This window comes from Chiloscyllium punctatum, chromosome 25 (assembly GCF_047496795.1).
Source record: "Chiloscyllium punctatum isolate Juve2018m chromosome 25, sChiPun1.3, whole genome shotgun sequence".
In the NCBI taxonomy this organism is placed as follows: Eukaryota; Metazoa; Chordata; class Chondrichthyes; order Orectolobiformes; family Hemiscylliidae; genus Chiloscyllium; species Chiloscyllium punctatum.
The window spans coordinates 29,580,033-29,648,042 of record NC_092763.1 but is presented as its reverse complement, the minus strand read 5'-3'; positions in this window follow the sequence as shown (position 1 = coordinate 29,648,042).

The window sequence follows — 68,010 nt, the reverse complement described above, 5'->3', positions numbered from 1 at the left end:
AAGAGAAAAGAGAAAAGAAAAGAAAAGATTAGAAAAGAACAGAGAAAAGAAGAGAAAAGAGATAAGAAGATAAAAAGAAGAGAAAAGAAAAGAAAAAGAGAAAAGAAGAGAAAAGAGAAATGAGAAAAGAAGAGAAAAGAAGGGAAAAGTGTAAAGACAAAAGAAGAGAAAGAGCAAAGAGAAAGAGAAAGGGAAAGACAAAAGAGATATGAAGAGAAAGGAGAAGAGACAAAAGAGAAAATAGAAGAGAGAAAAGAGAAAAGAGAAAAGAAGATAAAAGAGAAAAGAGATAAGAGAGAAGAGAAAAAGAAAAGAAGAGAAAAGAGAATAGAGAAAAGAAGAGGAAAATGAAAAGAAGTGAAAAGAGAAGAGAGAAAAGAGAAAAGAGAACAGAAGAGAAAAGAGAACTGAGAAAAGGAAAAGGTGAAAAGAAGAGAAAGGAGAAAAGAAGAGAAAACAGAAAGGTAAAGAAAAAAGAGAAATGAAGAGAACGGAGAAGAGAGAAAAGACAAAATAGAAGAGAGAAAAGAGATAAGAGATAAGAGAAGAGAGAAAAGAAAAAAGAGAAAAGAGAGAAGAGAAAAGAGAAAAGAAGAAAAAAGAGAATAGAGAAAAGAAGAGAAAAATGAAAAGAAGTGAAAAGAACAGAAAAAGAGAAAAGAAGAGAAAAGAGAATAGAAGAGAAAAGAGAAAAGAAGAGAAAAGAGAAATGAGAAAAGCAGAGAAAAGAAGACTAAAGAAAAGAGAAATGAGAAAACAAGAGAAAAGATGAGAAAAGAAAAGACAAAACAGAAAAGAGTAAAGAGAAAAGAAGAGAAAAGAGAAAAGAAGATAAAAGAAGAGAAAAGAAAAGTAAAAGGGAAAAGAAGAGAAAAGAGTAACGAAGAGAAAATTGTAAAAAATCCAAAGAAAAGAAGGTAAAAGAGAATAGAGAAAAGAAGAGAAACATGAAAAGAAGGGAAAAGAACAGAAAAAGAGAAAAGAAGAGAAAAGAGAAAAGAAGAAAAAAGTGAAAATTAAGAAGAGAAATGAGAAACGAAGAGAAAAGAGGAAAGAGAAATGAGAAAAGAAGAGTAAAGAAAAGAGAAATGTGAAAACAAGAGAAAAGATGAGAAAAGAAAAGACAAAACAGAAAAGAGTACAGAGAAAATAAGAGAAAAGAAGAGAAAACAAAAGAGAAACGAAAAGAAAAAAGAAAAGAAAATAGAATAGAAGAGAAAAGAGAAAAGAGAAAAGAGAAAGTAAGAGAAAAAAGAGAAAAGAAAAAAGAGAAAGGAGGACAGGGAAAAGGAAAAAGAGAAAAGAGAAATGAAGAGAAAATAGAAATGAGAAAAGAGAAAAAAGTGCAAAGGGAAAAGAGAGAAGATGAGAAAAAAGACAAAAGAAAAGAGAAAAGAGAAAAGAAAAGATTAGAAAAGAACAGAGAAAAGAAGAGAAAAGAGATAAGAAGATAAAAAGAAGAGAAAAGAAAAGAAAAAGAGAAAAGAAGAGAAAAGAGAAATGAGAAAAGAAGAGAAAAGAAGGGAAAAGTGTAAAGACAAAAGAAGAGAAAGAGCAAAGAGAAAAGAAGAGAAAGGTAAAGAAAAAAGAGATATGAAGAGAAAGGAGAAGAGACAAAAGAGAAAATAGAAGAGAGAAAAGAGAAAAGAGAAAAGAAGATAAAAGAGAAAAGAGATAAGAGAGAAGAGAAAAAGAAAAGAAGAGAAAAGAGAATAGAGAAAAGAAGAGGAAAATGAAAAGAAGTGAAAAGAGAAGAGAGAAAAGAGAAAAGAGAACAGAAGAGAAAAGAGAACTGAGAAAAGGAAAAGGTGAAAAGAAGAGAAAGGAGAAAAGAAGAGAAAACAGAAAGGTAAAGAAAAAAGAGAAATGAAGAGAACGGAGAAGAGAGAAAAGACAAAATAGAAGAGAGAAATGAGATAAGAGATAAGAGAAGAGAGAAAAGAAAAAAGAGAAAAGAGAGAAGAGAAAAGAGAAAAGAAGAAAAAAGAGAATAGAGAAAAGAAGAGAAAAATGAAAAGAAGTGAAAAGAACAGAAAAAGAGAAAAGAAGAGAAAAGAGAATAGAAGAGAAAAGAGAAAAGAAGAGAAAAGAGAAATGAGAAAAGCAGAGAAAAGAAGACTAAAGAAAAGAGAAATGAGAAAACAAGAGAAAAGATGAGAAAAGAAAAGACAAAACAGAAAAGAGTAAAGAGAAAAGAAGAGAAAACAAAAGAGAAACAAATAGAGAAAAGAAAATAGAAAGAAGAGTAAAGGAGAAAAGAGAAAAGAAGAAAAATGTGCAAATTGAAAAGACAAATGAGAAACGAAGAGAAAAGAAAAGAGAAATGAGAAAAGCAGAGAAAAGAAGAGAAAAGAGAAAAGAAGATAAAAGAAGAGAAAAGAAAAGTAAAAGGGAAAAGAAGAGAAAAGAGTAACGAAGAGAAAATTGTAAAATATCCAAAGAAAAGAAGGTAAAAGAGAATAGAGAAAAGAAGACAAACATGAAAAGAAGGGAAAAGAACAGAAAAAGAGAAAAGAAGAGAAAAGAGAAAAGAAGAAAAAAGTGAAAATTAAGAAGAGAAATGAGAAACGAAGAGAAAAGAGAAAAGAGAAATGAGAAAAGAAGAGTAAAGAAAAGAGAAATGTGAAAACAAGAGAAAAGATGAGAAAAGAAAAGACAAAACAGAAAAGAGTACAGAGAAAATAAGAGAAAAGAAGAGAAAACAAAAGAGAAACGAAAAGAGAAAAGAAAAGAAAATAGAATAGAAGAGAAAAGAGAAAAGAGAAAGGAAGAGAAAAAAGAGAAAAGAAAAAAGAGAAAGGAGGACAGGGAAAAGGAAAAAGAGAAAAGAGAAATGAAGAGAAAATAGAAATGAGAAAAGAGAAAAAAGTACAAAGGGAAAAGAGAGAAGATGAGAAAAAAGACAAAAGAAAAGAGAAAAGAGAAAAGAAGAGAAAAGAACGGAAAAGAGCAGAGAAAAGAAGAGCAAAGAGATAAGAAGATAAAAAGAAGAGAAAAGAAAAAGAGAAAAGAAGAGAAAAGGGAAATGAGAAAAGAAGAGAAAAGTGTAAAGACAAAAGAAGAGAAAAGAGCAAAGAGAATAGAAGAGAAAGGTAAAGAAAAAAGAGATATGAAGAGAAAGGAGAAGAGTGAAAAGAGAAAATAGAAGAGAGAAAAGAGAAAAGAAGATAAAAGAGAAAAGAGATAATAGAGAAGAGAAAAAGAAAAGAAGAGAAAAGAGAATAGAGAAAAGAAGAGGAAAAAGAGAAAAGAGAAATGAGAAAAGAGAAAAGATGAGAAAAAAGAGAAAAAAGAAGAGAAATGAGAAAAGTGAAAAGAAGAAAAAAGAGAAATGAGAAAAGGAAAAGGTGAAAAGAAGAGAAAAGAGAAAAGAAGAGAAACTACTAAAGAGAAAAGAAGAGAAAAGTGAAAAGACAACAGAAAAAAGAAAAAAGAAGAGAAAACAAAACAGGAAAGAAAACAGCAAAGAGAAATGAAGAGAAAAGACAACGGAGAAAAGAATAGAAAAGAGAAAAGAGAAAAGAAGTGAAAGGAGAGAACAGAAAAGAAGAGAAAAGAGAAAAGAGTAAAAAGAGAAAGGAGAACCGGGAAAAGGAAAAAGACAAAAGAGAAATGAAGAGAAAATAGAAATAAGAAAAGAGAAAAAATTGAAAAGGGAAAAGAGAGAAGATGAGAAAAAAGACAAAAGAAAAGAGAAAAGAGAAAAGAAAAGAAAAGATTAGAAAAGAACAGAGAAAAGAAGAGAAAAGAGATAAGAAGATAAAAAGAAGAGAAAAGAAGAGAAAAAGAGAAAAGAAGAGAAAAGAGAAATGAGAAAAGAAGAGAAAAGAAGGGAAAAGTGGAAAGACAAAAGAAGAGAAAGAGCAAAGAGAAAAGAAGAGAAAGTTAAAGACAAAAGAGATATGAAGAGAAAGGAGAAGAGACAAAAGAGAAAATAGAAGAGAGAAAAGAGAAAAGAGAAAAGAAGATAAAAGAGAAAAGAGATAAGAGAGAAGAGAAAAAGAAAAGAAGAGAAAAGAGAATAGAGAAAAGAAGAGGAAAATGAAAAGAAGTGAAAAGAGAAGAGAGAAAAGAGAAAAGAGAACAGAAGAGAAAAGAGAACTGAGAAAAGGAAAAGGTGAAAAGAAGAGAAAGGAGAAAAGAAGAGAAAACAGAAAGGTAAAGAAAAAAGAGAAATGAAGAGAACGGAGAAGAGAGAAAAGACAAAATAGAAGAGAGAAAAGAGATAAGAGATAAGAGAAGAGAGAAAAGAGAAAAGAGAAAAGAGAGAAGAGAAAAGAGAAAAGAAGAAAAAAGAGAATAGAGAAAAGAAGAGAAAAATGAAAAGAAGTGAAAAGAACAGAAAAAGAGAAAAGAAGAGAAAAGAGAATAGAAGAGAAAAGAGAAAAGAAGAGAAAAGAGAAATGAGAAAAGCAGAGAAAAGAAGACTAAAGAAAAGAGAAATGAGAAAACAAGAGAAAAGATGAGAAAAGAAAAGACAAAACAGAAAAGTGTAAAGAGAAAAGAAGAGAAAACAAAAGAGAAACAAATAGAGAAAAGAAAATAGAAAGAAGAGTAAAGGAGAAAAGAGAAAAGAAGAAAAATGTGCAAATTGAAAAGACAAATGAGAAACGAAGAGAAAAGAAAAGAGAAATGAGAAAAGCAGAGAAAAGAAGAGAAAAGAGAAAAGAAGATAAAAGAAGAGAAAAGAAAAGTAAAAGGGAAAAGAAGAGAAAAGAGTAACGAAGAGAAAATTGTAAAATATCCAAAGAAAAGAAGGTAAAAGAGAATAGAGAAAAGAAGAGAAACATGAAAAGAAGGGAAAAGAACAGAAAAAGAGAAAAGAAGAGAAAAGAGAAAAGAAGAAAAAAGTGAAAATTAAGAAGAGAAATGAGAAACGAAGAGAAAAGAGGAAAGAGAAATGAGAAAAGAAGAGTAAAGAAAAGAGAAATGTGAAAACAAGAGAAAAGATGAGAAAAGAAAAGACAAAACAGAAAAGAGTACAGAGAAAATAAGAGAAAAGAAGAGAAAACAAAAGAGAAACGAAAAGAAAAAAGAAAAGAAAATAGAATAGAAGAGAAAAGAGAAAAGAGAAAAGAGAAAGTAAGAGAAAAAAGAGAAAAGAAAAAAGAGAAAGGAGGACAGGGAAAGGAAAAAGAGAAAAGAGAAATGAAGAGAAAATAGAAATGAGAAAAGAGAAAAAAGTGCAAAGGGAAAAGAGAGAAGATGAGAAAAAAGACAAAAGAAAAGAGAAAAGAGAAAAAAGTGCAAAGGGAAAAGAGAGAAGATGAGAAAAAAGACAAAAGAAAAGAGAAAAGAGAAAAGAAGAGAAAAGAGAAATGAGAAAAACAGAGAAAAGAAGAGTAAAGAAAAGAGAAATGAGAAAACGAGAAAAGATGAGAAAAGAAAAGACAAAACAGAAAAGAGTAAAGAGAAAATAAGAGAAACGAAGAGAAAACAAAAGAGAAACGAAAAGAGAAAAGAAAATAGAAAAGAAGAGTAAAAGAGAAAAGAGAAAAGAAGAGAAAATAAAGAATATAAACGTGCTCAAAGAAAAAATGGAAAAGAGATAAGAGAAAACAGAAATGAGAAAAGAGAAAAGAGAAAAGAAGAATAAAGGAGAAAAGAGAAAAGAAGAGTAAATAGAAATGTAAAGAAAAGCGAAATGAAGAGATAGGAGAAGAGAGAAAAGAGAAAAGCGAAAAGAACAGAGAAGATAAGAGCGAAAAGAGAAAAGAAGAGAAAAAAGAAAAGAAGAGAAAAGAGAAGAGAGAAAAGGAGAGAAGAAAGAAAAGTAGAGAGAAGATAAGAGCGAAAAGAGAAAAGAAGAGAAAAGAGAAAAGAAGAGAAAAGAGAAGAGAGAAAAGATAAAAGAAGAGAAAAGAGTAGAGAGAAAAGTGAAAAGAGAAAAGAGAAGAGAGAAAAGAGAAAAGAAGAGTAAAAGAGAAAAGAGAAAAGAAGAGAAATGAGAAAAGTGAAAAGAAGAGAAAAGAGAAGAGAGAAAAGATAAAAGAAGAGAAAAGAGTAGAGAGAAAAGTGAAAAGAGAAAAGAGAAGAGAGAAAAGAGAAAAGAAGAGTAAAAGAGAAAAGAGAAAAGAAGAGAAATGAGAAAAGTGAAAAGAAGAGAAAACGGAAGAGAGAAAAGAGAAATGAGAAGAGAAGGGAAAAGAGAAATGAGAAAAGGAAAAAGTGAAAAGAAGAGAAAAGAGAAAAGAAGAGAAAACAGGAAGGTAAAGAAAAAAGAGAAATGAAGCGAAAGGAGAAGAGAAAAAAGAGAAAAATAGAAGAGTGAAAAGAGATAAGAGAAGAGAAAAGAAGAGAAAAGAGAATAGAGAAAAGAAGAGAAAAATGAAAAGAAGTGAAAAGAACAGAAAATGCGAAAAGAAGAGAAAAGAGAAGAGAGAAAAGATAAAAGAAGAGAAAAGAGTAGAGAGAAAAGTGAAAAGAGAAAAGAGAAGAGAGAAAAGAGAAAAGAAGAGTAAAAGAGAAAAGAGAAAAGAAGAGAAATGAGAAAAGTGAAAAGAAGAGAAAACGGAAGAGAGAAAAGAGAAATGAGAAGAGAAGGGAAAAGAGAAATGAGAAAAGGAAAAAGTGAAAAGAAGAGAAAAGAGAAAAGAAGAGAAAACAGGAAGGTAAAGAAAAAAGAGAAATGAAGCGAAAGGAGAAGAGAAAAAAGAGAAAAATAGAAGAGTGAAAAGAGATAAGAGAAGAGAAAAGAAGAGAAAAGAGAATAGAGAAAAGAAGAGAAAAATGAAAAGAAGTGAAAAGAACAGAAAATGCGAAAAGAAGAGAAAAGAGAAGAGAGAAAAGATAAAAGAAGAGAAAAGAGTAGAGAGAAAAGTGAAAAGAGAAAAGAGAAGAGAGAAAAGAGAAAAGAAGAGTAAAAGAGAAAAGAGAAAAGAAGAGAAATGAGAAAAGTGAAAAGAAGAGAAAACGGAAGAGAGAAAAGAGAAATGAGAAGAGAAGGGAAAAGAGAAATGAGAAAAGGAAAAAGTGAAAAGAAGAGAAAAGAGAAAAGAAGAGAAAACAGGAAGGTAAAGAAAAAAGAGAAATGAAGCGAAAGGAGAAGAGAAAAAAGAGAAAATAGAAGAGTGAAAAGAGATAAGAGAAGAGAAAAGAAGAGAAAAGAGAATAGAGAAAAGAAGAGAAAAATGAAAAGAAGTGAAAAGAACAGAAAATGCGAAAAGAAGAGAAAAGAGAATAGAAGAGAAAAGAGAAAAGAAGAGAAAAAAGTGAAAAGAAAATAGAGAAAAGAAGAAAAAAGTGAATATTGAAAAGAGAAATCAGAAAACAAGAGAAAAGATGAGAAAAGAAAAGACAAAACAGAAAAGAGTAAAGATAAAATAAGAGAAAAGAAGAGAAAACAAAAGAGAAATGAAAAGAGAAAACAAAAAAAATGAAGAGAAAAGAGAAAAGAAGAGAAAAAAGAGAAAAGAAAAAAGAAAAAGAACAACAGGGAAAAGGAAAAAGAGAAAAGAGAAATGAAGAGAAAATAGAAATGAGAAAAGAGAAAAAAGTGCAAAGGGAAAAGAGAGAAGATGAGAAAAAAGACAAAAGAAAAGAGAAAAGAGAAAAGAAGAGAAAAGAACGGAAAAGAGCAGAGAAAAGAAGAACAAAGAGATAAGAAGATAAAAAGAAGAGAAAAGAAAAAGAGAAAAGAAGAGAAAAGGGAAATGAGAAAAGAAGAGAAAAGTGTAAAGACAAAAGAAGAGAAAAGAGCAAAGAGAAAAGAAGAGAAAGGTAAAGAAAAAAGAGATATGAAGAGAAAGGAGAAGAGTGAAAAGAGAAAATAGAAGAGAGAAAAGAGAAAAGAAGAGAAAAGAGAAAAGAGAAGAGAAAAAGAAAAGAAGAGAAAAGAGAATAGAGAAAAGAAGAGGAAAAAGAGAAAAGAGAAATGAGAAAAGAGAAAATATGAGAAAAAAGAGAAAAAAGAAGAGAAATGAGAAAAGTGAAAAGAAGAGAAAAGAGAAATGAGAAAAGCAGAGAAAAGAAGACTAAAGAAAAGAGAAATGAAAAAACAAGAGAAAAGATGAGAAAAGAAAAGACAAAACAGAAAAGAGTAAAGAGAAAAGAAGAGAAAACAAAAGAGAAACAAATAGAGAAAAGAAAATAGAAAGAAGAGTAAAGGAGAAAAGAGAAAAGAAGAAAAATGTGCAAATTGAAAAGACAAATGAGAAACGAAGAGAAAAGAAAAGAGAAATGAGAAAAGCAGAGAAAAGAAGAGAAAAGAGAAAAGAAGATAAAAGAAGAGAAAAGAAAAGTAAAAGGGAAAAGAAGAGAAAACAGTAACGAAGAGAAAATTGTAAAAAATCCAAAGAAAAGAAGGTAAAAGAGAATAGAGAAAAGAAGAGAAACATGAAAAGAAGGGAAAAGAACAGAAAAAGAGAAAAGAAGAGAAAAGAGAAAAGAAGAAAAAAGTGAAAATTAAGAAGAGAAATGAGAAACGAAGAGAAAAGAGAAAAGAGAAATGAGAAAAGAAGAGTAAAGAAAAGAGAAATGTGAAAACAAGAGAAAAGATGAGAAAAGAAAAGACAAAACAGAAAAGAGTACAGAGAAAATAAGAGAAAAGAAGAGAAAACAAAAGAGAAACGAAAAGAGAAAAGAAAAGAAAATAGAATAGAAGAGAAAAGAGAATAGAGAAAGGAAGAGAAAAAAGAGAAAAGAAAAAAGAGAAAGGAGGACAGGGAAAAGGAAAAAGAGAAAAGAGAAATGAAGAGAAAATAGAAATGAGAAAAGAGAAAAAAGTGCAAAGGGAAAAGAGAGAAGATGAGAAAAATGACAAAAGAAAAGAGAAAAGAGAAAAGAAGAGAAAAGAACGGAAAAGAGCAGAGAAAAGAAGAGCAAAGAGATAAGAAGATAAAAAGAAGAGAAAAGAAAAAGAGAAAAGAAGAGAAAAGGGAAATGAGAAAAGAAGAGAAAAGTGTAAAGACAAAAGAAGAGAAAAGAGCAAAGAGAAAAGAAGAGAAAGGTAAAGAAAAAAGAGATATGAAGAGAAAGGAGAAGAGTGAAAAGAGAAAATAGAAGAGAGAAAAGAGAAAAGAACATAAAAGAGAAAAGAGATAATAGAGAAGAGAAAAAGAAAAGAAGAGAAAAGAGAATAGAGAAAAGAAGAGGAAAAAGAGAAAAGAGAAATGAGAAAAGAGAAAAGATGAGAAAAAAGAGAAAAAAGAAGAGAAATGAGAAAAGTGAAAAGAAGAGAAAAGAGAAATGAGAAAAGGAAAAGGTGAAAAGAAGAGAAAAGAGAAAAGAAGAGAAACTACTAAAGAGAAAAGAAGAGAAAAGTGAAAAGACAACAGAAAAAAGAAAAAAGAAGAGAAAACAAAAGAGGAAAGAAAACAGCAAAGAGAAATGAAGAGAAAAGACAACGGAGAAAAGAATAGAAAAGAGAAAAGAGAAAAGAAGTGAAAGGAGAGAACAGAAAAGAAGAGAAAAGAGAAAAGAGTAAAAAGAGAAAGGAGAACAGGGAAAAGGAAAAAGAGAAAAGAGAAATGAAGAGAAAATAGAAATGAGAAAAGAGAAAAAATTGAAAAGGGAAAAGAGAGAAAATGAGAAAAAAGACAAAAGAAAAGAGAAAAGAGAAAAGAAAAGAAAAGATTAGAAAAGAACAGAGAAAAGAAGAGAAAAGAGATAAGAAGATAAAAAGAAGAGAAAAGAAGAGAAAAAGAGAAAAGAAGAGAAAAGAGAAATGAGAAAAGAAGAGAAAAGAAGGGAAAAGTGGAAAGACAAAAGAAGAGAAAGAGCAAAGAGAAAAGAAGAGAAAGTTAAAGACAAAAGAGATATGAAGAGAAAGGAGAAGAGACAAAAGAGAAAATAGAAGAGAGAAAAGAGAAAAGAGAAAAGAAGATAAAAGAGAAAAGAGATAAGAGAGAAGAGAAAAAGAAAAGAAGAGAAAAGAGAATAGAGAAAAGAAGAGGAAAATGAAAAGAAGTGAAAAGAGAAGAGAGAAAAGAGAAAAGAGAACAGAAGAGAAAAGAGAACTGAGAAAAGGAAAAGGTGAAAAGAAGAGAAAGGAGAAAAGAAGAGAAAACAGAAAGGTAAAGAAAAAAGAGAAATGAAGAGAACGGAGAAGAGAGAAAAGACAAAATAGAAGAGAGAAAAGTGATAAGAGATAAGAGAAGAGAGAAAAGAAAAAAGAGAAAAGAGAGAAGAGAAAAGAGAAAAGAAGAAAAAAGAGAATAGAGAAAAGAAGAGAAAAATGAAAAGAAGTGAAAAGAACAGAAAAAGAGAAAAGAAGAGAAAAGAGAATAGAAGAGAAAAGAGAAAAGAAGAGAAAAGAGAAATGAGAAAAGCAGAGAAAAGAAGACTAAAGAAAAGAGAAATGAAAAAACAAGAGAAAAGATGAGAAAAGAAAAGACAAAACAGAAAAGAGTAAAGAGAAAAGAAGAGAAAACAAAAGAGAAACAAATAGAGAAAAGAAAATAGAAAGAAGAGTAAAGGAGAAAAGAGAAAAGAAGAAAAATGTGCAAATTGAAAAGACAAATGAGAAACGAAGAGAAAAGAAAAGAGAAATGAGAAAAGCAGAGAAAAGAAGAGAAAAGAGAAAAGAAGATAAAAGAAGAGAAAAGAAAAGTAAAAGGGAAAAGAAGAGAAAAGAGTAACGAAGAGAAAATTGTAAAAAATCCAAAGAAAAGAAGGTAAAAGAGAATAGAGAAAAGAAGAGAAACATGAAAAGAAGGGAAAAGAACAGAAAAAGAGAAAAGAAGAGAAAAGAGAAAAGAAGAAAAAAGTGAAAATTAAGAAGAGAAATGAGAAACGAAGAGAAAAGAGAAAAGAGAAATGAGAAAAGAAGAGTAAAGAAAAGAGAAATGTGAAAACAAGAGAAAAGATGAGAAAAGAAAAGACAAAACAGAAAAGAGTACAGAGAAAATAAGAGAAAAGAAGAGAAAACAAAAGAGAAACGAAAAGAGAAAAGAAAAGAAAATAGAATAGAAGAGAAAAGAGAATAGAGAAAGGAAGAGAAAAAAGAGAAAAGAAAAAAGAGAAAGGAGGACAGGGAAAAGGAAAAAGAGAAAAGAGAAATGAAGAGAAAATAGAAATGAGAAAAGAGAAAAAAGTGCAAAGGGAAAAGAGAGAAGATGAGAAAAAAGACAAAAGAAAAGAGAAAAGAGAAAAGAAGAGAAAAGAACGGAAAAGAGCAGAGAAAAGAAGAGCAAAGAGATAAGAAGATAAAAAGAAGAGAAAAGAAAAAGAGAAAAGAAGAGAAAAGGGAAATGAGAAAAGAAGAGAAAAGTGTAAAGACAAAAGAAGAGAAAAGAGCAAAGAGAAAAGAAGAGAAAGGTAAAGAAAAAAGAGATATGAAGAGAAAGGAGAAGAGTGAAAAGAGAAAATAGAAGAGAGAAAAGAGAAAAGAAGATAAAAGAGAAAAGAGATAATAGAGAAGAGAAAAAGAAAAGAAGAGAAAAGAGAATAGAGAAAAGAAGAGGAAAAAGAGAAAAGAGAAATGAGAAAAGAGAAAAGATGAGAAAAAAGAGAAAAAAGAAGAGAAATGAGAAAAGTGAAAAGAAGAGAAAAGAGAAATGAGAAAAGGAAAAGGTGAAAAGAAGAGAAAAGAGAAAAGAAGAGAAACTACTAAAGAGAAAAGAAGAGAAAAGTGAAAAGACAACAGAAAAAAGAAAAAAGAAGAGAAAACAAAAGAGGAAAGAAAACAGCAAAGAGAAATGAAGAGAAAAGACAACGGAGAAAAGAATAGAAAAGAGAAAAGAGAAAAGAAGTGAAAGGAGAGAACAGAAAAGAAGAGAAAAGAGAAAAGAGTAAAAAGAGAAAGGAGAACAGGGAAAAGGAAAAAGAGAAAAGAGAAATGAAGAGAAAATAGAAATGAGAAAAGAGAAAAAATTGAAAAGGGAAAAGAGAGAAAATGAGAAAAAAGACAAAAGAAAAGAGAAAAGAGAAAAGAAAAGTAAAGATTAGAAAAGAACAGAGAAAAGAAGAGAAAAGAGATAAGAAGATAAAAAGAAGAGAAAAGAAGAGAAAAAGAGAAAAGAAGAGAAAAGAGAAATGAGAAAAGAAGAGAAAAGAAGGGAAAAGTGGAAAGACAAAAGAAGAGAAAGAGCAAAGAGAAAAGAAGAGAAAGTTAAAGACAAAAGAGATATGAAGAGAAAGGAGAAGAGACAAAAGAGAAAATAGAAGAGAGAAAAGAGAAAAGAGAAAAGAAGATAAAAGAGAAAAGAGATAAGAGAGAAGAGAAAAAGAAAAGAAGAGAAAAGAGAATAGAGAAAAGAAGAGGAAAATGAAAAGAAGTGAAAAGAGAAGAGAGAAAAGAGAAAAGAGAACAGAAGAGAAAAGAGAACTGAGAAAAGGAAAAGGTGAAAAGAAGAGAAAGGAGAAACGAAGAGAAAACAGAAAGGTAAAGAAAAAAGAGAAATGAAGAGAACGGAGAAGAGAGAAAAGACAAAATAGAAGAGAGAAAAGTGATAAGAGATAAGAGAAGAGAGAAAAGAAAAAAGAGAAAAGAGAGAAGAGAAAAGAGAAAAGAAGAAAAAAGAGAATAGAGAAAAGAAGAGAAAAATGAAAAGAAGTGAAAAGAACAGAAAAAGAGAAAAGAAGAGAAAAGAGAATAGAAGAGAAAAGAGAAAAGAAGAGAAAAGAGAAATGAGAAAAGCAGAGAAAAGAAGACTAAAGAAAAGAGAAATGAGAAAACAAGAGAAAAGATGAGAAAAGAAAAGACAAAACAGAAAAGAGTAAAGAGAAAAGAAGAGAAAACAAAAGAGAAACAAATAGAGAAAAGAAAATAGAAAGAAGAGTAAAGGAGAAAAGAGAAAAGAAGAAAAATGTGCAAATTGAAAAGACAAATGAGAAACGAAGAGAAAAGAAAAGAGAAATGAGAAAAGCAGAGAAAAGAAGAGAAAAGAGAAAAGAAGATAAAAGAAGAGAAAAGAAAAGTAAAAGGGAAAAGAAGAGAAAAGAGTAACGAAGAGAAAATTGTAAAAAATCCAAAGAAAAGAAGGAAAAAGAGAATAGAGAAAAGAAGAGAAACATGAAAAGAAGGGAAAAGAACAGAAAAAGAGAAAAGAAGAGAAAAGAGAAAAGAAGAAAAAAGTGAAAATTAAAAGAGAAATGAGAAACGAAGAGAAAAGAGAAAAGAGAAATGAGAAAAGAAGAGTAAAGAAAAGAGAAATGTGAAAACAAGAGAAAAGATGAGAAAAGAAAAGACAAAACAGAAAAGAGTACAGAGAAAATAAGAGAAAAGAAGAGAAAACAAAAGAGAAACGAAAAGAGAAAAGAAAAGAAAATAGAATAGAAGAGAAAAGAGAAAAGAGAAAAGAGAAAGTAAGAGAAAAAAGAGAAAAGAAAAAAGAGAAAGGAGGACAGGGAAAAGGAAAAAGAGAAAAGAGAAATGAAGAGAAAATAGAAATGAGAAAAGAGAAAAAAGTGCAAAGGGAAAAGAGAGAAGATGAGAAAAAAGACAAAAGAAAAGAGAAAAGAGAAAAAAGTGCAAAGGGAAAAGAGAGAAGATGAGAAAAAAGACAAAAGAAAAGAGAAAAGAAGAGAAAAGAATGGAAAAGAGCAGAGAAAAGAAGAGAAAAGAGATAAGAAGATAAAAGAAGAGAAAAGAAAAAGAAAAAGAGAAAAGAAGAGAAAAGAGAAATGAGAAAAGAAGAGAAAAGAAGAAAAAAGTTTAAAGACAAACGGAGAGAAAAGAGCACAGAGAAAAGAAGAGAAAAAAGAGAAAACAGAAAAGAAGAAAAAACAGAAATGAGAAACGAAGAGAAAAGAGAAAAGAAGAGAAAACAAAAAACGAAAAGAGAAAAGAAAATAGAAAAGAATAGAAAAGAGAAAACTGAAAAAAGAGAAAAGAGAACAAGAAATGAAGAGTTAAAGAGAAAAGAGAAAAGAAAATAGAGAATATAAAAGAGATCAAAGAAAAAAGGAAAAAGAGATAAGAGAAAACAGAAATGAGAAAAGAGAAAAGATGAGAAAAAAAGAGATAAAAGAAGAGAAATGAGAAAAGTGAAAAGAAGAGAAAAGAGAAGAGAGAAAAGAGAAATGAGAAAAGAAAAAGGTGAAAAGAAGAGAAAAGAGAAAAGAAGAGAAACTACTAAAGAGAAAAGAAGAGAATTGTGAAAAGACAACAGAAAAGAAAAAACAAGAGAAAAGAAAAGAGGAAAGAAAACAGCAAAGAGAAATGAAGAGAAAAGACAACGGAGAAACGAATAGAAAAGAGAAAAGAGGAAAGAAGTGAAAAGAGAGAAGAGAAAAGAAGAGCAAAGAGAAAAGAGAAAAAAGAGAAAGGAGAACAGGGAAAAGGAAAAGGAGAAAAGAGAAATGAAGAGAAAATAGAAATGAGAAAAGAGAAAAAAGTGAAAAGGGAAAAGAGAGAAGATGAGAAAAAAGACAAAAGAAAACAGAAAAGAGAAAAGAAGAGAAAAGAATACAAAAGTGCAGAGAAAAGAGGAGAAAACAGATTAGAAGATAAAAGAAGAGATAAAGAAAAGAAAAGGAGAAAAGAAGAGAAAAGAGAAATGAGAAAAGAAGAGAAAATTTGAGAAAAGTGTAAAGACAAACGAAGAGAAAAGAGCAAAGAGAAAAGAAGAGAAACTACTAAAGAGAAAAGAAGAGAATTGTGAAAAGACAACAGAGACAAGAAAAAAGAAAGAGAAAACAAAAGAGGAAAGAAAACAGCAAAGAGAAATGAAGAGAAAAGACAACGGAGAAAAGAATAGAAAAGAGAAAAGGGGAAAGAAGTGAAAAGAGAGAAGAGAAAAGAAGAGAAATGAGAAAAGAGTAAAAAGAGAAATGAGAAAAGAAGAGAAAAGAGAAAAGAGAAAAGAAGAGAAAGGTAAAGAAAAACGAGATATGAAGAGAAAGGAGAAGAGAGAAAAGAGAAAATAGAAGAGAGAAAAGAGAAAAGAGAAAAGAAGAGATAAGAAGAGAAAAGTGTAAAGACAAACGAAGAGAAAAGAGCAAAGAGAAAAGAAGAGAAAAAACAGAAAACAGAAAAGAAGAAAAAAGTGAAAATTGAAAACAGAAATGAGAAACGAAGAGAAAAGAGAAAAGAGAAATGAGAAAAGCAGAGAAAAGAAAAGAAAAGAGAAATGACAAAACAAGAGAAAAGATGAGGAAAGAAAAGACAAAAGAGAAAAGAGTAAAGAGAAAATAAGAGAAAAGAAGAGAAATGAGAAAAGTGAAAAGAAGAGAAAACGGAAGAGAGAAAAGAGAAATGAGAAGAGAAGGGAAAAGAGAAATGAGAAAAGGAAAAAGTGAAAAGAAGAGAAAAGAGAAAAGAAGAGAAAACAGGAAGGTAAAGAAAAAAGAGAAATGAAGAGAAAGGAGAAGAGAAAAAACAGAAAATAGAAGAGTGAAAAGAGATAAGAGAAGAGAAAAGAAGAGAAAAGAGAATAGAGAAAAGAAGAGAAAAATGGAAGAAGTGAAAAGAACAGAAAATGCGAAAAGAAGAGAAAAGAGAATAGAAGAGAAAAGAGAAAAGAAGAGAAAAAAGTGAAAAGAAAATAGAGAAAAGAAGAAAAAAGTGAATATTGAAAAGAGAAATCAGAAAACAAGAGAAAAGATGAGAAAAGAAAAGACAAAACAGAAAAGAGTAAAGATAAAATAAGAGAAAAGAAGAGAAAACAAAAGAGAAATGAAAAGAGAAAACAAAAAAAAGAAGAGAAAAGAGAAAAGAAGAGAAAAAAGAGAAAAGAAAAAAGAGAAAGGACAACAGGGAAAAGGAAAAAGAGAAAAGAGAAATGAAGAGAAAATAGAAATGAGAAAAGAGAAAAAAGTGCAAAGGGAAAAGAGAGAAGATGAGAAAAAAGACAAAAGAAAAGACAAAAGAGAAAAGAAGAGAAAAGAACGGAAAAGAGCAGAGAAAAGAAGAGCAAAGAGATAAGAAGATAAAAAGAAGAGAAAAGAAAAAGAGAAAAGAAGAGAAAAGGGAAATGAGAAAAGAAGAGAAAAGTGTAAAGACAAAAGAAGAGAAAAGAGCAAAGAGAAAAGAAGAGAAAGGTAAAGAAAAAAGAGATATGAAGAGAAAGGAGAAGAGTGAAAAGAGAAAATAGAAGAGAGAAAAGAGAAAAGAAGATAAAAGAGAAAAGAGATAAGAGAGAAGAGAAAAAGAAAAGAAGAGAAAAGAGAATAGAGAAAAGAAGAGGAAAAAGAGAAAAGAGAAATGAGAAAAGAGAAAAGATGAGAAAAAAGAGAAAAAAGAAGAGAAATGAGAAAAGTGAAAGAAGAGAAAAGAGAAATGAGAAAAGGAAAAGGTGAAAAGAAGAGAAAAGAGAAAAGAAGAGAAACTACTAAAGAGAAAAGAAGAGAAAAGTGAAAAGACAACAGAAAAAAGAAAAAAGAAGAGAAAACAAAAGAGGAAAGAAAACAGCAAAGAGAAATGAAGAGAAAAGACAACGGAGAAAAGAATAGAAAAGAGATAAGAGAAAAGAAGTGAAAGGAGAGAACAGAAAAGAAGAGAAAAGAGAAAAGAGTAAAAAGAGAAAGGAGAACAGGGAAAAGGAAAAAGAGAAAAGAGAAATGAAGAGAAAATAGAAATGAGAAAAGAGAAAAAATTGAAAAGGGAAAAGAGAGAAGATGAGAAAAAAGACAAAAGAAAAGAGAAAAGAGAAAAGAAAAGAAAAGATTAGAAAAGAACAGAGAAAAGAAGAGAAAAGAGATAAGAAGATAAAAAGAAGAGAAAAGAAAAGAAAAAGAGAAAAGAAGAGAAAAGAGAAATGAGAAAAGAAGAGAAAAGAAGGGAAAAGTGTAAAGACAAAAGAAGAGAAAGAGCAAAGAGAAAAGAAGAGAAATGTAAAGACAAAAGAGATATGAAGAGAAAGGAGAAGAGACAAAAGAGAAAATAGAAGAGAGAAAAGAGAAAAGAGAAAAGAAGATAAAAGAGAAAAGAGATAAGAGAGAAGAGAAAAAGAAAAGAAGAGAAAAGAGAATAGAGAAAAGAAGAGGAAAATGAAAAGAAGTGAAAAGAGAAGAGAGAAAAGAGAAAAGAGAACAGAAGAGAAAAGAGAACTGAGAAAAGGAAAAGGTGAAAAGAAGAGAAAGGAGAAAAGAAGAGAAAACAGAAAGGTAAAGAAAAAAGAGAAATGAAGAGAACGGAGAAGAGAGAAAAGACAAAATAGAAGAGAGAAAAGAGATAAGAGATAAGAGAAGAGAGAAAAGAGAAAAGAGAAAAGAGAGAAGAGAAAAGAGAAAAGAAGAAAAAAGAGAATAGAGAAAAGAAGAGAAAAATGAAAAGAAGTGAAAAGAACAGAAAAAGAGAAAAGAAGAGAAAAGAGAATAGAAGAGAAAAGAGAAAAGAAGAGAAAAGAGAAATGAGAAAAGCAGAGAAAAGAAGACTAAAGAAAAGAGAAATGAGAAAACAAGAGAAAAGATGAGAAAAGAAAAGACAAAACAGAAAAGAGTAAAGAGAAAAGAAGAGAAAACAATAGAGAAACAAATAGAGAAAAGAAAATAGAAAGAAGAGTAAAGGAGAAAAGAGAAAAGAAGAAAAATGTGCAAATTGAAAAGACAAATGAGAAACGAAGAGAAAAGAAAAGAGAAATGAGAAAAGCAGAGAAAAGAAGAGAAAAGAGAAAAGAAGATAAAAGAAGAGAAAAGAAAAGTAAAAGGGAAAAGAAGAGAAAAGAGTAACGAAGAGAAAATTGTAAAATATCCAAAGAAAAGAAGGTAAAAGAGAATAGAGAAAAGAAGAGAAACATGAAAAGAAGGGAAAAGAACAGAAAAAGAGAAAAGAAGAGAAAAGAGAAAAGAAGAAAAAAGTGAAAATTAAGAAGAGAAATGAGAAACGAAGAGAAAAGAGAAAAGAGAAATGAGAAAAGAAGAGTAAAGAAAAGAGAAATGTGAAAACAAGAGAAAAGATGAGAAAAGAAAAGACAAAACAGAAAAGAGTACAGAGAAAATAAGAGAAAAGAAGAGAAAACAAAAGAGAAACGAAAAGAGAAAAGAAAAGAAAATAGAATAGAAGAGAAAAGAGAAAAGAGAAAAGAGAAAGGAAGAGAAAAAAGAGAAAAGAAAAAAGAGAAAGGAGGACAGGGAAAAGGAAAAAGAGAAAAGAGAAATGAAGAGAAAATAGAAATGAGAAAAGAGAAAAAAGTGCAAAGGGAAAAGAGAGAAGATGAGAAAAAAGACAAAAGAAAAGAGAAAAGAGAAAAAAGTGCAAAGGGAAAAGAGAGAAGATGAGAAAAAAGACAAAAGAAAAGAGAAAAGAGAAAAGAAGAGAAAAGAATGGAAAAGAGCAGAGAAAAGAAGAGAAAAGAGATAAGAAGATAAAAGAAGAGAAAAGAAAAAGAAAAAGAGCAAAGAAGAGAAAAGAGAAATGAGAAAAGAAGAGAAAAGAAGAAAAAAGTTTAAAGACAAACGGAGAGAAAAGAGCACAGAGAAAAGAAGAGAAAAAAGAGAAAACAGAAAAGAAGAAAAAACAGAAATGAGAAACGAAGAGAAAAGAGAAAAGAAGAGAAAACAAAAAACGAAAAGAGAAAAGAAAATAGAAAAGAATAGAAAAGAGAAAACTGAAAAAAGAGAAAAGAGAACAAGAAATGAAGAGTTAAAGAGAAAAGAGAAAAGAAAATAGAGAAAAGTGAAAAGAGAAAAGAGAAGAGAGAAAGGAGAAAAGAAGAGTAAAAGAGAAAAGAAGAGAAAACAGAAGAGAGAAAAGAGAAATGAGAAGAGAAGAGAAAAGAGAAATGAGAAAAGGAAAAAGTGAAAAGAAGAGAAAAGAGAAAAGAAGAGAAAACAGGAAGGTAAAGAAAAAAGAGAAATGAAGAGAAAGGAGACGAGAGAAAAGAGAAAACAAGAGAGAAAAGAGATAAGAGAAGAGAGAAAAGAGAAAAGAGAGTAGAGAAAAGAGAAAAGAAGAGAAAAGAGAATAGAGAAAAGAAGAGAAAAATGAACAGAAGTGAAAAGAACACAAAAAGAGAAAAGAAGAGAAAAGAGAATAGAAGAGAAAAGAGAAATGAAGAGAAAAAAGTGAAAGAATAGAGAAAAGAAGAAAAAAGTGAATATTGAAAAGAGAAATGAGAAAAGCAGAGAAAAGAAGAGTAAAGAAAAGACAAAACAGAAAAGAGTAAAGTGAAAATAAGAGAAAAGAAGAGAAAACAAAAGAGAAACGAAAAGAGAAAAGAAAATAGAAAGAAGAGTAAAGGAGAAAAGAGAAAAGAAGAAAAATGTGAAAATTGAAAAGAGAAATAAGAAACGAAGAGAAAAGTAAAGAGAAATGAGAAAAGCTGAGAAAAGAAGAGTAAAGAAAAGCGAAATGAGAAAACAAGAGAAAAGATGAGAAAAGAAAAGAGAAAACAGAATAGAGTAAAGAGAAAATAAGAGAAAAGAAGAGAAAATGAAAGAGAAACGAAAAGAGAAAAGAAAAGAATATAAAATAGAAGAAAAAAGAGAAAGGAGAAAAGAAGATAAAAATGAGAAAAGAAAAAAGAGAAAGGAGAACTGGGAAAAGGAAAAAGAGAAAAGAGAAATGAAGAGAAAATAGAAATGAGAAAAGAGAAAAAAGTGCAAAGGGAAAAGAGAGAAGATGAGAAAAAAGACAAAAGAAAAGAGAAAAGAGAAAAGAAGAGAAAAGAATAGAAAAGAGCAGAGAAAAGAAGAGAAAAGAGATAAGAAGATAAAAGAAGAGAAAAGAAAAAGAGAAAAGAAGAGAAAAGAGAAATGAGAAAAGAAGAGATAAGAAGAGAAAAGTGTAATGACAAACGAAGAGAAAAGAGCAAAGAGAAAAGAAGAGAAAAAACAGAAAACAGAAAAGAAGAAAAAAGTGAAAATTGAAAACAGAAATGAGAAACGAAGAGAAAAGAGAAAGAGAAATGAGAAAAGCAGAGAAAAGAAAAGAAAAGAGAAATGACAAAACAAGAAAAAAGATGAGAAAAGAAAAGTCAAAAGAGAAAAGAGTAAAGAGAAAATAAGAGAAAAGAAGAGAAAACAAAAAACGAAAAGAGAAAAGAAAATAGAAAAGAATAGAAAAGAGAAAACTGATAAAAGAGAAAAGAGAACTGAAGAGTAAAAGAGAAAAGAGAAAAGAAAACGAAATAGAGAATATAAAAGAGATCAAAGAAAAAAGGGAGAAGAGATAAGAGAAAACAGAAATGAGAAAAGAGAAAAGATGAGAAAAAAAGAGAAAAAAGAAGAGAAATGAGAAAACTGATAAAAGAGAAAAGAGAAAAGAGAAACGAAGAGTTAAAGAGAAAAGAGAAAAGAAAATAGAGAATATAAAAGAGATCAAAGAAAAGAAGGGAAAAGAGATAATAGAAAACAGAAATGAGAAAAGGAAAAGGTGAAAAGAAGAGAAAAGAGAAAAGAAGAGAAACTACTAAAGAGTAAAGAAGACAAAAGTGAAAAGACAACACAGAAAAGAAAAAAGAAGAGAAAACAAAAGAGGAAAGAAAACAGCAAAGAGAAATGAAGAGAAAAGACAACGGAGAAAAGAATAGAAAAGAGAAAAGAGAAAAGAAGTGAAAGGAGAGAACAGAAAAGAAGAGAAATGAGAAAAGAGTAAAAAGAGAAATGAGAAAAGAAGAGAAAAGAATAGAAAAGAGCAGAGAAAAGAAGAGAAAAGAGATAAGAAGATAAAAGAAGAGAAAAGAAAAAGAGAAAAGAAGAGAAAAGAGAAATGAGAAAAAAAGAGATAAGAATAGAACAGAGTAAAGACAAACGAAGAGAAAAGAGCAAAGAGAAAAGAAGAGAAAAAACAGAAAACAGAAATGAAGAAAAAAGTGAAAATTGAAAACAGAAATGAGAAACGAAGAGCAAAGAGAAAAGAGAAATGAGAAAAGCAGAGAAAAGAAAAGAGAAATGACAAAACAAGAGAAAAGATGAGGAAAGAAAAGACAAAAGAGAAAAGAGTAAATAGAAAATACGAGAAAAGAAGAGAAAACAAAAAACGAAAAGAGAAAAGAAAATAGAAAAGAATAGAAATGAGAAAACTGATAAAAGAGAAAAGAGAAAAGAGAACTGAAGAGTAAAAGAGAAAAGAGAAAAGAAAAGAAAATAGAGAATATAAAAGAGATCAACGAAAAAAGGGAAAAGAGATAAAACAGAAATGAGAAAAAAGAGAAAAAAGAAGAGAAATGAGAAAAGTGAAATGAAGAGAAAAGAGAAGAGAGAAAAAAAGAAAAGAAGAGAAAAGAGAAATGAGAAAAGGAAAAGTGAAAAGAAGAGTAAAGAGAAAAGAAGAAAAAAGTGAAAAGACAACAGAGAAAAGAAAAATGAAGAGAAAACAAAAGAGGAAAGAAAACAGCAAAGAGAAATGGAGAGAAAAGACAACGGAGAAAAGAATAGAAAAGAGAAAAGAGAAAAGAAGTGAAAGAAGTTAAGAGAAAAGAAGAGAAAAGAGAAAAGAGAAAAAAGAGAAAGGAGAACAGGGAAAAGGAAAAAGAGAAAAGAGAAATGAAGAGAAAAGACAACGGAGAAAAGAATAGAAAAGAGAAAAGAGAAAAGAAGTGAAAGGAGAGAACAGAAAAGAAGAGAAATGAGAAAAGAGTAAAAAGAGAAAGGAGAACAGGGAAAAGGAAAAAGAGAAAAGAGAAATGAAGAGAAAATAGAAACGAGAAAAGAGAAAAAAGTGAAAAGGGAAAAGAGAGAAGATGAGAAAAAAGACAAAAGAAAAGAGAAAAGAGAAAAGAAGAGAAAAGAATAGAAAAGAGCAGAGAAAAGTGATAAGAAGATAAAAGAAGAGAAAAGAAAAAGAGAAAAGAAGAGAAAAGAGAAATGAGAAAAAAAGAGATAAGAAGAGAAAAGAGTAAAGACAAACGAAGAGAAAAGAGCAAAGAGAAAAGAAGAGAAAAAACAGAAAACAGAAAAGAAGAAAAAAGTGAAAATTGAAAACAGAAATGAGAAACGAAGAGCAAAGAGAAAAGAGAAATGAGAAAAGCAGAGAAAAGAAAAGAGAAATGACAAAACAAGAGAAAAGATGAGGAAAGAAAAGACAAAAGAGAAAAGAGTAAATAGAAAATACGAGAAAAGAAGAGAAAACAAAAAACGAAAAGAGAAAAGAAAATAGAAAAGAATAGAAATGAGAAAACTGATAAAAGAGAAAGGAGAAAAGATAAATGAAGAGTAAAAGAGAAAAGAGAAAAGAAAATAGAGAATATAAAAGAGAGCAACGAAAAAAGGGAAAAGAGATAAAACAGAAATGAGAAAAGAGAAAAGATGAGAAAAAAAGAGAAAAAAGAAGAGAAATGAGAAAAGTGAAATGAAGAGAAAAGAGAAGAGAGAAAAGAGAAAAGAAGAGAAAAGAGAAATGAGAAAAGGAAATAGTGAAAAGAAGAGAAAAGAGAAAAGAAGAGAAAACAGGAAGGTAAAGAAAAAAGAGAAATGAAGAGAAAGGAGAAGAGAGAAAAGAGAAAATAGAAGAGAGAAAACAGATAAGAGAAGAGAGAAAAGAGAAAAGAAGAGAAAAAAGAGAAAAGAAAAAAGAGAAAGGAGAACAGGGAAAAGGAAAAATAGAAAAGAGAAATGAAGAGAAAATAGAAATGAGAAAAGAGAAAATAGTGCAAAGGGAAAAGAGAGAAGATGAGAAAAAAGACAAAAGAAAAGAGAAAGGAGAAAAGAAGAGAAAAGAATAGAAAAGAGCAGAGAAAAGAAGAGAAAAGAGATAAGAAGATAAAAGAAGAGAAAAGAGAAATGTGAAAAGAAGAGATAAGAAGAGAAAAGAGTAAAGACAAACGAAGAGAAAAGAGCAAAGAGAAAAGAAGAGAAAAAACAGAAAACAGAAAAGAAGGAAAAAGTGAAACGAGAAAAGAGAAATGAGAAAAGCAGAGAAAAGAAAAGAGAAATGACAAAACAAGAGAAAAGATGAGGAAAGAAAAGACAAAAGAGAAAAGAGTAAAGAGAAAATAAGAGAAAAGAAGAGAAAACAAAAAACAAAAAGAGAAAAGAAAATAGAAATGAGAAAACTGATAAAAGAGAAAAGAGAAAAGAGAAATGAAGAGTAAAAGAGAAAAGAGAAAAGAAAATAGAGAATATAAAAGCGATCAACGAAAAAAGGGAAAAGAGATAAGAGAAAACAGAAATGAGAAAAGAGAAAAGTTGAGAAAAAAAGAGAAAAAAGAAGAGAATTGAGAAAAGTGAAATGAAGAGAAAAGAGAAGGGAGAAAAGAGAAAAGAGAAATGAAGAGAAAATAGAAATGAGAAAAGAGAAAAAAGTGAAAAGGGAAAAGACAGAAGATGAGAAAAAAGACAAAAGAAAAGAGAAAAGAGAAAAGAAGAGAAAAGAATAGAAAAGAACAGAGAAAAGAAGAGAAAAGAGATAAGAAGATAAAAAGAAGAGAAAAGAGAAAAGAAGAGAAAAAAGTGAAAGAATAGACAAAAGAAGAAAAAAGTGAATATTGAAAAGAGAAATGAGAAAAGCAGAGAAAAGAAGAGTAAAGAAAAGAGAAATGAGAAAACAAGAGAAAAGATGAGAAAAGAAAAGACAAAACAGAAAGGAGTAACGAGAAAATAAGAGAAAAGAAGAGAAAACAAAAGAGAAACGAAAAGAGAAAAGAAAATAGAATAGAAGCGAAAAGAGAAAAAAGAGCAAAGAAAAAAGAGAAAGGTGAACAGGGAAAAGGAAAAAGAGAAAAGAGAAATGGAGAGAAAATAGAAATGAGAAAAGAGAAAAAACTGCAAAGGGAAAAGAGAGAAGATGAGAAAAAAGGCAAAAGAAAAGAGAAAAGAGAAAAGAAGAGAAAAGAATAGAAAAGAGCAGAGAAAAGACGAGAAAAGAGATAAGAAGATAAAAGAAGAGAAAATAAAAGAAAAAGAGAAAAGAAGAGAAAAGAGAAACGGGAAAAAAAGAGATAAGAAGAGAAAAGAGTAAAGACAAACGAAGAGAAAAGAGCAAAGAGAAAAGAAGAGAAAAACCAGAAAACAGAAAAGAAGAAAAAAGTGAAAATTGAAAACGGAAATGAGAAACGAAGAGAAAAGAGAAAAGAGAAATGAGAAAAGCAGAGAAAAGAAAAGAAAAGAGAAATGACAAAACAAGAGAAAAGATGAGGAAAGAAGAGACATAAGAGAAAAGAGTAAAGAGAAAATAAGAGAAAAGAAGAGAAAACAAAAAACGAAAAGAGAAAAGAAAATAGAAAAGAATAGAAAAGAAAAAACTGATAGAGAAAAGAGAAAAGAGAAATGAAGAGTAAAAGAGAAAAGAGAAAAGAAAGGAAAATAGAGAATATAAAAGGGTTCAACGAAAAAAGGGAAAAGAGATAAGAGAAAACAGAAATGAGAAAAGAGAAAAGATGAGAAAAAAGAGAAAAAAGAAGAGAATTGAGAAAAGTGAAATGAAGAGAAAAGAGAAGGGAGAAAAGAGAAAAGAGAAATGAAGAGAAAATAGAAATGAGAAAAGAGAAAAAAGTGAAAAGGGAAAAGACAGAAGATGAGAAAAAAGACAAAAGAAAAGAGAAAAGAGAAAAGAAGAGAAAAGAATAGAAAAGAACAGAGAAAAGAAGAGAAAAGAGATAAGAAGATAAAAAGAAGAGAAAAGAGAAAAGAAGAGAAAAAAGTGAAAGAATAGACAAAAGAAGAAAAAAGTGAATATTGAAAAGAGAAATGAGAAAAGCAGAGAAAAGAAGAGTAAAGAAAAGAGAAATGAGAAAACAAGAGAAAAGATGAGAAAAGAAAAGACAAAACAGAAAGGAGTAACGAGAAAATAAGAGAAAAGAAGAGAAAACAAAAGAGAAACGAAAAGAGAAAAGAAAATAGAATAGAAGCGAAAAGAGAAAAAAGAGCAAAGAAAAAAGAGAAAGGTGAACAGGGAAAAGGAAAAAGAGAAAAGAGAAATGGAGAGAAAATAGAAATGAGAAAAGAGAAAAAACTGCAAAGGGAAAAGAGAGAAGATGAGAAAAAAGGCAAAAGAAAAGAGAAAAGAGAAAAGAAGAGAAAAGAATAGAAAAGAGCAGAGAAAAGACGAGAAAAGAGATAAGAAGATAAAAGAAGAGAAAATAAAAGAAAAAGAGAAAAGAAGAGAAAAGAGAAACGGGAAAAAAAGAGATAAGAAGAGAAAAGAGTAAAGACAAACGAAGAGAAAAGAGCAAAGAGAAAAGAAGAGAAAAACCAGAAAACAGAAAAGAAGAAAAAAGTGAAAATTGAAAACGGAAATGAGAAACGAAGAGAAAAGAGAAAAGAGAAATGAGAAAAGCAGAGAAAAGAAAAGAAAAGAGAAATGACAAAACAAGAGAAAAGATGAGGAAAGAAGAGACATAAGAGAAAAGAGTAAAGAGAAAATAAGAGAAAAGAAGAGAAAACAAAAAACGAAAAGAGAAAAGAAAATAGAAAAGAATAGAAAAGAAAAAACTGATAGAGAAAAGAGAAAAGAGAAATGAAGAGTAAAAGAGAAAAGAGAAAAGAAAGGAAAATAGAGAATATAAAAGGGTTCAACGAAAAAAGGGAAAAGAGATAAGAGAAAAGAGAAATGAGAAAAGGAAAAAGTGAAAAGAAGAGAAAAGAAAAAAGAAGAGAAACTACTAATGAGAAAAGGAGAGAAAAGTGAAAAGACAACAGAGAAAAGAAAAAAGAAGAGAAAACAAAAGAGGAAAGAAAACATCAAAGAGAAATGAAGAGAAAAGACAACGGAGAAAAGAATAGAAAAGAGAAAAGGGAAAAGAAGTGAAAGGAGAGAAGAGAAAAGAAGAGAAAAGAGAAAAGAGTAAAAAGAGAAAGTAGAACAGGGAAAAGGAAAAAGAGAAAAGAGAAATGAAGAGAAAATAGAAACGAGAAAAGAGAAAAAAGTGAAAAGGGAAAAGAGAGAAGATGAGAAAAAAGACAAAAGAAAAGAGAAAAGAGAAAAGAAGAGAAAAGAATAGAAAAGAGCAGAGAAAAGAAGAGAAAAGTGATAAGAAGATAAAAGAAGAGAAAAGAAAAAGAGAAAAGAAGAGAAAAGAGAAATGAGAAAAAAAGAGATAAGAAGAGAAAAGAGTAAAGACAAACGAAGAGAAAAGAGCAAAGAGAAAAGAAGAGAAAAAACAGAAAACAGAAAAGAAGAAAAAAGTGAAAATTGAAAACAGAAATGAGAAACGAAGAGCAAAGGGAAAAGAGAAATGAGAAAAGCAGAGAAAAGAAAAGAGAAATGACAAAACAAGAGGAAAGAAAAGACAAAAGAGAAAAGAGTAAAGAGAAAATACGAGAAAAGAAGAGTAAACAAAAAACGAAAAGAGAAAAGAAAATAGAAAAGAATAGAAATGAGAAAACTGATAAAAGAGAAAGGAGAAAAGATAAATGAAGAGTAAAAGAGAAAAGAGAAAAGAAAATAGAGAATATAAAAGAGAGCAACGAAAAAAGGGAAAAGAGATAAAACAGAAATGAGAAAAGAGAAAAGATGAGAAAAAAAGAGAAAAAAGAAGAGAAATGAGAAAAGTGAAATGAAGAGAAAAGAGAAGAGAGAAAAGAGAAAAGAAGAGAAAAGAGAAATGAGAAAAGGAAATAGTGAAAAGAAGAGAAAAGAGAAAAGAAGAGAAAACAGGAAGGTAAAGAAAAAAGAGAAATGAAGAGAAAGGAGAAGAGAGAAAAGAGAAAATAGAAGAGAGAAAACAGATAAGAGAAGAGAGAAAAGAGAAAAGAAGAGAAAAAAGAGAAAAGAAAAAAGAGAAAGGAGAACAGGGAAAAGGAAAAATAGAAAAGAGAAATGAAGAGAAAATAGAAATGAGAAAAGAGAAAATAGTGCAAAGGGAAAAGAGAGAAGATGAGAAAAAAGACAAAAGAAAAGAGAAAGGAGAAAAGAAGAGAAAAGAATAGAAAAGAGCAGAGAAAAGAAGAGAAAAGAGATAAGAAGATAAAAGAAGAGAAAAGAGAAATGTGAAAAGAAGAGATAAGAAGAGAAAAGAGTAAAGACAAACGAAGAGAAAAGAGCAAAGAGAAAAGAAGAGAAAAAAACAGAAAACAGAAAAGAAGGAAAAAGTGAAACGAGAAAAGAGAAATGAGAAAAGCAGAGAAAAGAAAAGAGAAATGACAAAACAAGAGAAAAGATGAGGAAAGAAAAGACAAAAGAGAAAAGAGTAAAGAGAAAATAAGAGAAAAGAAGAGAAAACAAAAAACAAAAAGAGAAAAGAAAATAGAAATGAGAAAACTGATAAAAGAGAAAAGAGAAAAGAGAAATGAAGAGTAAAAGAGAAAAGAGAAAAGAAAATAGAGAATATAAAAGCGATCAACGAAAAAAGGGAAAAGAGATAAGAGAAAACAGAAATGAGAAAAGAGAAAAGTTGAGAAAAAAAGAGAAAAAAGAAGAGAATTGAGAAAAGTGAAATGAAGAGAAAAGAGAAGGGAGAAAAGAGAAAAGAGAAATGAAGAGAAAATAGAAATGAGAAAAGAGAAAAAAGTGAAAAGGGAAAAGACAGAAGATGAGAAAAAAGACAAAAGAAAAGAGAAAAGAGAAAAGAAGAGAAAAGAATAGAAAAGAACAGAGAAAAGAAGAGAAAAGAGATAAGAAGATAAAAAGAAGAGAAAAGAGAAAAGAAGAGAAAAAAGTGAAAGAATAGACAAAAGAAGAAAAAAGTGAATATTGAAAAGAGAAATGAGAAAAGCAGAGAAAAGAAGAGTAAAGAAAAGAGAAATGAGAAAACAAGAGAAAAGATGAGAAAAGAAAAGACAAAACAGAAAGGAGTAACGAGAAAAGAAGAGAAAAGAAGAGAAAAGAGAAAAGAGAAAAGAAGAGATAAGAAGAGAAAAGTGTAAAGACAAACGAAGAGAAAAGAGCAAAGAGAAAAGAAGAGAAAAAACAGAAAACAGAAAAGAAGAAAAAAGTGAAAATTGAAAACAGAAATGAGAAACGAAGAGAAAAGAGAAAAGAGAAATGAGAAAAGCAGAGAAAAGAAAAGAAAAGAGAAATGACAAAACAAGAGAAAAGATGAGGAAAAAAAAGACAAAAGAGAAAAGAGTAAAGAGAAAATAAGAGAAAAGAAGCGAAATCAAAAAACGAAAAGAGAAAAGAAAATAGAAAAGAATAGAAAAGAAAAAACTGATAAAAGAGAAAAGAGAAAAGAGAAATGAAGAGTAAAAGAGAAAAGAGAAAAGAAAGGAAAATAGAGAATATAAAAGGGATCAACGAAAAAAGGGAAAAGAGATAAGAGAAAACAGAAATGAGAAAAGAGAAAAGATGAGAAAAAAGAGAAATGAGAAAAGTGTAAAGAAGAGAAAAGAGAAGAGAGAAAAGAGAAATGAGAAAAGGAAAAAGTGAAAAGAAGAGAAAAGAAAAAAGAAGAGAAACTACTAATGAGAAAAGGAGAGAAAAGTGAAAAGACAACAGAGAAAAGAAAAAAGAAGAGAAAACAAAAGAGGAAAGAAAACATCAAAGAGAAATGAAGAGAAAATACAACGGAGAAAAGAATCGAAAAGAGAAAAGGGAAAAGAAGTGAAAGGAGAGAAGAGAAAAGAAGAGAAAAGAGAAAAGAGTAAAAAGAGAAAGGAGAACATGGAAAAGGAAAAAGAGAAAAGAGAAATGCAGAGAAAATAGAAATGAGAAAAGAGAAAAAAATTGAAAAAGGGAAAAGAGAGAAGATGAGAAAAAAGACAAAAGAAAAGAGACAAGAGAAAAGAAGAGAAAAGTGTAAAGACAAAAGAGGAGAAAAGAGCAAAGAGAAAAGAAGAGAAAGGTAAAGAAAAAAGAGATATGAAGAGAAAGGAGAAGAGAGAAAAGAGAAAATAGAAGAGAGAAAAGAGAAAAGAAGATAAAAGAGAAAAGAGATAAGAGAGAAGAGAAAAAGAAAAGAAGAGAAAAGAGAATAGAGAAAAGAAGAGGAAAAAGAGAAAAGAGAAATGAGAAAAACAGAGAAAAGAAGAGTAAAGAAAAGAGAAATGAGAAAACAAGAGAAAAGATGAGGAAAGAAAAGACAAAAGAGAAAAGAGTAAAGAGAAAATAAGAGAAAAGAAGAGAAAACAAAAAACGAAAAGAGAAAAGAATAGAAAAGAAAAAACTGATAAAAGAAAAAAGAGAAAAGAGAAATGAAGAGTAAAAGAGAAAAGAGAAAAGAAAGGAAAATAGAGAATATAAAAGGGATCAACGAAAAAAGGGAAAAGAGATAAGAGAAAACAGAAATGAGAAAAGAGAAAAGATGAGAAAAAAGAGAAATGAGAAAAGTGTAAAGAAGAGAAAAGAGAAGAGAGAAAAGAGAAATGAGAAAAGGAAAAAGTGAAAAGAAGAGAAAAGAAAAAAGAAGAGAAACTACTAATGAGAAAAGGAGAGAAAAGTGAAAAGACAACAGAGAAAAGAAAAAAGAAGAGAAAACAAAAGAGGAAAGAAAACATCAAAGAGAAATGAAGAGAAAAGACAACGGAGAAAAGAATAGAAAAGAGAAAAGGGAAAAGAAGTGAAAGGAGAGAAGAGAAAAGAAGAGAAAAGAGAAAAGAGTAAAAAGAGAAAGTAGAACAGGGAAAAGGAAAAAGAGAAAAGAGAAATGAAGAGAAAATAGAAATGAGAAAAGAGAAAAAAATTGAAAAGGGAAAAGAGAGAAGATGAGAAAAAAGACAAAAGAAAAGAGACAAGAGAAAAGCAGAGAAAAGTGTAAAGACAAAAGAGGAGAAAAGAGCAAAGAGAAAAGAAGAGAAAGGTAAAGAAAAAAGAGATATGAAGAGAAAGGAGAAGAGAGAAAAGAGAAAATAGAAGAGAGAAAAGAGAAAAGAAGATAAAAGAGAAAAGAGATAAGAGAGAAGAGAAAAAGAAAAGAAGAGAAAAGAGAATAGAGAAAAGAAGAGGAAAAAGAGAAAAGAGAAATGAGAAAAACAGAGAAAAGAAGAGTAAAGAAAAGAGAAATGAGAAAACAAGAGAAAAGATGAGAAAAGAAAAGACAAAACAGAAAAGAGTAAAGAGAAAATAAGATAAAAGAAGAGAAAACAAAAGAGAAGCGAAAAGAGAAAAGAAAACAGAAAAGTAGAGTAAAAGAGAAAAGAGAAAAGAAGAGAAAATAGGGAATAATCAAGAGATCAAAGAAAAAAGGGAAAAGAGATAAGAGAAAACAGAAATGAGAAAAGAGAAAAGAGAAAAGAAGAATAAAGGAGAAAAGAGAAAAGAAGAGAAAAGAGCAATGTAAAGAAAAGCGAAATGAAGAGAAAGGAGAAGAGAGAAAAGAGAAAAGCGAAAAGAAGAGAGAAGATAAGAGCGAAAAGAGAAAAGAAGAGAAAAGAGGAGAGAAGACAGAAAAGTAGAGAGAAGATAAGAGCGAAAAGGGAAAAGAAGAGAAAAGAGAAAAAATAACAGAGAAGAGAGAAAAGAGAAAAGAAGGGAAAAGATAAGAGAGAAAAGACAAAAGAAGAGAAAAGAGTAGAGAGAAAAGTGAAAAGAGAAAAGAGAAGAGAGAAAGGAGAAAAGAAGAGTAAAAGAGAAAAGAAGAGAAAACAGAAGAGAGAAAAGAGAAATGAAGAGATAATAGAAATGAGAAAAGAGAAAAAAATTGAAAAGGGAAAAGAGAGAAGATGAGAAAAAAGACAAAAGAAAAGAGACAAGAGAAAAGAAGAGAAAAGTGTAAAGACAAAAGAGGAGAAAAGAGCAAAGAGAAAAGAAGAGAAAGGTAAAGAAAAAAGAGATATGAAGGGAAAGGAGAAGAGAGAAAAGAGAAAATAGAAGAGAGAAAAGAGAAAAGAAGATAAAAGAGAAAAGAGATAAGAGAGAAGAGAAAAAGAAAAGAAGAGAAAAGAGAATAGAGAAAAGAAGAGGAAAAAGAGAAAAGAGAAATGAGAAAAACAGAGAAAAGAAGAGTAAAGAAAAGAGAAATGAGAAAACAAGAGAAAATATGAGAAAAGAAAAGACAAAACAGAAAAGAGTAAAGAGAAAATAAGAGAAAAGAAGAGAAAACAAAAGAGAAGCGAAAAGAGAAAAGAAAACAGAAAAGTAGAGTAAAAGAGAAAAGAGAAAAGAAGAGAAAATAGGGAATAATCAAGAGATCAAAGAAAAAAGGGAAAAGAGATAAGAGAAAACAGAAATGAGAAAAGAGAAAAGAGAAAAGAAGAATAAAGGAGAAAAGAGAAAAGAAGAGAAAAGAGCAATGTAAAGAAAAGCGAAATGAAGAGAAAGGAGAAGAGAGAAAAGAGAAAAGCGAAAAGAAGAGAGAAGATAAGAGCGAAAAGAGAAAAGAAGAGAAAAGAGGAGAGAAAAGGAGAGAAGACAGAAAAGTAGAGAGAAGATAAGAGCGAAAAGGGAAAAGAAGAGAAAAGAGAAAAAATAACAGAGAAGAGAGAAAAGAGAAAAGAAGAGAAAAGATAAGAGAGAAAAGACAAAAGAAGAGAAAAGAGTAGAGAGAAAAGTGAAAAGAGAAAAGAGAAGAGAGAAAGGAGAAAAGAAGAGTAAAAGAGAAAAGAAGAGAAAACAGAAGAGAGAAAAGAGAAATGAGAAGAGAAGAGAAAAGAGAAATGAGAAAAGGAAAAAGTGAAAAGAAGAGAAAAGAGAAAAGAAGAGAAAACAGGAAGGTAAAGAAAAAAGAGAAATGAAGAGAAAGGAGACGAGAGAAAAGAGAAAACAAGAGAGAAAAGAGATAAGAGAAGAGAGAAAAGAGAAAAGAGAGTAGAGAAAAGAGAAAAGAAGAGAAAAGAGAATAGAGAAAAGAAGAGAAAAATGAACAGAAGTGAAAAGAACACAAAAAGAGAAAAGAAGAGAAAAGAGAATAGAAGAGAAAAGAGAAATGAAGAGAAAAAAGTGAAAGAATAGAGAAAAGAAGAAAAAAGTGAATATTGAAAAGAGAAATGAGAAAAGCAGAGAAAAGAAGAGTAAAGAAAAGACAAAACAGAAAAGAGTAAAGTGAAAATAAGAGAAAAGAAGAGAAAACAAAAGAGAAACGAAAAGAGAAAAGAAAATAGAAAGAAGAGTAAAGGAGAAAAGAGAAAAGAAGAAAAATGTGAAAATTGAAAAGAGAAATAAGAAACGAAGAGAAAAGTAAAGAGAAATGAGAAAAGCTGAGAAAAGAAGAGTAAAGAAAAGCGAAATGAGAAAACAAGAGAAAAGATGAGAAAAGAAAAGAGAAAACAGAATAGAGTAAAGAGAAAATAAGAGAAAAGAAGAGAAAATGAAAGAGAAACGAAAAGAGAAAAGAAAAGAATATAAAATAGAAGAAAAAAGAGAAAGGAGAAAAGAAGATAAAAATGAGAAAAGAAAAAAGAGAAAGGAGAACTGGGAAAAGGAAAAAGAGAAAAGAGAAATGAAGAGAAAAGAGAAATGAGAAAAGAGAAAAAAGTGCAAAGGGAAAAGAGAGAAGATGAGAAAAAAGACAAAAGAAAAGAGAAAAGAGAAAAGAAGAGAAAAGAATAGAAAAGAGCAGAGAAAAGAAGAGAAAAGAGATAAGAAGATAAAAGAAGAGAAAAGAAAAAGAGAAAAGAAGAGAAAAGAGAAATGAGAAAAGAAGAGATAAGAAGAGAAAAGTGTAATGACAAACGAAGAGAAAAGAGCAAAGAGAAAAGAAGAGAAAAAACAGAAAACAGAAAAGAAGAAAAAAGTGAAAATTGAAAACAGAAATGAGAAACGAAGAGAAAAGAGAAAGAGAAATGAGAAAAGCAGAGAAAAGAAAAGAAAAGAGAAATGACAAAACAAGAAAAAAGATGAGAAAAGAAAAGTCAAAAGAGAAAAGAGTAAAGAGAAAATAAGAGAAAAGAAGAGAAAACAAAAAACGAAAAGAGAAAAGAAAATAGAAAAGAATAGAAAAGAGAAAACTGATAAAAGAGAAAAGAGAACTGAAGAGTAAAAGAGAAAAGAGAAAAGAAAACGAAATAGAGAATATAAAAGAGATCAAAGAAAAAAGGGAGAAGAGATAAGAGAAAACAGAAATGAGAAAAGAGAAAAGATGAGAAAAAAAGAGAAAAAAGAAGAGAAATGAGAAAACTGATAAAAGAGAAAAGAGAAAAGAGAAACGAAGAGTTAAAGAGAAAAGAGAAAAGAAAATAGAGAATATAAAAGAGATCAAAGAAAAGAAGGGAAAAGAGATAATAGAAAACAGAAATGAGAAAAGGAAAAGGTGAAAAGAAGAGAAAAGAGAAAAGAAGAGAAACTACTAAAGAGAAAAGAAGACAAAAGTGAAAAGACAACACAGAAAAGAAAAAAGAAGAGAAAACAAAAGAGGAAAGAAAACAGCAAAGAGAAATGAAGAGAAAAGACAACGGAGAAAAGAATAGAAAAGAGAAAAGAGAAAAGAAGTGAAAGGAGAGAACAGAAAAGAAGAGAAATGAGAAAAGAGTAAAAAGAGAAATGAGAAAAGAAGAGAAAAGAATAGAAAAGAGCAGAGAAAAGAAGAGAAAAGAGATAAGAAGATAAAAGAAGAGAAAACAAAAAACGAAAAGAGAAAAGAAAATAGAAAAGAATAGAAATGAGAAAACTGATAAAAGAGAAAAGAGAAAAGAGAACTGAAGAGTAAAAGAGAAAAGAGAAAAGAAAAGAAAATAGAGAATATAAAAGAGATCAACGAAAAAAGGGAAAAGAGATAAAACAGAAATGAGAAAAAAGAGAAAAAAGAAGAGAAATGAGAAAAGTGAAATGAAGAGAAAAGAGAAGAGAGAAAAAAAGAAAAGAAGAGAAAAGAGAAATGAGAAAAGGAAAAGTGAAAAGAAGAGTAAAGAGAAAAGAAGAAAAAAGTGAAAAGACAACAGAGAAAAGAAAAATGAAGAGAAAACAAAAGAGGAAAGAAAACAGCAAAGAGAAATGGAGAGAAAAGACAACGGAGAAAAGAATAGAAAAGAGAAAAGAGAAAAGAAGTGAAAGAAGTTAAGAGAAAAGAAGAGAAAAGAGAAAAGAGAAAAAAGAGAAAGGAGAACAGGGAAAAGGAAAAAGAGAAAAGAGAAATGAAGAGAAAAGACAACGGAGAAAAGAATAGAAAAGAGAAAAGAGAAAAGAAGTGAAAGGAGAGAACAGAAAAGAAGAGAAATGAGAAAAGAGTAAAAAGAGAAAGGAGAACAGGGAAAAGGAAAAAGAGAAAAGAGAAATGAAGAGAAAATAGAAACGAGAAAAGAGAAAAAAGTGAAAAGGGAAAAGAGAGAAGATGAGAAAAAAGACAAAAGAAAAGAGAAAAGAGAAAAGAAGAGAAAAGAATAGAAAAGAGCAGAGAAAAGTGATAAGAAGATAAAAGAAGAGAAAAGAAAAAGAGAAAAGAAGAGAAAAGAGAAATGAGAAAAAAAGAGATAAGAAGAGAAAAGAGTAAAGACAAACGAAGAGAAAAGAGCAAAGAGAAAAGAAGAGAAAAAACAGAAAACAGAAAAGAAGAAAAAAGTGAAAATTGAAAACAGAAATGAGAAACGAAGAGCAAAGAGAAAAGAGAAATGAGAAAAGCAGAGAAAAGAAAAGAGAAATGACAAAACAAGAGAAAAGATGAGGAAAGAAAAGACAAAAGAGAAAAGAGTAAATAGAAAATACGAGAAAAGAAGAGAAAACAAAAAACGAAAAGAGAAAAGAAAATAGAAAAGAATAGAAATGAGAAAACTGATAAAAGAGAAAGGAGAAAAGATAAATGAAGAGTAAAAGAGAAAAGAGAAAAGAAAATAGAGAATATAAAAGAGAGCAACGAAAAAAGGGAAAAGAGATAAAACAGAAATGAGAAAAGAGAAAAGATGAGAAAAAAAGAGAAAAAAGAAGAGAAATGAGAAAAGTGAAATGAAGAGAAAAGAGAAGAGAGAAAAGAGAAAAGAAGAGAAAAGAGAAATGAGAAAAGGAAATAGTGAAAAGAAGAGAAAAGAGAAAAGAAGAGAAAACAGGAAGGTAAAGAAAAAAGAGAAATGAAGAGAAAGGAGAAGAGAGAAAAGAGAAAATAGAAGAGAGAAAACAGATAAGAGAAGAGAGAAAAGAGAAAAGAAGAGAAAAAAGAGAAAAGAAAAAAGAGAAAGGAGAACAGGGAAAAGGAAAAATAGAAAAGAGAAATGAAGAGAAAATAGAAATGAGAAAAGAGAAAATAGTGCAAAGGGAAAAGAGAGAAGATGAGAAAAAAGACAAAAGAAAAGAGAAAGGAGAAAAGAAGAGAAAAGAATAGAAAAGAGCAGAGAAAAGAAGAGAAAAGAGATAAGAAGATAAAAGAAGAGAAAAGAGAAATGTGAAAAGAAGAGATAAGAAGAGAAAAGAGTAAAGACAAACGAAGAGAAAAGAGCAAAGAGAAAAGAAGAGAAAAAACAGAAAACAGAAAAGAAGGAAAAAGTGAAACGAGAAAAGAGAAATGAGAAAAGCAGAGAAAAGAAAAGAGAAATGACAAAACAAGAGAAAAGATGAGGAAAGAAAAGACAAAAGAGAAAAGAGTAAAGAGAAAATAAGAGAAAAGAAGAGAAAACAAAAAACAAAAAGAGAAAAGAAAATAGAAATGAGAAAACTGATAAAAGAGAAAAGAGAAAAGAGAAATGAAGAGTAAAAGAGAAAAGAGAAAAGAAAATAGAGAATATAAAAGCGATCAACGAAAAAAGGGAAAAGAGATAAGAGAAAACAGAAATGAGAAAAGAGAAAAGTTGAGAAAAAAAGAGAAAAAAGAAGAGAATTGAGAAAAGTGAAATGAAGAGAAAAGAGAAGGGAGAAAAGAGAAAAGAGAAATGAAGAGAAAATAGAAATGAGAAAAGAGAAAAAAGTGAAAAGGGAAAAGACAGAAGATGAGAAAAAAGACAAAAGAAAAGAGAAAAGAGAAAAGAAGAGAAAAGAATAGAAAAGAACAGAGAAAAGAAGAGAAAAGAGATAAGAAGATAAAAAGAAGAGAAAAGAGAAAAGAAGAGAAAAAAGTGAAAGAATAGACAAAAGAAGAAAAAAGTGAATATTGAAAAGAGAAATGAGAAAAGCAGAGAAAAGAAGAGTAAAGAAAAGAGAAATGAGAAAACAAGAGAAAAGATGAGAAAAGAAAAGACAAAACAGAAAGGAGTAACGAGAAAATAAGAGAAAAGAAGAGAAAACAAAAGAGAAACGAAAAGAGAAAAGAAAAGAAAATAGAATAGAAGCGAAAAGAGAAAAAAGAGCAAAGAAAAAAGAGAAAGGTGAACAGGGAAAAGGAAAAAGAGAAAAGAGAAATGGAGAGAAAATAGAAATGAGAAAAGAGAAAAAACTGCAAAGGGAAAAGAGAGAAGATGAGAAAAAAGGCAAAAGAAAAGAGAAAAGAGAAAAGAAGAGAAAAGAATAGAAAAGAGCAGAGAAAAGACGAGAAAAGAGATAAGAAGATAAAAGAAGAGAAAATAAAAGAAAAAGAGAAAAGAAGAGAAAAGAGAAACGGGAAAAAAAGAGATAAGAAGAGAAAAGAGTAAAGACAAACGAAGAGAAAAGAGCAAAGAGAAAAGAAGAGAAAAACCAGAAAACAGAAAAGAAGAAAAAAGTGAAAATTGAAAACAGAAATGAGAAACGAAGAGAAAAGAGAAAAGAGAAATGAGAAAAGCAGAGAAAAGAAAAGAAAAGAGAAATGACAAAACAAGAGAAAAGATGAGGAAAGAAGAGACATAAGAGAAAAGAGTAAAGAGAAAATAAGAGAAAAGAAGAGAAAACAAAAAACGAAAAGAGAAAAGAAAATAGAAAAGAATAGAAAAGAAAAAACTGATAGAGAAAAGAGAAAAGAGAAATGAAGAGTAAAAGAGAAAAGAGAAAAGAAAGGAAAATAGAGAATATAAAAGGGTTCAACGAAAAAAGGGAAAAGAGATAAGAGAAAACAGAAATGAGAAAAGAGAAAAGATGAGAAAAAAGAGAAATGAGAAAAGTGTAAAGAAGAGAAAAGAGAAGAGAGAAAAGAGAAATGAGAAAAGGAAAAAGTGAAAAGAAGAGAAAAGAAAAAAGAAGAGAAACTACTAATGAGAAAAGGAGAGAAAAGTGAAAAGACAACAGAGAAAAGAAAAAAGAAGAGAAAACAAAAGAGGAAAGAAAACATCAAAGAGAAATGAAGAGAAAAGACAACGGAGAAAAGAATAGAAAAGAGAAAAGGGAAAAGAAGTGAAAGGAGAGAAGAGAAAAGAAGAGAAAAGAGAAAAGAGTAAAAAGAGAAAGTAGAACAGGGAAAAGGAAAAAGAGAAAAGAGAAAAGAAGAGAAAAGATAAGAGAGAAAAGACAAAAGAAGAGAAAAGAGTAGAGAGAAAAGTGAAAAGAGAAAAGAGAAGAGAGAAAGGAGAAAAGAAGAGTAAAAGAGAAAAGAAGAGAAAACAGAAGAGAGAAAAGAGAAATGAGAAGAGAAGAGAAAAGAGAAATGAGAAAAGGAAAAAGTGAAAAGAAGAGAAAAGAGAAAAGAAGAGAAAACAGGAAGGTAAAGAAAAAAGAGAAATGAAGAGAAAGGAGACGAGAGAAAAGAGAAAACAAGAGAGAAAAGAGATAAGAGAAGAGAGAAAAGAGAAAAGAGAGTAGAGAAAAGAGAAAAGAAGAGAAAAGAGAATAGAGAAAAGAAGAGAAAAATGAACAGAAGTGAAAAGAACACAAAAAGAGAAAAGAAGAGAAAAGAGAATAGAAGAGAAAAGAGAAATGAAGAGAAAAAAGTGAAAGAATAGAGAAAAGAAGAAAAAAGTGAATATTGAAAAGAGAAATGAGAAAAGCAGAGAAAAGAAGAGTAAAGAAAAGACAAAACAGAAAAGAGTAAAGTGAAAATAAGAGAAAAGAAGAGAAAACAAAAGAGAAACGAAAAGAGAAAAGAAAATAGAAAGAAGAGTAAAGGAGAAAAGAGAAAAGAAGAAAAATGTGAAAATTGAAAAGAGAAATAAGAAACGAAGAGAAAAGTAAAGAGAAATGAGAAAAGCTGAGAAAAGAAGAGTAAAGAAAAGCGAAATGAGAAAACAAGAGAAAAGATGAGAAAAGAAAAGAGAAAACAGAATAGAGTAAAGAGAAAATAAGAGAAAAGAAGAGAAAATGAAAGAGAAACGAAAAGAGAAAAGAAAAGAATATAAAATAGAAGAAAAAAGAGAAAGGAGAAAAGAAGATAAAAATGAGAAAAGAAAAAAGAGAAAGGAGAACTGGGAAAAGGAAAAAGAGAAAAGAGAAATGAAGAGAAAATAGAAATGAGAAAAGAGAAAAAAGTGCAAAGGGAAAAGAGAGAAGATGAGAAAAAAGACAAAAGAAAAGAGAAAAGAGAAAAGAAGAGAAAAGAATAGAAAAGAGCAGAGAAAAGAAGAGAAAAGTGATAAGAAGATAAAAGAAGAGAAAAGAAAAAGAGAAAAGAAGAGAAAAGAGAAATGAGAAAAAAAGAGATAAGAAGAGAAAAGAGTAAAGACAAACGAAGAGAAAAGAGCAAAGAGAAAAGAAGAGAAAAAACAGAAAACAGAAAAGAAGAAAAAAGTGAAAATTGAAAACAGAAATGAGAAACGAAGAGCAAAGAGAAAAGAGAAATGAGAAAAGCAGAGAAAAGAAAAGAGAAATGACAAAACAAGAGAAAAGATGAGGAAAGAAAAGACAAAAGAGAAAAGAGTAAAGAGAAAATACGAGAAAAGAAGAGAAAACAAAAAACGAAAAGAGAAAAGAAAATAGAAAAGAATAGAAATGAGAAAACTGATAAAAGAGAAAGGAGAAAAGATAAATGAAGAGTAAAAGAGAAAAGAGAAAAGAAAATAGAGAATATAAAAGAGAGCAACGAAAAAAGGGAAAAGAGATAAAACAGAAATGAGAAAAGAGAAAAGATGAGAAAAAAAGAGAAAAAAGAAGAGAAATGAGAAAAGTGAAATGAAGAGAAAAGAGAAGAGAGAAAAGAGAAAAGAAGAGAAAAGAGAAATGAGAAAAGGAAATAGTGAAAAGAAGAGAAAAGAGAAAAGAAGAGAAAACAGGAAGGTAAAGAAAAAAGAGAAATGAAGAGAAAGGAGAAGAGAGAAAAGAGAAAATAGAAGAGAGAAAACAGATAAGAGAAGAGAGAAAAGAGAAAAGAAGAGAAAAAAGAGAAAAGAAAAAAGAGAAAGGAGAACAGGGAAAAGGAAAAATAGAAAAGAGAAATGAAGAGAAAATAGAAATGAGAAAAGAGAAAATAGTGCAAAGGGAAAAGAGAGAAGATGAGAAAAAAGACAAAAGAAAAGAGAAAGGAGAAAAGAAGAGAAAAGAATAGAAAAGAGCAGAGAAAAGAAGAGAAAAGAGATAAGAAGATAAAAGAAGAGAAAAGAGAAATGTGAAAAGAAGAGATAAGAAGAGAAAAGAGTAAAGACAAACGAAGAGAAAAGAGCAAAGAGAAAAGAAGAGAAAAAAACAGAAAACAGAAAAGAAGGAAAAAGTGAAACGAGAAAAGAGAAATGAGAAAAGCAGAGAAAAGAAAAGAGAAATGACAAAACAAGAGAAAAGATGAGGAAAGAAAAGACAAAAGAGAAAAGAGTAAAGAGAAAATAAGAGAAAAGAAGAGAAAACAAAAAACAAAAAGAGAAAAGAAAATAGAAATGAGAAAACTGATAAAAGAGAAAAGAGAAAAGAGAAATGAAGAGTAAAAGAGAAAAGAGAAAAGAAAATAGAGAATATAAAAGCGATCAACGAAAAAAGGGAAAAGAGATAAGAGAAAACAGAAATGAGAAAAGAGAAAAGTTGAGAAAAAAAGAGAAAAAAGAAGAGAATTGAGAAAAGTGAAATGAAGAGAAAAGAGAAGGGAGAAAAGAGAAAAGAGAAATGAAGAGAAAATAGAAATGAGAAAAGAGAAAAAAGTGAAAAGGGAAAAGACAGAAGATGAGAAAAAAGACAAAAGAAAAGAGAAAAGAGAAAAGAAGAGAAAAGAATAGAAAAGAACAGAGAAAAGAAGAGAAAAGAGATAAGAAGATAAAAAGAAGAGAAAAGAGAAAAGAAGAGAAAAAAGTGAAAGAATAGACAAAAGAAGAAAAAAGTGAATATTGAAAAGAGAAATGAGAAAAGCAGAGAAAAGAAGAGTAAAGAAAAGAGAAATGAGAAAACAAGAGAAAAGATGAGAAAAGAAAAGACAAAACAGAAAGGAGTAACGAGAAAATAAGAGAAAAGAAGAGAAAAGAGAAAAGAGAAAAGAAGAGATAAGAAGAGAAAAGTGTAAAGACAAACGAAGAGAAAAGAGCAAAGAGAAAAGAAGAGAAAAAACAGAAAACAGAAAAGAAGAAAAAAGTGAAAATTGAAAACAGAAATGAGAAACGAAGAGAAAAGAGAAAAGAGAAATGAGAAAAGCAGAGAAAAGAAAAGAAAAGAGAAATGACAAAACAAGAGAAAAGATGAGGAAAAAAAAGACAAAAGAGAAAAGAGTAAAGAGAAAATAAGAGAAAAGAAGCGAAATCAAAAAACGAAAAGAGAAAAGAAAATAGAAAAGAATAGAAAAGAAAAAACTGATAAAAGAGAAAAGAGAAAAGAGAAATGAAGAGTAAAAGAGAAAAGAGAAAAGAAAGGAAAATAGAGAATATAAAAGGGATCAACGAAAAAAGGGAAAAGAGATAAGAGAAAACAGAAATGAGAAAAGAGAAAAGATGAGAAAAAAGAGAAATGAGAAAAGTGTAAAGAAGAGAAAAGAGAAGAGAGAAAAGAGAAATGAGAAAAGGAAAAAGTGAAAAGAAGAGAAAAGAAAAAAGAAGAGAAACTACTAATGAGAAAAGGAGAGAAAAGTGAAAAGACAACAGAGAAAAGAAAAAAGAAGAGAAAACAAAAGAGGAAAGAAAACATCAAAGAGAAATGAAGAGAAAATACAACGGAGAAAAGAATCGAAAAGAGAAAAGGGAAAAGAAGTGAAAGGAGAGAAGAGAAAAGAAGAGAAAAGAGAAAAGAGTAAAAAGAGAAAGGAGAACAGGGAAAAGGAAAAAGAGAAAAGAGAAATGCAGAGAAAATAGAAATGAGAAAAGAGAAAAAAATTGAAAAAGGGAAAAGAGAGAAGATGAGAAAAAAGACAAAAGAAAAGAGACAAGAGAAAAGAAGAGAAAAGTGTAAAGACAAAAGAGGAGAAAAGAGCAAAGAGAAAAGAAGAGAAAGGTAAAGAAAAAAGAGATATGAAGAGAAAGGAGAAGAGAGAAAAGAGAAAATAGAAGAGAGAAAAGAGAAAAGAAGATAAAAGAGAAAAGAGATAAGAGAGAAGAGAAAAAGAAAAGAAGAGAAAAGAGAATAGAGAAAAGAAGAGGAAAAAGAGAAAAGAGAAATGAGAAAAACAGAGAAAAGAAGAGTAAAGAAAAGAGAAATGAGAAAACAAGAGAAAAGATGAGGAAAGAAAAGACAAAAGAGAAAAGAGTAAAGAGAAAATAAGAGAAAAGAAGAGAAAACAAAAAACGAAAAGAGAAAAGAATAGAAAAGAAAAAACTGATAAAAGAGAAAAGAGAAAAGAGAAATGAAGAGTAAAAGAGAAAAGAGAAAAGAAAGGAAAATAGAGAATATAAAAGGGATCAACGAAAAAAGGGAAAAGAGATAAGAGAAAACAGAAATGAGAAAAGAGAAAAGATGAGAAAAAAGAGAAATGAGAAAAGTGTAAAGAAGAGAAAAGAGAAGAGAGAAAAGAGAAATGAGAAAAGGAAAAAGTGAAAAGAAGAGAAAAGAAAAAAGAAGAGAAACTACTAATGAGAAAAGGAGAGAAAAGTGAAAAGACAACAGAGAAAAGAAAAAAGAAGAGAAAACAAAAGAGGAAAGAAAACATCAAAGAGAAATGAAGAGAAAAGACAACGGAGAAAAGAATAGAAAAGAGAAAAGGGAAAAGAAGTGAAAGGAGAGAAGAGAAAAGAAGAGAAAAGAGAAAAGAGTAAAAAGAGAAAGTAGAACAGGGAAAAGGAAAAAGAGAAAAGAGAAATGAAGAGAAAATAGAAATGAGAAAAGAGAAAAAAATTGAAAAGGGAAAAGAGAGAAGATGAGAAAAAAGACAAAAGAAAAGAGACAAGAGAAAAGAAGAGAAAAGTGTAAAGACAAAAGAGGAGAAAAGAGCAAAGAGAAAAGAAGAGAAAGGTAAAGAAAAAAGAGATATGAAGAGAAAGGAGAAGAGAGAAAAGAGAAAATAGAAGAGAGAAAAGAGAAAAGAAGATAAAAGAGAAAAGAGATAAGAGAGAAGAGAAAAAGAAAAGAAGAGAAAAGAGAATAGAGAAAAGAAGAGGAAAAAGAGAAAAGAGAAATGAGAAAAACAGAGAAAAGAAGAGTAAAGAAAAGAGAAATGAGAAAACAAGAGAAAAGATGAGAAAAGAAAAGACAAAACAGAAAAGAGTAAAGAGAAAATAAGATAAAAGAAGAGAAAACAAAAGAGAAGCGAAAAGAGAAAAGAAAACAGAAAAGTAGAGTAAAAGAGAAAAGAGAAAAGAAGAGAAAATAGGGAATAATCAAGAGATCAAAGAAAAAAGGGAAAAGAGATAAGAGAAAACAGAAATGAGAAAAGAGAAAAGAGAAAAGAAGAATAAAGGAGAAAAGAGAAAAGAAGAGAAAAGAGCAATGTAAAGAAAAGCGAAATGAAGAGAAAGGAGAAGAGAGAAAAGAGAAAAGCGAAAAGAAGAGAGAAGATAAGAGCGAAAAGAGAAAAGAAGAGAAAAGAGGAGAGAAGACAGAAAAGTAGAGAGAAGATAAGAGCGAAAAGGGAAAAGAAGAGAAAAGAGAAAAAATAACAGAGAAGAGAGAAAAGAGAAAAGAAGGGAAAAGATAAGAGAGAAAAGACAAAAGAAGAGAAAAGAGTAGAGAGAAAAGTGAAAAGAGAAAAGAGAAGAGAGAAAGGAGAAAAGAAGAGTAAAAGAGAAAAGAAGAGAAAACAGAAGAGAGAAAAGAGAAATGAAGAGATAATAGAAATGAGAAAAGAGAAAAAAATTGAAAAGGGAAAAGAGAGAAGATGAGAAAAAAGACAAAAGAAAAGAGACAAGAGAAAAGAAGAGAAAAGTGTAAAGACAAAAGAGGAGAAAAGAGCAAAGAGAAAAGAAGAGAAAGGTAAAGAAAAAAGAGATATGAAGGGAAAGGAGAAGAGAGAAAAGAGAAAATAGAAGAGAGAAAAGAGAAAAGAAGATAAAAGAGAAAAGAGATAAGAGAGAAGAGAAAAAGAAAAGAAGAGAAAAGAGAATAGAGAAAAGAAGAGGAAAAAGAGAAAAGAGAAATGAGAAAAACAGAGAAAAGAAGAGTAAAGAAAAGAGAAATGAGAAAACAAGAGAAAAGATGAGAAAAGAAAAGACAAAACAGAAAAGAGTAAAGAGAAAATAAGAGAAAAGAAGAGAAAACAAAAGAGAAGCGAAAAGAGAAAAGAAAACAGAAAAGTAGAGTAAAAGAGAAAAGAGAAAAGAAGAGAAAATAGGGAATAATCAAGAGATCAAAGAAAAAAGGGAAAAGAGATAAGAGAAAACAGAAATGAGAAAAGAGAAAAGAGAAAAGAAGAATAAAGGAGAAAAGAGAAAAGAAGAGAAAAGAGCAATGTAAAGAAAAGCGAAATGAAGAGAAAGGAGAAGAGAGAAAAGAGAAAAGCGAAAAGAAGAGAGAAGATAAGAGCGAAAAGAGAAAAGAAGAGAAAAGAGGAGAGAAAAGGAGAGAAGACAGAAAAGTAGAGAGAAGATAAGAGCGAAAAGGGAAAAGAAGAGAAAAGAGAAAAAATAACAGAGAAGAGAGAAAAGAGAAAAGAAGAGAAAAGATAAGAGAGAAAAGACAAAAGAAGAGAAAAGAGTAGAGAGAAAAGTGAAAAGAGAAAAGAGAAGAGAGAAAGGAGAAAAGAAGAGTAAAAGAGAAAAGAAGAGAAAACAGAAGAGAGAAAAGAGAAATGAGAAGAGAAGAGAAAAGAGAAATGAGAAAAGGAAAAAGTGAAAAGAAGAGAAAAGAGAAAAGAAGAGAAAACAGGAAGGTAAAGAAAAAAGAGAAATGAAGAGAAAGGAGACGAGAGAAAAGAGAAAACAAGAGAGAAAAGAGATAAGAGAAGAGAGAAAAGAGAAAAGAGAGTAGAGAAAAGAGAAAAGAAGAGAAAAGAGAATAGAGAAAAGAAGAGAAAAATGAACAGAAGTGAAAAGAACACAAAAAGAGAAAAGAAGAGAAAAGAGAATAGAAGAGAAAAGAGAAATGAAGAGAAAAAAGTGAAAGAATAGAGAAAAGAAGAAAAAAGTGAATAATGAAAAGAGAAATGAGAAAAGCAGAGAAAAGAAGAGTAAAGAAAAGACAAAACAGAAAAGAGTAAAGTGAAAATAAGAGAAAAGAAGAGAAAACAAAAGAGAAACGAAAAGAGAAAAGAAAATAGAAAGAAGAGTAAAGGAGAAAAGAGAAAAGAAGAAAAATGTGAAAATTGAAAAGAGAAATAAGAAACGAAGAGAAAAGTAAAGAGAAATGAGAAAAGCTGAGAAAAGAAGAGTAAAGAAAAGCGAAATGAGAAAACAAGAGAAAAGATGAGAAAAGAAAAGAGAAAACAGAATAGAGTAAAGAGAAAATAAGAGAAAAGAAGAGAAAATGAAAGAGAAACGAAAAGAGAAAAGAAAAGAATATAAAATAGAAGAAAAAAGAGAAAGGAGAAAAGAAGATAAAAATGAGAAAAGAAAAAAGAGAAAGGAGAACTGGGAAAAGGAAAAAGAGAAAAGAGAAATGAAGAGAAAAGAGAAATGAGAAAAGAGAAAAAAGTGCAAAGGGAAAAGAGAGAAGATGAGAAAAAAGACAAAAGAAAAGAGAAAAGAGAAAAGAAGAGAAAAGAATAGAAAAGAGCAGAGAAAAGAAGAGAAAAGAGATAAGAAGATAAAAGAAGAGAAAAGAAAAAGAGAAAAGAAGAGAAAAGAGAAATGAGAAAAGAAGAGATAAGAAGAGAAAAGTGTAATGACAAACGAAGAGAAAAGAGCAAAGAGAAAAGAAGAGAAAAAACAGAAAACAGAAAAGAAGAAAAAAGTGAAAATTGAAAACAGAAATGAGAAACGAAGAGAAAAGAGAAAGAGAAATGAGAAAAGCAGAGAAAAGAAAAGAAAAGAGAAATGACAAAACAAGAAAAAAGATGAGAAAAGAAAAGTCAAAAGAGAAAAGAGTAAAGAGAAAATAAGAGAAAAGAAGAGAAAACAAAAAACGAAAAGAGAAAAGAAAATAGAAAAGAATAGAAAAGAGAAAACTGATAAAAGAGAAAAGAGAACTGAAGAGTAAAAGAGAAAAGAGAAAAGAAAACGAAATAGAGAATATAAAAGAGATCAAAGAAAAAAGGGAGAAGAGATAAGAGAAAACAGAAATGAGAAAAGAGAAAAGATGAGAAAAAAAGAGAAAAAAGAAGAGAAATGAGAAAACTGATAAAAGAGAAAAGAGAAAAGAGAAACGAAGAGTTAAAGAGAAAAGAGAAAAGAAAATAGAGAATATAAAAGAGATCAAAGAAAAGAAGGGAAAAGAGATAATAGAAAACAGAAATGAGAAAAGGAAAAGGTGAAAAGAAGAGAAAAGAGAAAAGAAGAGAAACTACTAAAGAGAAAAGAAGACAAAAGTGAAAAGACAACACAGAAAAGAAAAAAGAAGAGAAAACAAAAGAGGAAAGAAAACAGCAAAGAGAAATGAAGAGAAAAGACAACGGAGAAAAGAATAGAAAAGAGAAAAGAGAAAAGAAGTGAAAGGAGAGAACAGAAAAGAAGAGAAATGAGAAAAGAGTAAAAAGAGAAATGAGAAAAGAAGAGAAAAGAATAGAAAAGAGCAGAGAAAAGAAGAGAAAAGAGATAAGAAGATAAAAGAAGAGAAAAGAAAAAGAGAAAAGAAGAGAAAAGAGAAATGAGAAAAAAAGAGATAAGAATAGAACAGAGTAAAGACAAACGAAGAGAAAAGAGCAAAGAGAAAAGAAGAGAAAAAACAGAAAACAGAAATGAAGAAAAAAGTGAAAATTGAAAACAGAAATGAGAAACGAAGAGCAAAGAGAAAAGAGAAATGAGAAAAGCAGAGAAAAGAAAAGAGAAATGACAAAACAAGAGAAAAGATGAGGAAAGAAAAGACAAAAGAGAAAAGAGTAAATAGAAAATACGAGAAAAGAAGAGAAAACAAAAAACGAAAAGAGAAAAGAAAATATAAAAGAATAGAAATGAGAAAACTGATAAAAGAGAAAAGAGAAAAGAGAACTGAAGAGTAAAAGAGAAAAGAGAAAAGAAAAGAAAATAGAGAATATAAAAGAGATCAACGAAAAAAGGGAAAAGAGATAAAACAGAAATGAGAAAAAAGAGAAAAAAGAAGAGAAATGAGAAAAGTGAAATGAAGAGAAAAGAGAAGAGAGAAAAAAAGAAAAGAAGAGAAAAGAGAAATGAGAAAAGGAAAAGTGAAAAGAAGAGTAAAGAGAAAAGAAGAAAAAAGTGAAAAGACAACAGAGAAAAGAAAAATGAAGAGAAAACAAAAGAGGAAAGAAAACAGCAAAGAGAAATGGAGAGAAAAGACAACGGAGAAAAGAATAGAAAAGAGAAAAGAGAAAAGAAGTGAAAGAAGTTAAGAGAAAAGAAGAGAAAAGAGAAAAGAGAAAAAAGAGAAAGGAGAACAGGGAAAAGGAAAAAGAGAAAAGAGAAATGAAGAGAAAAGACAACGGAGAAAAGAATAGAAAAGAGAAAAGAGAAAAGAAGTGAAAGGAGAGAACAGAAAAGAAGAGAAATGAGAAAAGAGTAAAAAGAGAAAGGAGAACAGGGAAAAGGAAAAAGAGAAAAGAGAAATGAAGAGAAAATAGAAACGAGAAAAGAGAAAAAAGTGAAAAGGGAAAAGAGAGAAGATGAGAAAAAAGACAAAAGAAAAGAGAAAAGAGAAAAGAAGAGAAAAGAATAGAAAAGAGCAGAGAAAAGTGATAAGAAGATAAAAGAAGAGAAAAGAAAAAGAGAAAAGAAGAGAAAAGAGAAATGAGAAAAAAAGAGATAAGAAGAGAAAAGAGTAAAGACAAACGAAGAGAAAAGAGCAAAGAGAAAAGAAGAGAAAAAACAGAAAACAGAAAAGAAGAAAAAAGTGAAAATTGAAAACAGAAATGAGAAACGAAGAGCAAAGAGAAAAGAGAAATGAGAAAAGCAGAGAAAAGAAAAGAGAAATGACAAAACAAGAGAAAAGATGAGGAAAGAAAAGACAAAAGAGAAAAGAGTAAATAGAAAATACGAGAAAAGAAGAGAAAACAAAAAACGAAAAGAGAAAAGAAAATAGAAAAGAATAGAAATGAGAAAACTGATAAAAGAGAAAGGAGAAAAGATAAATGAAGAGTAAAAGAGAAAAGAGAAAAGAAAATAGAGAATATAAAAGAGAGCAACGAAAAAAGGGAAAAGAGATAAAACAGAAATGAGAAAAGAGAAAAGATGAGAAAAAAAGAGAAAAAAGAAGAGAAATGAGAAAAGTGAAATGAAGAGAAAAGAGAAGAGAGAAAAGAGAAAAGAAGAGAAAAGAGAAATGAGAAAAGGAAATAGTGAAAAGAAGAGAAAAGAGAAAAGAAGAGAAAACAGGAAGGTAAAGAAAAAAGAGAAATGAAGAGAAAGGAGAAGAGAGAAAAGAGAAAATAGAAGAGAGAAAACAGATAAGAGAAGAGAGAAAAGAGAAAAGAAGAGAAAAAAGAGAAAAGAAAAAAGAGAAAGGAGAACAGGGAAAAGGAAAAATAGAAAAGAGAAATGAAGAGAAAATAGAAATGAGAAAAGAGAAAATAGTGCAAAGGGAAAAGAGAGAAGATGAGAAAAAAGACAAAAGAAAAGAGAAAGGAGAAAAGAAGAGAAAAGAATAGAAAAGAGCAGAGAAAAGAAGAGAAAAGAGATAAGAAGATAAAAGAAGAGAAAAGAGAAATGTGAAAAGAAGAGATAAGAAGAGAAAAGAGTAAAGACAAACGAAGAGAAAAGAGCAAAGAGAAAAGAAGAGAAAAAACAGAAAACAGAAAAGAAGGAAAAAGTGAAACGAGAAAAGAGAAATGAGAAAAGCAGAGAAAAGAAAAGAGAAATGACAAAACAAGAGAAAAGATGAGGAAAGAAAAGACAAAAGAGAAAAGAGTAAAGAGAAAATAAGAGAAAAGAAGAGAAAACAAAAAACAAAAAGAGAAAAGAAAATAGAAATGAGAAAACTGATAAAAGAGAAAAGAGAAAAGAGAAATGAAGAGTAAAAGAGAAAAGAGAAAAGAAAATAGAGAATATAAAAGCGATCAACGAAAAAAGGGAAAAGAGATAAGAGAAAACAGAAATGAGAAAAGAGAAAAGTTGAGAAAAAAAGAGAAAAAAGAAGAGAATTGAGAAAAGTGAAATGAAGAGAAAAGAGAAGGGAGAAAAGAGAAAAGAGAAATGAAGAGAAAATAGAAATGAGAAAAGAGAAAAAAGTGAAAAGGGAAAAGACAGAAGATGAGAAAAAAGACAAAAGAAAAGAGAAAAGAGAAAAGAAGAGAAAAGAATAGAAAAGAACAGAGAAAAGAAGAGAAAAGAGATAAGAAGATAAAAAGAAGAGAAAAGAGAAAAGAAGAGAAAAAAGTGAAAGAATAGACAAAAGAAGAAAAAAGTGAATATTGAAAAGAGAAATGAGAAAAGCAGAGAAAAGAAGAGTAAAGAAAAGAGAAATGAGAAAACAAGAGAAAAGATGAGAAAAGAAAAAACAAAACAGAAAGGAGTAACGAGAAAATAAGAGAAAAGAAGAGAAAACAAAAGAGAAACGAAAAGAGAAAAGAAAAGAAAATAGAATAGAAGCGAAAAGAGAAAAAAGAGCAAAGAAAAAAGAGAAAGGTGAACAGGGAAAAGGAAAAAGAGAAAAGAGAAATGGAGAGAAAATAGAAATGAGAAAAGAGAAAAAACTGCAAAGGGAAAAGAGAGAAGATGAGAAAAAAGGCAAAAGAAAAGAGAAAAGAGAAAAGAAGAGAAAAGAATAGAAAAGAGCAGAGAAAAGACGAGAAAAGAGATAAGAAGATAAAAGAAGAGAAAATAAAAGAAAAAGAGAAAAGAAGAGAAAAGAGAAACGGGAAAAAAAGAGATAAGAAGAGAAAAGAGTAAAGACAAACGAAGAGAAAAGAGCAAAGAGAAAAGAAGAGAAAAACCAGAAAACAGAAAAGAAGAAAAAAGTGAAAATTGAAAACAGAAATGAGAAACGAAGAGAAAAGAGAAAAGAGAAATGAGAAAAGCAGAGAAAAGAAAAGAAAAGAGAAATGACAAAACAAGAGAAAAGATGAGGAAAGAAGAGACATAAGAGAAAAGAGTAAAGAGAAAATAAGAGAAAAGAAGAGAAAACAAAAAACGAAAAGAGAAAAGAAAATAGAAAAGAATAGAAAAGAAAAAACTGATAGAGAAAAGAGAAAAGAGAAATGAAGAGTAAAAGAGAAAAGAGAAAAGAAAGGAAAATAGAGAATATAAAAGGGTTCAACGAAAAAAGGGAAAAGAGATAAGAGAAAACAGAAATGAGAAAAGAGAAAAGATGAGAAAAAAGAGAAATGAGAAAAGTGTAAAGAAGAGAAAAGAGAAGAGAGAAAAGAGAAATGAGAAAAGGAAAAAGTGAAAAGAAGAGAAAAGAAAAAAGAAGAGAAACTACTAATGAGAAAAGGAGAGAAAAGTGAAAAGACAACAGAGAAAAGAAAAAAGAAGAGAAAACAAAAGAGGAAAGAAAACATCAAAGAGAAATGAAGAGAAAAGACAACGGAGAAAAGAATCGAAAAGAGAAAAGGGAAAAGAAGTGAAAGGAGAGAAGAGAAAAGAAGAGAAAAGAGAAAAGAGTAAAAAGAGAAAGTAGAACAGGGAAAAGGAAAAAGAGAAAAGAGAAATGAAGAGAAAATAGAAATGAGAAAAGAGAAAAAAATTGAAAAGGGAAAAGAGAGAAGATGAGAAAAAAGACAAAAGAAAAGAGACAAGAGAAAAGAAGAGAAAAGTGTAAAGACAAAAGAGGAGAAAAGAGCAAAGAGAAAAGAAGAGAAAGGTAAAGAAAAAAGAGATATGAAGAGAAAGGAGAAGAGAGAAAAGAGAAAATAGAAGAGAGAAAAGAGAAAAGAAGATAAAAGAGAAAAGAGATAAGAGAGAAGAGAAAAAGAAAAGAAGAGAAAAGAGAATAGAGAAAAGAAGAGGAAAAAGAGAAAAGAGAAATGAGAAAAACAGAGAAAAGAAGAGTAAAGCAAAGAGAAATGAGAAAACAAGAGAAAAGATGAGAAAAGAACAGACAAAACAGAAAAGAGTAAAGAGAAAATAAGAGAAAAGAAGAGAAAACAAAAGAGAAGCGAAAAGAGAAAAGAAAACAGAAAAGTAGAGTAAAAGAGAAAAGAGAAAAGAAGAGAAAATAGGGAATAATCAAGAGATCAAAGAAAAAAGGGAAAAGAGATAAGAGAAAACAGAAATGAGAAAAGAGAAAAGAGAAAAGAAGAATAAAGGAGAAAAGAGAAAAGAAGAGAAAAGAGCAATGTAAAGAAAAGCGAAATGAAGAGAAAGGAGAAGAGAGAAAAGAGAAAAGCGAAAAGAAGAGAGAAGATAAGAGCGAAAAGAGAAAAGAAGAGAAAAGAGGAGAGAAAAGGAGAGAAGACAGAAAAGTAGAGAGAAGATAAGAGCGAAAAGGGAAAAGAAGAGAAAAGAGAAAAAATAACAGAGAAGAGAGAAAAGAGAAAAGAAGAGAAAAGATAAGAGAGAAAAGACAAAAGAAGAGAAAAGAGTAGAGAGAAAAGTGAAAAGAGAAAAGAGAAGAGAGAAAGGAGAAAAGAAGAGTAAAAGAGAAAAGAAGAGAAAACAGAAGAGAGAAAAGAGAAATGAGAAGAGAAGAGAAAAGAGAAATGAGAAAAGGAAAAAGTGAAAAGAAGAGAAAAGAGAAAAGAAGAGAAAACAGGAAGGTAAAGAAAAAAGAGAAATGAAGAGAAAGGAGACGAGAGAAAAGAGAAAACAAGAGAGAAAAGAGATAAGAGAAGAGAGAAAAGAGAAAAGAGAGTTTAGAAAAGAGAAAAGAAGAGAAAAGAGAATAGAGAAAAGAAGAGAAAAATGAACAGAAGTGAAAAGAACACAAAAAGAGAAAAGAAGAGAAAAGAGAATAGAAGAGAAAAGAGAAATGAAGAGAAAAAAGTGAAAGAATAGAGAAAAGAAGAAAAAAGTGAATATTGAAAAGAGAAATGAGAAAAGCAGAGAAAAGAAGAGTAAAGAAAAGACAAAACAGAAAAGAGTAAAGTGAAAATAAGAGAAAAGAAGAGAAAACAAAAGAGAAACGAAAAGAGAAAAGAAAATAGAAAGAAGAGTAAAGGAGAAAAGAGAAAAGAAGAAAAATGTGAAAATTGAAAAGAGAAATAAGAAACGAAGAGAAAAGTAAAGAGAAATGAGAAAAGCTGAGAAAAGAAGAGTAAAGAAAAGCGAAATGAGAAAACAAGAGAAAAGATGAGAAAAGAAAAGAGAAAACAGAATAGAGTAAAGAGAAAATAAGAGAAAAGAAGAGAAAATGAAAGAGAAACGAAAAGAGAAAAGAAAAGAATATAAAATAGAAGAAAAAAGAGAAAGGAGAAAAGAAGATAAAAATGAGAAAAGAAAAAAGAGAAAGGAGAACTGGGAAAAGGAAAAAGAGAAAAGATAATGAAGAGAAAATAGAAATGAGAAAAGAGAAAAAAGTGCAAAGGGAAAAGAGAGAAGATGAGAAAAAAGACAAAAGAAAAGAGAAAAGAGAAAAGAAGAGAAAAGAATAGAAAAGAGCAGAGAAAAGAAGAGAAAAGAGATAAGAAGATAAAAGAAGAGAAAAGAAAAAGAGAAAAGAAGAGAAAAGAGAAATGAGAAAAGAAGAGATAAGAAGAGAAAAGTGTAATGACAAACGAAGAGAAAAGAGCAAAGAGAAAAGAAGAGAAAAAACAGAAAACAGAAAAGAAGAAAAAAGTGAAAATTGAAAACAGAAATGAGAAACGAAGAGAAAAGAGAAAGAGAAATGAGAAAAGCAGAGAAAAGAAAAGAAAAGAGAAATGACAAAACAAGAAAAAAGATGAGAAAAGAAAAGTCAAAAGAGAAAAGAGTAAAGAGAAAATAAGAGAAAAGAAGAGAAAACAAAAAACGAAAAGAGAAAAGAAAATAGAAAAGAATAGAAAAGAGAAAACTGATAAAAGAGAAAAGAGAACTGAAGAGTAAAAGAGAAAAGAGAAAAGAAAACGAAATAGAGAATATAAAAGAGATCAAAGAAAAAAGGGAGAAGAGATAAGAGAAAACAGAAATGAGAAAAGAGAAAAGATGAGAAAAAAAGAGAAAAAAGAAGAGAAATGAGAAAACTGATAAAAGAGAAAAGAGAAAAGAGAAACGAAGAGTTAAAGAGAAAAGAGAAAAGAAAATAGAGAATATAAAAGAGATCAAAGAAAAGAAGGGAAAAGAGATAATAGAAAACAGAAATGAGAACAGGAAAAGGTGAAAAGAAGAGAAAAGAGAAAAGAAGAGAAACTACTAAAGAGAAAAGAAGACAAAAGTGAAAAGACAACACAGAAAAGAAAAAAGAAGAGAAAACAAAAGAGGAAAGAAAACAGCAAAGAGAAATGAAGAGAAAAGACAACGGAGAAAAGAATAGAAAAGAGAAAAGAGAAAAGAAGTGAAAGGAGAGAACAGAAAAGAAGAGAAATGAGAAAAGAGTAAAAAGAGAAATGAGAAAAGAAGAGAAAAGAATAGAAAAGAGCAGAGAAAAGAAGAGAAAAGAGATAAGAAGATAAAAGAAGAGAAAAGAAAAAGAGAAAAGAAGAGAAAAGAGAAATGAGAAAAAAAGAGATAAGAATAGAACAGAGTAAAGACAAACGAAGAGAAAAGAGCAAAGAGAAAAGAAGAGAAAAAACAGAAAACAGAAATGAAGAAAAAAGTGAAAATTGAAAACAGAAATGAGAAACGAAGAGCAAAGAGAAAAGAGAAATGAGAAAAGCAGAGAAAAGAAAAGAGAAATGACAAAACAAGAGAAAAGATGAGGAAAGAAAAGACAAAAGAGAAAAGAGTAAAGAGAAAATACGAGAAAAGAAGAGAAAACAAAAAACGAAAAGAGAAAAGAAAATAGAAAAGAATAGAAATGAGAAAACTGATAAAAGAGAAAAGAGAAAAGAGAACTGAAGAGTAAAAGAGAAAAGAGAAAAGAAAAGAAAATAGAGAATATAAAAGAGATCAACGAAAAAAGGGAAAAGAGATAAAACAGAAATGAGAAAAAAGAGAAAAAAGAAGAGAAATGAGAAAAGTGAAATGAAGAGAAAAGAGAAGAGAGAAAAAAAGAAAAGAAGAGAAAAGAGAAATGAGAAAAGGAAAAGTGAAAAGAAGAGTAAAGAGAAAAGAAGAAAAAAGTGAAAAGACAACAGAGAAAAGAAAAATGAAGAGAAAACAAAAGAGGAAAGAAAACAGCAAAGAGAAATGGAGAGAAAAGACAACGGAGAAAAGAATAGAAAAGAGAAAAGAGAAAAGAAGTGAAAGAAGTTAAGAGAAAAGAAGAGAAAAGAGAAAAGAGAAAAAAGAGAAAGGAGAACAGGGAAAAGGAAAAAGAGAAAAGAGAAATGAAGAGAAAAGACAACGGAGAAAAGAATAGAAAAGAGAAAAGAGAAAAGAAGTGAAAGGAGAGAACAGAAAAGAAGAGAAATGAGAAAAGAGTAAAAAGAGAAAGGAGAACAGGGAAAAGGAAAAAGAGAAAAGAGAAATGAAGAGAAAATAGAAACGAGAAAAGAGAAAAAAGTGAAAAGGGAAAAGAGAGAAGATGAGAAAAAAGACAAAAGAAAAGAGAAAAGAGAAAAGAAGAGAAAAGAATAGAAAAGAGCAGAGAAAAGAAGAGAAAAGTGATAAGAAGATAAAAGAAGAGAAAAGAAAAAGAGAAAAGAAGAGAAAAGAGAAATGAGAAAAAAAGAGATAAGAAGAGAAAAGAGTAAAGACAAACGAAGAGAAAAGAGCAAAGAGAAAAGAAGAGAAAAAACAGAAAACAGAAAAGAAGAAAAAAGTGAAAATTGAAAACAGAAATGAGAAACGAAGAGCAAAGGGAAAAGAGAAATGAGAAAAGCAGAGAAAAGAAAAGAGAAATGACAAAACAAGAGAAAAGATGAGGAAAGAAAAGACAAAAGAGAAAAGAGTAAAGAGAAAATACGAGAAAAGAAGAGAAAACAAAAAACGAAAAGAGAAAAGAAAATAGAAAAGAATAGAAATGAGAAAACTGATAAAAGAGAAAGGAGAAAAGATAAATGAAGAGTAAAAGAGAAAAGAGAAAAGAAAATAGAGAATATAAAAGAGAGCAACGAAAAAAGGGAAAAGAGATAAAACAGAAATGAGAAAAGAGAAAAGATGAGAAAAAAAGAGAAAAAAGAAGAGAAATGAGAAAAGTGAAATGAAGAGAAAAGAGAAGAGAGAAAAGAGAAAAGAAGAGAAAAGAGAAATGAGAAAAGGAAATAGTGAAAAGAAGAGAAAAGAGAAAAGAAGAGAAAACAGGAAGGTAAAGAAAAAAGAGAAATGAAGAGAAAGGAGAAGAGAGAAAAGAGAAAATAGAAGAGAGAAAACAGATAAGAGAAGAGAGAAAAGAGAAAAGAAGAGAAAAAAGAGAAAAGAAAAAAGAGAAAGGAGAACAGGGAAAAGGAAAAATAGAAAAGAGAAATGAAGAGAAAATAGAAATGAGAAAAGAGAAAATAGTGCAAAGGGAAAAGAGAGAAGATGAGAAAAAAGACAAAAGAAAAGAGAAAGGAGAAAAGAAGAGAAAAGAATAGAAAAGAGCAGAGAAAAGAAGAGAAAAGAGATAAGAAGATAAAAGAAGAGAAAAGAGAAATGTGAAAAGAAGAGATAAGAAGAGAAAAGAGTAAAGACAAACGAAGAGAAAAGAGCAAAGAGAAAAGAAGAGAAAAAAACAGAAAACAGAAAAGAAGGAAAAAGTGAAACGAGAAAAGAGAAATGAGAAAAGCAGAGAAAAGAAAAGAGAAATGACAAAACAAGAGAAAAGATGAGGAAAGAAAAGACAAAAGAGAAAAGAGTAAAGAGAAAATAAGAGAAAAGAAGAGAAAACAAAAAACAAAAAGAGAAAAGAAAATAGAAATGAGAAAACTGATAAAAGAGAAAAGAGAAAAGAGAAATGAAGAGTAAAAGAGAAAAGAGAAAAGAAAATAGAGAATATAAAAGCGATCAACGAAAAAAGGGAAAAGAGATAAGAGAAAACAGAAATGAGAAAAGAGAAAAGTTGAGAAAAAAAGAGAAAAAAGAAGAGAATTGAGAAAAGTGAAATGAAGAGAAAAGAGAAGGGAGAAAAGAGAAAAGAGAAATGAAGAGAAAATAGAAATGAGAAAAGAGAAAAAAGTGAAAAGGGAAAAGACAGAAGATGAGAAAAAAGACAAAAGAAAAGAGAAAAGAGAAAAGAAGAGAAAAGAATAGAAAAGAACAGAGAAAAGAAGAGAAAAGAGATAAGAAGATAAAAAGAAGAGAAAAGAGAAAAGAAGAGAAAAAAGTGAAAGAATAGACAAAAGAAGAAAAAAGTGAATATTGAAAAGAGAAATGAGAAAAGCAGAGAAAAGAAGAGTAAAGAAAAGAGAAATGAGAAAACAAGAGAAAAGATGAGAAAAGAAAAGACAAAACAGAAAGGAGTAACGAGAAAATAAGAGAAAAGAAGAGAAAAGAGAAAAGAGAAAAGAAGAGATAAGAAGAGAAAAGTGTAAAGACAAACGAAGAGAAAAGAGCAAAGAGAAAAGAAGAGAAAAAACAGAAAACAGAAAAGAAGAAAAAAGTGAAAATTGAAAACAGAAATGAGAAACGAAGAGAAAAGAGAAAAGAGAAATGAGAAAAGCAGAGAAAAGAAAAGAAAAGAGAAATGACAAAACAAGAGAAAAGATGAGGAAAAAAAAGACAAAAGAGAAAAGAGTAAAGAGAAAATAAGAGAAAAGAAGAGAAAACAAAAAACGAAAAGAGAAAAGAAAATAGAAAAGAATAGAAAAGAAAAAACTGATAAAAGAGAAAAGAGAAAAGAGAAATGAAGAGTAAAAGAGAAAAGAGAAAAGAAAGGAAAATAGAGAATATAAAAGGGATCAACGAAAAAAGGGAAAAGAGATAAGAGAAAACAGAAATGAGAAAAGAGAAAAGATGAGAAAAAAGAGAAATGAGAAAAGTGTAAAGAAGAGAAAAGAGAAGAGAGAAAAGAGAAATGAGAAAAGGAAAAAGTGAAAAGAAGAGAAAAGAAAAAAGAAGAGAAACTACTAATGAGAAAAGGAGAGAAAAGTGAAAAGACAACAGAGAAAAGAAAAAAGAAGAGAAAACAAAAGAGGAAAGAAAACATCAAAGAGAAATGAAGAGAAAATACAACGGAGAAAAGAATCGAAAAGAGAAAAGGGAAAAGAAGTGAAAGGAGAGAAGAGAAAAGAAGAGAAAAGAGAAAAGAGTAAAAAGAGAAAGGAGAACAGGGAAAAGGAAAAAGAGAAAAGAGAAATGCAGAGAAAATAGAAATGAGAAAAGAGAAAAAAATTGAAAAAGGGAAAAGAGAGAAGATGAGAAAAAAGACAAAAGAAAAGAGACAAGAGAAAAGAAGAGAAAAGTGTAAAGACAAAAGAGGAGAAAAGAGCAAAGAGAAAAGAAGAGAAAGGTAAAGAAAAAAGAGATATGAAGAGAAAGGAGAAGAGAGAAAAGAGAAAATAGAAGAGAGAAAAGAGAAAAGAAGATAAAAGAGAAAAGAGATAAGAGAGAAGAGAAAAAGAAAAGAAGAGAAAAGAGAATAGAGAAAAGAAGAGGAAAAAGAGAAAAGAGAAATGAGAAAAACAGAGAAAAGAAGAGTAAAGAAAAGAGAAATGAGAAAACAAGAGAAAAGATGAGGAAAGAAAAGACAAAAGAGAAAAGAGTAAAGAGAAAATAAGAGAAAAGAAGAGAAAACAAAAAACGAAAAGAGAAAAGAATAGAAAAGAAAAAACTGATAAAAGAGAAAAGAGAAAAGAGAAATGAAGAGTAAAAGAGAAAAGAGAAAAGAAAGGAAAATAGAGAATATAAAAGGGATCAACGAAAAAAGGGAAAAGAGATAAGAGAAAACAGAAATGAGAAAAGAGAAAAGATGAGAAAAAAGAGAAATGAGAAAAGTGTAAAGAAGAGAAAAGAGAAGAGAGAAAAGAGAAATGAGAAAAGGAAAAAGTGAAAAGAAGAGAAAAGAAAAAAGAAGAGAAACTACTAATGAGAAAAGGAGAGAAAAGTGAAAAGACAACAGAGAAAAGAAAAAAGAAGAGAAAACAAAAGAGGAAAGAAAACATCAAAGAGAAATGAAGAGAAAAGACAACGGAGAAAAGAATAGAAAAGAGAAAAGGGAAAAGAAGTGAAAGGAGAGAAGAGAAAAGAAGAGAAAAGAGAAAAGAGTAAAAAGAGAAAGTAGAACAGGGAAAAGGAAAAAGAGAAAAGAGAAATGAAGAGAAAATAGAAATGAGAAAAGAGAAAAAAATTGAAAAGGGAAAAGAGAGAAGATGAGAAAAAAGACAAAAGAAAAGAGTCAAGAGAAAAGAAGAGAAAAGTGTAAAGACAAAAGAGGAGAAAAGAGCAAAGAGAAAAGAAGAGAAAGGTAAAGAAAAAAGAGATATGAAGAGAAAGGAGAAGAGAGAAAAGAGAAAATAGAAGAGAGAAAAGAGAAAAGAAGATAAAAGAGAAAAGAGATAAGAGAGAAGAGAAAAAGAAAAGAAGAGAAAAGAGAATAGAGAAAAGAAGAGGAAAAAGAGAAAAGAGAAATGAGAAAAACAGAGAAAAGAAGAGTAAAGAAAAGAGAAATGAGAAAACAAGAGAAAAGATGAGAAAAGAAAAGACAAAACAGAAAAGAGTAAAGAGAAAATAAGATAAAAGAAGAGAAAACAAAAGAGAAGCGAAAAGAGAAAAGAAAACAGAAAAGTAGAGTAAAAGAGAAAAGAGAAAAGAAGAGAAAATAGGGAATAATCAAGAGATCAAAGAAAAAAGGGAAAAGAGATAAGAGAAAACAGAAATGAGAAAAGAGAAAAGAGAAAAGAAGAATAAAGGAGAAAAGAGAAAAGAAGAGAAAAGAGCAATGTAAAGAAAAGCGAAATGAAGAGAAAGGAGAAGAGAGAAAAGAGAAAAGCGAAAAGAAGAGAGAAGATAAGAGCGAAAAGAGAAAAGAAGAGAAAAGAGGAGAGAAGACAGAAAAGTAGAGAGAAGATAAGAGCGAAAAGGGAAAAGAAGAGAAAAGAGAAAAAATAACAGAGAAGAGAGAAAAGAGAAAAGAAGGGAAAAGATAAGAGAGAAAAGACAAAAGAAGAGAAAAGAGTAGAGAGAAAAGTGAAAAGAGAAAAGAGAAGAGAGAAAGGAGAAAAGAAGAGTAAAAGAGAAAAGAAGAGAAAACAGAAGAGAGAAAAGAGAAATGAAGAGATAATAGAAATGAGAAAAGAGAAAAAAATTGAAAAGGGAAAAGAGAGAAGATGAGAAAAAAGACAAAAGAAAAGAGACAAGAGAAAAGAAGAGAAAAGTGTAAAGACAAAAGAGGAGAAAAGAGCAAAGAGAAAAGAAGAGAAAGGTAAAGAAAAAAGAGATATGAAGGGAAAGGAGAAGAGAGAAAAGAGAAAATAGAAGAGAGAAAAGAGAAAAGAAGATAAAAGAGAAAAGAGATAAGAGAGAAGAGAAAAAGAAAAGAAGAGAAAAGAGAATAGAGAAAAGAAGAGGAAAAAGAGAAAAGAGAAATGAGAAAAACAGAGAAAAGAAGAGTAAAGAAAAGAGAAATGAGAAAACAAGAGAAAAGATGAGAAAAGAAAAGACAAAACAGAAAAGAGTAAAGAGAAAATAAGAGAAAAGAAGAGAAAACAAAAGAGAAGCGAAAAGAGAAAAGAAAACAGAAAAGTAGAGTAAAAGAGAAAAGAGAAAAGAAGAGAAAATAGGGAATAATCAAGAGATCAAAGAAAAAAGGGAAAAGAGATAAGAGAAAACAGAAATGAGAAAAGAGAAAAGAGAAAAGAAGAATAAAGGAGAAAAGAGAAAAGAAGAGAAAAGAGCAATGTAAAGAAAAGCGAAATGAAGAGAAAGGAGAAGAGAGAAAAGAGAAAAGCGAAAAGAAGAGAGAAGATAAGAGCGAAAAGAGAAAAGAAGAGAAAAGAGGAGAGAAAAGGAGAGAAGACAGAAAAGTAGAGAGAAGATAAGAGCGAAAAGGGAAAAGAAGAGAAAAGAGAAAAAATAACAGAGAAGAGAGAAAAGAGAAAAGAAGAGAAAAGATAAGAGAGAAAAGACAAAAGAAGAGAAAAGAGTAGAGAGAAAAGTGAAAAGAGAAAAGAGAAGAGAGAAAGGAGAAAAGAAGAGTAAAAGAGAAAAGAAGAGAAAACAGAAGAGAGAAAAGAGAAATGAGAAGAGAAGAGAAAAGAGAAATGAGAAAAGGAAAAAGTGAAAAGAAGAGAAAAGAGAAAAGAAGAGAAAACAGGAAGGTAAAGAAAAAAGAGAAATGAAGAGAAAGGAGACGAGAGAAAAGAGAAAACAAGAGAGAAAAGAGATAAGAGAAGAGAGAAAAGAGAAAAGAGAGTAGAGAAAAGAGAAAAGAAGAGAAAAGAGAATAGAGAAAAGAAGAGAAAAATGAACAGAAGTGAAAAGAACAGAAAAAGAGAAAAGAAGAGAAAAGAGAATAGAAGAGAAAAGAGAAATGAAGAGAAAAAAGTGAAAGAATAGAGAAAAGAAGAAAAAAGTGAATATTGAAAAGAGAAATGAGAAAAGCAGAGAAAAGAAGAGTAAAGAAAAGACAAAACAGAAAAGAGTAAAGTGAAAATAAGAGAAAAGAAGAGAAAACAAAAGAGAAACGAAAAGAGAAAAGAAAATAGAAAGAAGAGTAAAGGAGAAAAGAGAAAAGAAGAAAAATGTGAAAATTGAAAAGAGAAATAAGAAACGAAGAGAAAAGTAAAGAGAAATGAGAAAAGCTGAGAAAAGAAGAGTAAAGAAAAGCGAAATGAGAAAACAAGAGAAAAGATGAGAAAAGAAAAGAGAAAACAGAATAGAGTAAAGAGAAAATAAGAGAAAAGAAGAGAAAATGAAAGAGAAACGAAAAGAGAAAAGAAAAGAATATAAAATAGAAGAAAAAAGAGAAAGGAGAAAAGAAGATAAAAATGAGAAAAGAAAAAAGAGAAAGGAGAACTGGGAAAAGGAAAAAGAGAAAAGAGAAATGAAGAGAAAAGAGAAATGAGAAAAGAGAAAAAAGTGCAAAGGGAAAAGAGAGAAGATGAGAAAAAAGACAAAAGAAAAGAGAAAAGAGAAAAGAAGAGAAAAGAATAGAAAAGAGCAGAGAAAAGAAGAGAAAAGAGATAAGAAGATAAAAGAAGAGAAAAGAAAAAGAGAAAAGAAGAGAAAAGAGAAATGAGAAAAGAAGAGATAAGAAGAGAAAAGTGTAATGACAAACGAAGAGAAAAGAGCAAAGAGAAAAGAAGAGAAAAAACAGAAAACAGAAAAGAAGAAAAAAGTGAAAATTGAAAACAGAAATGAGAAACGAAGAGAAAAGAGAAAGAGAAATGAGAAAAGCAGAGAAAAGAAAAGAAAAGAGAAATGACAAAACAAGAAAAAAGATGAGAAAAGAAAAGTCAAAAGAGAAAAGAGTAAAGAGAAAATAAGAGAAAAGAAGAGAAAACAAAAAACGAAAAGAGAAAAGAAAATAGAAAAGAATAGAAAAGAGAAAACTGATAAAAGAGAAAAGAGAACTGAAGAGTAAAAGAGAAAAGAGAAAAGAAAACGAAATAGAGAATATAAAAGAGATCAAAGAAAAAAGGGAGAAGAGATAAGAGAAAACAGAAATGAGAAAAGAGAAAAGATGAGAAAAAAAGAGAAAAAAGAAGAGAAATGAGAAAACTGATAAAAGAGAAAAGAGAAAAGAGAAACGAAGAGTTAAAGAGAAAAGAGAAAAGAAAATAGAGAATATAAAAGAGATCAAAGAAAAGAAGGGAAAAGAGATAATAGAAAACAGAAATGAGAAAAGGAAAAGGTGAAAAGAAGAGAAAAGAGAAAAGAAGAGAAACTACTAAAGAGAAAAGAAGACAAAAGTGAAAAGACAACACAGAAAAGAAAAAAGAAGAGAAAACAAAAGAGGAAAGAAAACAGCAAAGAGAAATGAAGAGAAAAGACAACGGAGAAAAGAATAGAAAAGAGAAAAGAGAAAAGAAGTGAAAGGAGAGAACAGAAAAGAAGAGAAATGAGAAAAGAGTAAAAAGAGAAATGAGAAAAGAAGAGAAAAGAATAGAAAAGAGCAGAGAAAAGAAGAGAAAAGAGATAAGAAGATAAAAGAAGAGAAAAGAAAAAGAGAAAAGAAGAGAAAAGAGAAATGAGAAAAAAAGAGATAAGAATAGAACAGAGTAAAGACAAACGAAGAGAAAAGAGCAAAGAGAAAAGAAGAGAAAAAACAGAAAACAGAAATGAAGAAAAAAGTGAAAATTGAAAACAGAAATGAGAAACGAAGAGCAAAGAGAAAAGAGAAATGAGAAAAGCAGAGAAAAGAAAAGAGAAATGACAAAACAAGAGAAAAGATGAGGAAAGAAAAGACAAAAGAGAAAAGAGTAAATAGAAAATACGAGAAAAGAAGAGAAAACAAAAAACGAAAAGAGAAAAGAAAATAGAAAAGAATAGAAATGAGAAAACTGATAAAAGAGAAAAGAGAAAAGAGAACTGAAGAGTAAAAGAGAAAAGAGAAAAGAAAAGAAAATAGAGAATATAAAAGAGATCAACGAAAAAAGGGAAAAGAGATAAAACAGAAATGAGAAAAAAGAGAAAAAAGAAGAGAAATGAGAAAAGTGAAATGAAGAGAAAAGAGAAGAGAGAAAAAAAGAAAAGAAGAGAAAAGAGAAATGAGAAAAGGAAAAGTGAAAAGAAGAGTAAAGAGAAAAGAAGAAAAAAGTGAAAAGACAACAGAGAAAAGAAAAATGAAGAGAAAACAAAAGAGGAAAGAAAACAGCAAAGAGAAATGGAGAGAAAAGACAACGGAGAAAAGAATAGAAAAGAGAAAAGAGAAAAGAAGTGAAAGAAGTTAAGAGAAAAGAAGAGAAAAGAGAAAAGAGAAAAAAGAGAAAGGAGAACAGGGAAAAGGAAAAAGAGAAAAGAGAAATGAAGAGAAAAGACAACGGAGAAAAGAATAGAAAAGAGAAAAGAGAAAAGAAGTGAAAGGAGAGAACAGAAAAGAAGAGAAATGAGAAAAGAGTAAAAAGAGAAAGGAGAACAGGGAAAAGGAAAAAGAGAAAAGAGAAATGAAGAGAAAATAGAAACGAGAAAAGAGAAAAAAGTGAAAAGGGAAAAGAGAGAAGATGAGAAAAAAGACAAAAGAAAAGAGAAAAGAGAAAAGAAGAGAAAAGAATAGAAAAGAGCAGAGAAAAGTGATAAGAAGATAAAAGAAGAGAAAAGAAAAAGAGAAAAGAAGAGAAAAGAGAAATGAGAAAAAAAGAGATAAGAAGAGAAAAGAGTAAAGACAAACGAAGAGAAAAGAGCAAAGAGAAAAGAAGAGAAAAAACAGAAAACAGAAAAGAAGAAAAAAGTGAAAATTGAAAACAGAAATGAGAAACGAAGAGCAAAGAGAAAAGAGAAATGAGAAAAGCAGAGAAAAGAAAAGAGAAATGACAAAACAAGAGAAAAGATGAGGAAAGAAAAGACAAAAGAGAAAAGAGTAAATAGAAAATACGAGAAAAGAAGAGAAAACAAAAAACGAAAAGAGAAAAGAAAATAGAAAAGAATAGAAATGAGAAAACTGATAAAAGAGAAAGGAGAAAAGATAAATGAAGAGTAAAAGAGAAAAGAGAAAAGAAAATAGAGAATATAAAAGAGAGCAACGAAAAAAGGGAAAAGAGATAAAACAGAAATGAGAAAAGAGAAAAGATGAGAAAAAAAGAGAAAAAAGAAGAGAAATGAGAAAAGTGAAATGAAGAGAAAAGAGAAGAGAGAAAAGAGAAAAGAAGAGAAAAGAGAAATGAGAAAAGGAAATAGTGAAAAGAAGAGAAAAGAGAAAAGAAGAGAAAACAGGAAGGTAAAGAAAAAAGAGAAATGAAGAGAAAGGAGAAGAGAGAAAAGAGAAAATAGAAGAGAGAAAACAGATAAGAGAAGAGAGAAAAGAGAAAAGAAGAGAAAAAAGAGAAAAGAAAAAAGAGAAAGGAGAACAGGGAAAAGGAAAAATAGAAAAGAGAAATGAAGAGAAAATAGAAATAAGAAAAGAGAAAATAGTGCAAAGGGAAAAGAGAGAAGATGAGAAAAAAGACAAAAGAAAAGAGAAAGGAGAAAAGAAGAGAAAAGAATAGAAAAGAGCAGAGAAAAGAAGAGAAAAGAGATAAGAAGATAAAAGAAGAGAAAAGAGAAATGTGAAAAGAAGAGATAAGAAGAGAAAAGAGTAAAGACAAACGAAGAGAAAAGAGCAAAGAGAAAAGAAGAGAAAAAACAGAAAACAGAAAAGAAGGAAAAAGTGAAACGAGAAAAGAGAAATGAGAAAAGCAGAGAAAAGAAAAGAGAAATGACAAAACAAGAGAAAAGATGAGGAAAGAAAAGACAAAAGAGAAAAGAGTAAAGAGAAAATAAGAGAAAAGAAGAGAAAACAAAAAACAAAAAGAGAAAAGAAAATAGAAATGAGAAAACTGATAAAAGAGAAAAGAGAAAAGAGAAATGAAGAGTAAAAGAGAAAAGAGAAAAGAAAATAGAGAATATAAAAGCGATCAACGAAAAAAGGGAAAAGAGATAAGAGAAAACAGAAATGAGAAAAGAGAAAAGTTGAGAAAAAAAGAGAAAAAAGAAGAGAATTGAGAAAAGTGAAATGAAGAGAAAAGAGAAGGGAGAAAAGAGAAAAGAGAAATGAAGAGAAAATAGAAATGAGAAAAGAGAAAAAAGTGAAAAGGGAAAAGACAGAAGATGAGAAAAAAGACAAAAGAAAAGAGAAAAGAGAAAAGAAGAGAAAAGAATAGAAAAGAACAGAGAAAAGAAGAGAAAAGAGATAAGAAGATAAAAAGAAGAGAAAAGAGAAAAGAAGAGAAAAAAGTGAAAGAATAGACAAAAGAAGAAAAAAGTGAATATTGAAAAGAGAAATGAGAAAAGCAGAGAAAAGAAGAGTAAAGAAAAGAGAAATGAGAAAACAAGAGAAAAGATGAGAAAAGAAAAGACAAAACAGAAAGGAGTAACGAGAAAATAAGAGAAAAGAAGAGAAAACAAAAGAGAAACGAAAAGAGAAAAGAAAAGAAAATAGAATAGAAGCGAAAAGAGAAAAAAGAGCAAAGAAAAAAGAGAAAGGTGAACAGGGAAAAGGAAAAAGAGAAAAGAGAAATGGAGAGAAAATAGAAATGAGAAAAGAGAAAAAACTGCAAAGGGAAAAGAGAGAAGATGAGAAAAAAGGCAAAAGAAAAGAGAAAAGAGAAAAGAAGAGAAAAGAATAGAAAAGAGCAGAGAAAAGACGAGAAAAGAGATAAGAAGATAAAAGAAGAGAAAATAAAAGAAAAAGAGAAAAGAAGAGAAAAGAGAAACGGGAAAAAAAGAGATAAGAAGAGAAAAGAGTAAAGACAAACGAAGAGAAAAGAGCAAAGAGAAAAGAAGAGAAAAACCAGAAAACAGAAAAGAAGAAAAAAGTGAAAATTGAAAACAGAAATGAGAAACGAAGAGAAAAGAGAAAAGAGAAATGAGAAAAGCAGAGAAAAGAAAAGAAAAGAGAAATGACAAAACAAGAGAAAAGATGAGGAAAGAAGAGACATAAGAGAAAAGAGTAAAGAGAAAATAAGAGAAAAGAAGAGAAAACAAAAAACGAAAAGAGAAAAGAAAATAGAAAAGAATAGAAAAGAAAAAACTGATAGAGAAAAGAGAAAAGAGAAATGAAGAGTAAAAGAGAAAAGAGAAAAGAAAGGAAAATAGAGAATATAAAAGGGTTCAACGAAAAAAGGGAAAAGAGATAAGAGAAAACAGAAATGAGAAAAGAGAAAAGATGAGAAAAAAGAGAAATGAGAAAAGTGTAAAGAAGAGAAAAGAGAAGAGAGAAAAGAGAAATGAGAAAAGGAAAAAGTGAAAAGAAGAGAAAAGAAAAAAGAAGAGAAACTACTAATGAGAAAAGGAGAGAAAAGTGAAAAGACAACAGAGAAAAGAAAAAAGAAGAGAAAACAAAAGAGGAAAGAAAACATCAAAGAGAAATGAAGAGAAAAGACAACGGAGAAAAGAATAGAAAAGAGAAAAGGGAAAAGAAGTGAAAGGAGAGAAGAGAAAAGAAGAGAAAAGAGAAAAGAGTAAAAAGAGAAAGTAGAACAGGGAAAAGGAAAAAGAGAAAAGAGAAATGAAGAGAAAATAGAAACGAGAAAAGAGAAAAAAGTGAAAAGGGAAAAGAGAGAAGATGAGAAAAAAGACAAAAGAAAAGAGAAAAGAGAAAAGAAGAGAAAAGAATAGAAAAGAGCAGAGAAAAGAAGAGAAAAGTGATAAGAAGATAAAAGAAGAGAAAAGAAAAAGAGAAAAGAAGAGAAAAGAGAAATGAGAAAAAAAGAGATAAGAAGAGAAAAGAGTAAAGACAAACGAAGAGAAAAGAGCAAAGAGAAAAGAAGAGAAAAAACAGAAAACAGAAAAGAAGAAAAAAGTGAAAATTGAAAACAGAAATGAGAAACGAAGAGCAAAGGGAAAAGAGAAATGAGAAAAGCAGAGAAAAGAAAAGAGAAATGACAAAACAAGAGGAAAGAAAAGACAAAAGAGAAAAGAGTAAAGAGAAAATACGAGAAAAGAAGAGTAAACAAAAAACGAAAAGAGAAAAGAAAATAGAAAAGAATAGAAATGAGAAAACTGATAAAAGAGAAAGGAGAAAAGATAAATGAAGAGTAAAAGAGAAAAGAGAAAAGAAAATAGAGAATATAAAAGAGAGCAACGAAAAAAGGGAAAAGAGATAAAACAGAAATGAGAAAAGAGAAAAGATGAGAAAAAAAGAGAAAAAAGAAGAGAAATGAGAAAAGTGAAATGAAGAGAAAAGAGAAGAGAGAAAAGAGAAAAGAAGAGAAAAGAGAAATGAGAAAAGGAAATAGTGAAAAGAAGAGAAAAGAGAAAAGAAGAGAAAACAGGAAGGTAAAGAAAAAAGAGAAATGAAGAGAAAGGAGAAGAGAGAAAAGAGAAAATAGAAGAGAGAAAACAGATAAGAGAAGAGAGAAAAGAGAAAAGAAGAGAAAAAAGAGAAAAGAAAAAAGAGAAAGGAGAACAGGGAAAAGGAAAAATAGAAAAGAGAAATGAAGAGAAAATAGAAATGTGAAAAGAGAAAATAATGCAAAGGGAAAAGAGAGAAGATGAGAAAAAAGACAAAAGAAAAGAGAAAGGAGAAAAGAAGAGAAAAGAATAGAAAAGAGCAGAGAAAAGAAGAGAAAAGAGATAAGAAGATAAAAGAAGAGAAAAGAGAAATGTGAAAAGAAGAGATAAGAAGAGAAAAGAGTAAAGACAAACGAAGAGAAAAGAGCAAAGAGAAAAGAAGAGAAAAAAACAGAAAACAGAAAAGAAGGAAAAAGTGAAACGAGAAAAGAGAAATGAGAAAAGCAGAGAAAAGAAAAGAGAAATGACAAAACAAGAGAAAAGATGAGGAAAGAAAAGACAAAAGAGAAAAGAGTAAAGAGAAAATAAGAGAAAAGAAGAGAAAACAAAAAACAAAAAGAGAAAAGAAAATAGAAATGAGAAAACTGATAAAAGAGAAAAGAGAAAAGAGAAATGAAGAGTAAAAGAGAAAAGAGAAAAGAAAATAGAGAATATAAAAGCGATCAACGAAAAAAGGGAAAAGAGATAAGAGAAAACAGAAATGAGAAAAGAGAAAAGTTGAGAAAAAAAGAGAAAAAAGAAGAGAATTGAGAAAAGTGAAATGAAGAGAAAAGAGAAGGGAGAAATGAGAAAAGAGAAATGAAGAGAAAATAGAAATGAGAAAAGAGAAAAAAGTGAAAAGGGAAAAGACAGAAGATGAGAAAAAAGACAAAAGAAAAGAGAAAAGAGAAAAGAAGAGAAAAGAATAGAAAAGAACAGAGAAAAGAAGAGAAAAGAGATAAGAAGATAAAAAGAAGAGAAAAGAGAAAAGAAGAGAAAAAAGTGAAAGAATAGACAAAAGAAGAAAAAAGTGAATATTGAAAAGAGAAATGAGAAAAGCAGAGAAAAGAAGAGTAAAGAAAAGATAAATGAGAAAACAAGAGAAAAGATGAGAAAAGAAAAGACAAAACAGAAAGGAGTAACGAGAAAATAAGAGAAAAGAAGAGAAAACAAAAGAGAAACGAAAAGAGAAAAGAAAAGAAAATAGAATAGAAGCGAAAAGAGAAAAAAGAGCAAAGAAAAAAGAGAAAGGTGAACAGGGAAAAGGAAAAAGAGAAAAGAGAAATGGAGAGAAAATAGAAATGAGAAAAGAGAAAAAACTGCAAAGGGAAAAGAGAGAAGATGAGAAAAAAGGCAAAAGAAAAGAGAAAAGAGAAAAGAAGAGAAAAGAATAGAAAAGAGCAGAGAAAAGACGAGAAAAGAGATAAGAAGATAAAAGAAGAGAAAATAAAAGAAAAAGAGAAAAGAAGAGAAAAGAGAAACGGGAAAAAAAGAGATAAGAAGAGAAAAGAGTAAAGACAAACGAAGAGAAAAGAGCAAAGAGAAAAGAAGAGAAAAACCAGAAAACAGAAAAGAAGAAAAAAGTGAAAATTGAAAACAGAAATGAGAAACGAAGAGAAAAGAGAAAAGAGAAATGAGAAAAGCAGAGAAAAGAAAAGAAAAGAGAAATGACAAAACAAGAGAAAAGATGAGGAAAGAAGAGACATAAGAGAAAAGAGTAAAGAGAAAATAAGAGAAAAGAAGAGAAAACAAAAAACGAAAAGAGAAAAGAAAATAGAAAAGAATAGAAAAGAAAAAACTGATAGAGAAAAGAGAAAAGAGAAATGAAGAGTAAAAGAGAAAAGAGAAAAGAAAGGAAAATAGAGAATATAAAAGGGTTCAACGAAAAAAGGGAAAAGAGATAAGAGAAAACAGAAATGAGAAAAGAGAAAAGATGAGAAAAAAGAGAAATGAGAAAAGTGTAAAGAAGAGAAAAGAGAAGAGAGAAAAGAGAAATGAGAAAAGGAAAAAGTGAAAAGAAGAGAAAAGAAAAAAGAAGAGAAACTACTAATGAGAAAAGGAGAGAAAAGTGAAAAGACAACAGAGAAAAGAAAAAAGAAGAGAAAACAAAAGAGGAAAGAAAACATCAAAGAGAAATGAAGAGAAAAGACAACGGAGAAAAGAATAGAAAAGAGAAAAGGGAAAAGAAGTGAAAGGAGAGAAGAGAAAAGAAGAGAAAAGAGAAAAGAGTAAAAAGAGAAAGTAGAACAGGGAAAAGGAAAAAGAGAAAAGAGAAATGAAGAGAAAATAGAAACGAGAAAAGAGAAAAAAGTGAAAAGGGAAAAGAGAGAAGATGAGAAAAAAGACAAAAGAAAAGAGAAAAGAGAAAAGAAGAGAAAAGAATAGAAAAGAGCAGAGAAAAGAAGAGAAAAGTGATAAGAAGATAAAAGAAGAGAAAAGAAAAAGAGAAAAGAAGAGAAAAGAGAAATGAGAAAAAAAGAGATAAGAAGAGAAAAGAGTAAAGACAAACGAAGAGAAAAGAGCAAAGAGAAAAGAAGAGAAAAAACAGAAAACAGAAAAGAAGAAAAAAGTGAAAATTGAAAA